General features: G+C 35.7%; 1 protein-coding gene across 1 annotated transcript; it reads left to right on the top strand.

Annotated features, from left to right (window-relative positions):
* Positions 1-2,627: 2,627 nt before the first annotated feature.
* Positions 2,628-45,363, top strand: LOC142534171 (bidirectional sugar transporter SWEET17-like). The gene is made up of 6 exons (XM_075641106.1): positions 2,628-2,782; positions 2,885-2,921; positions 3,009-3,219; positions 3,961-4,122; positions 13,658-13,777; positions 45,019-45,363. The coding sequence occupies exons 1-6, from the start codon at positions 2,749-2,751 to the stop codon at positions 45,166-45,168; spliced, it is 714 nt and encodes a 237-aa protein (XP_075497221.1). The 5' UTR covers positions 2,628-2,748; the 3' UTR covers positions 45,169-45,363.
* Positions 45,364-72,089: the final 26,726 nt, after the last annotated feature.

Here is a 72,089-nt window from a genome sequence, read left to right on the forward strand (position 1 = left end):
TTTGATCCAAACTGTACAGAAATCTCTCAACCAGCTGAAAACCAGTTGTTGAACCAGTTGAAGAACCAGTTGTTTAAACCAGCTGAAGAATCAGTGTTGCTCCAACTGGAGAAGTAGTTGTCGAACAAAATGAAGAACCTTCTCCTACTTCTGCTCTCCATCTGTTCATCATCTCCCCCCAGGACCATTTAACTGAAGATATTTCAGAGAGAGCTTTGCTTATAACAGAACCAACTGACGGTGCGATAGTTGTATTTAATCAAGAACGAAGGAAACAGATTCCAGAAACTTCTGGAGCCATGTCTCCTAGAATTTCAGAAACTGATGCCCTTTTTGAAGAACTCCAAACCGTTCAGTCGAACCTCTCAGTATGAAATGTTATCTCTGCAATACAATCTACTCAGCTTGCACATACCTTGAAGCTCAATTCAAATTATGAATTTACAACAGACTGACTGAATCAGCTTAACAAGAGTGTATCTGATCTTTTTTATTCAACTGAAGAAATCAAGAAAGATAGATTGTCAAATGAATCGCACTTCCAGACTCAAGCACTAGTCGGCAGGCGATTTGACTTTCTTGAATCAAAGGTGACTAAAAGAATGATCTGCTGCAGGGCATTATGAGAATGCAGTATCAAATATTGCAGCAGACGTCCGCATTCTAACAAGGAAAGTGGATGTGCTTGACAAAAAAGGAGAAATAGAAACAGAAGAAGACAAAGAAAAGAAAAAGAATGTATGAAGATCAACTGACTTCAGTTGAATGGTTGAAGACTTGAAGATTTTGTATTATTTATTCTTTGTACGAATCTGTACATAAAATTAGATATTTATTTCATTTTTTGTACGAATCTGTACATTGGAAAAGTTATTTTTTCTAAAATGAAATTGAAGACTATTTCAAGATAGTTTGATCAGTTCATACTTTACAAAGTTTTGTCAAACAACAAAAAGGGAGAAATTGTTAGAAACTTAATTTATCAGCCGAACTGAATCTACTTTGTCATTGTGATGATATCATTAAATAAAAAAAGTTATTCATTGGATACTGATCAGTTTGAAATGACTCAGTTGTGAGGTTACCCATCTACTTATCCAGCTGAGCATTCAGCTGAACACAGTCATCAGTTGAATAGGACAATCAACCGACAATAGTACAAAGCAGAAATTAACTTCGTAGTGGGACGTCGCATTTCAGAGAATACAGTCTACGAATGTCAGAAGAATGTTGACGTGGCAATCAACGGATACAAAGTTCAATTGTATTTATTATTAACGTTGGAAGAGAGCCTATAAATAGCAAGAAGAGCATATGAGATATAGTGCTGAAAAATACGATTCATCCATTCTCTTAAGCTTGCTGTTATTCTGCTAAACTTATTACTCTCATTTGAGATTCGAAAAGCTCACACTCATTAGAAATATTCGTAGGATTTGAGGCTACTTTTCGAGCTTATTAGCACAAACCTCTGTATTACTTATATCTGTCGTGCTAAATCCAGTCGAAGAACAGTGAAAATTGCTGTTAACTAAGAGTTTCAGTCTTGGCAGTGTTAAGTCCAAACTGAAGTGGGTCTGTACACATTTTGTATTGTTCAAAGTCTTTTAGTGCATATTCTATTCTTTTGATAGAAGGGGTGACATAGACGTTATTCAAATCTCCGAACATACATAAATCCTTGCATTATTATTTCAGTCATTTATTCTATCTTTCAGTCAGTTTATTTCCGCAACTATATTTAGTAAAACTGATTGTCATCGACTGACAAGATTCTTAAGTTTCAGTTTATCACAAAACCGATACTTCATTCGAAGAATGTTATAAAAAAACATGAGTGTTTGTTCAACCCCCCTTCTAAACACTTTTCTACCTATTAACCGATCCTATCAAGCGAGATTACTGATATGATCCTGAATCAAACCTTATAAATATTTCACTAAGGGTTACATGAAATAAGACAAGTTTTCACACCCAGATTTTGACATAGAAAATTTTTCATCCCTCTCCATCATAAGGAAAATTTCAGCCACCCTATAATTTCACAAGAAATTTTTGCCGATTCAATCTCGACCCAAAGTTTTTTTTTATTTCTAATGCGTTTTAAGGGAGGAAATCCAGTCTCCAATCATGGACTTGATTGGGCGATCAAAGGAGAGAGATCCGTTCGTAGAAATTTACAAGAAGAACTAACTCCACTAATCCCAGATTGGTTTGTATCCAGCGTTAAATAAGCAAAAGTAAACAAATATAAACATCTTGTTAATGTTTAAATCATATGATGCCCAATGAATGTTTCGAACATCAAAACTAATTTTTTTTATTTTTCTCTACACTTTAAGTGCGAGAAAACGGTACTACAACAACATTAACATTTGAAAGGAACAAATTGTTCAAGTGCAATCACTTGGTAACCAAATTTAGTATACGCACTTAAAATAACTGTATTAAAATTTAATGTGTAGATACGAATCACACGTGAAGCATATTATATATAAAATAAACAAGTAAATAAATAAATAAAATCACAAACTTTTCCTCCTTTAATTTATTCACGTTTCTACAACCACTTTTAATCACGACTTATGTTCTCAAAAACATAACAAACAACAGAAATCAACACTAGATTTTTTATTTTTGTCGGTCGGGATTCAATATAAATACATAGCCAAATTAAAACTTCGATTCTATAAAAAATATCAACATTCGATCGTTTTTCTTCTCTCCTTTCTTTTGCTTAGGCCAAAAATGGTGGAATTACTTTTGATTGTTGGTGTCATAGGTACATATAAATACACACATAATCTCCAACCCGCATATATATATATATATATATATATATGTTTGTGTGTTAATTTTAACATTTATTAATAATTTGCTACAGGGAATATAATCTCAGTTCTTATGTTTCTTTCTCCAGTGTAAGTGTTTTTATGATTATATATACAAATTTGATTTAAGTACTTGGTGTGTGTGAAATGGATGGATTAATTGATATGTTGTTTCAGGAAGACATTTTGGAGAATAGTGAAGAACAGATCAACAGAGGAATTTGAGAGCCTTGCATACATTTGCACGCTGTTGAATTCATCTCTTTGGACATACTATGGAATCATAAAGCCTGGAAGTTATCTTGTGGCCACCGTTAATGGCTTCGGGGTGGTGGTTGAGACCGCATATGTCTTTTTGTTTCTTTTATGTGCTCCTCCATTTCAAAAGGTGAGTGGTATTATATCTATAAATTAACAGTTATTAATGTTTCATCCATACTATCTACTTTATATTTTTTTAAAAAAATCACTATCTATTTTATAATAAAATAAGTTTATTGTGAAACAATTTTACGTGTCTATATTCATTAGACTAACCAACTCGATTTATACTTGCAGTGAAAAGTAATATTTTTGACATAAAAAATAATAATTTTTCATGGATCGGTTCAAATAAAATATATGTCTCATAAATTTGATCCATAAGAAATTCTCACAAGAGTTTTTTTGTTTATATATTGGGGTTATTTCAAGTAATTACAAATAAAACGTTCTTCTTTCCGTTTTCATAAAAAAAAATTATGATTTTGTGTAGGTACCATATTTTCTGTACTCGTATTTTCCATAATTTTCAAAAAGTACAGGATATAGTATTTTTAATTTAATTTTCTATACTCAGATGTTCATTAATTTTCAAAAAGTATTGGATATAACATTTTTAATATTAATCATGATAAATAATTAATTAAAAAATATATTTAATTCATTTGAAAAATATGTACAAGAAGCGATATGAAATTTACTAATTATACGCGTGAATAACTATATGATTGTTAATGACTTTATTATAGTTTCGTTAATTATGTAATAATTTTTTTATAAATAAAAATAAACACCACATTTCGATAATAATTATTTATTATAAAAAAAAATTAAAATTATTTTGATGGTTAATTTTATTTTTTAACAGGGTAAAACAGGAATTTTGTTTGGGATTCTCAATGTTGGATTTTTAGCAGCTGTATTATGCGTGACATATTTTCTGTTGAATGGGGATATGAGGATTAATGCGACTGGCTACATGGCTTCTGGACTAAATATTGTTATGTATGGTTCTCCTCTTGCAGGCATGGTAAGTATATATGTTTTTTTTTCTGTTTTCTTTTTTCCCATCCTTTTTTTTCCCTAAAAAATACTATCGAACAAGTAAACACACAATAATATAATTTTTTAGGGGTTTTTATGATTTATTTTAAAATTATCTTCTAATTGATATTATACCTTTTAAATTTTAACTCGAGAGTGTTTTAACTAAAATAATATGGAGGGAATTATGACAAATGGATTTACTGTGAGTTTTTTAAAAAAATTAATATTGTCATCTATATTGAAAGTAAACAAGAGATGATTAGTTGTTGGCTGCAATAATTTTTCTAGTGAGTAGAACGATCGAAACGTGTTGTTTTTTTTTATTTTGATGTTTATGTGACCCAAAGCACATCGGAAGTTATAAATTTTTAGTTTCGACACTCGAAACTTTCTTTGGACGTCGTAACAATTTAAACATCTGTAGGGTGTTTAGAATTGTTACATTTGCGTAAATTACGCTGGACACTGAACCAGTCCGAGAATTAGCAGAGTTGGCCAGACTTTTTGTATATCTCTTCGAACGCATCTCTTTCTTTGATCGTTAAATTTAGTCAATTATCGGAGACTTTGTTTCTTGTTCGGATCGTACTAAAAATCTTAAACAATTTCTGCGTTAAGACTACGACACAAGAATTTCAAAAATTTGGAATCGGTGCGGCGGCAACGAGGCGGCACAGTGGAAGAAACTCACGGCCGAAATATCTTATTTCAAAAGCTTGTGATGGCTGAAGGTATGTTCTTAGGACTATTAAATTTCATTAACAAAAATTCTCAAATTATTATTATATCATATATTAATCAAGTTTTGATAGTATATGATATATATATTGTACATACATATCTTTATATATTCATATAAATTGTATAAATATATATACATACACATTTAATATATGCATAGTTATATTAATTAAAATTAAATATCTATATTTAATTTCTATGATTAATTCTAGACCCCTATAGAATATTTTATTATAATTTTTATAAATTAGTATTCACCACTACTAATATTATTATTTAATTAGTAAATTCAAAATTCACTAAATAAATAATCGTAAACTCATTATAACTACGATCAACGATCTGACATCGCAAATATATCAAAGATACAAGTCTTGTTAATATAATGAAAATCAAAAATTTCGAATATAAAAATTTCCATTTTCCAATTTTGTGAACTCTTTCACCAAAACAGGCATTTTCACTCTCCTTTGTCAATTACCAGTTAAGCTAATTTTCATTTATTAGATCCTATGGAATTAACTTATAAAATCTTTTATAAGCAATATGTTTGATCTTAATCAAACAACAGTTGTCAAATTCAACTTCTTGAACTTTGACTTTCTCAATGGAAACACATAACCCGATACTTATATGATCCTCAATAGTTCAGGGATATATCTATCCGTGGGCTCACATCTACATGTGATTCATAATAACATTTATTCTTATTCAAGCTTATCCTAATTAGCCCTATTCTTTTCATCAATGTCCTGATCAAGAATGTTAGAACTCATTTGTATTGCACCCATCGGATCATGGTAAGAGCGTCTAGTAGAACTTCTCAATTATCCCCTAGGTATCACTGATAATGCCTGCAAGAACTTTAAGTTATGATTAGCTTATAGTATGGTTTCTTCTATTCATATATCCCGATCGAATATGTAACCATTGATATATCGAGATTCCACCCTTGGTTTGTTAAACTTAGGAAACACCTTTCTAAAATGCACATGTTTTACTATGTCCAAAGACCTCTCACCATTAACTCATCAAATCATAAGGATATCTTCACTTGTAGGCAAATGGTGAATCCCCGAATACAATGCATTTGCTCGTACTTATTTCAAAACTACACCCAAATTCGTCATCTGATGACTCTCAAGGTAGTTGGTATATGAATCAAAATGAATGCTAGTAGGTAAAGCCTCTACGTTGTCTCAGATCAAAGGACTAATTATATACAACCATAACCGCGAATTATTCCACTTAGCAAGTTATAACCACTTGGACAGTCTGTGATCACTCATATGTATGGATGGAAATCTCAATGTCCTTACCAATGAAACATGACGTTTACATCACAGATTCTAGTCTCAAAATTGAAATTTATCATTATTTTAGGCGGTGACTGATTCGACTAGGAATATGTTTAGAATATATGGTACACTTCCTAATGAGTTACATCATTTTATGTTGAGAGGCACACCTCATGCCGCTACCTTTTATATATTCAAAGATTGTATCTATACAGTTTGCATGGGTAAATAGATAAAGTAAATATTATAATTGGATAAAATCGTAAAATATTATTAAAATATAGATCGTTTTCACATTAGAGTCAATAAATATCAAGCCACAAGTTGGCTCACTGGGCAAATACTCTATCAATCTCTCACTTGCCCTATAGCCAACTACCCATAGATATTAGACACATTGCTTAATAATGTTTCTCAAACAATGATCTTAGCAGGGTCTTCGTCAGTGGATCAGAAATGTTACTTGCAGAGACGACTTTCTCTATTAATAGTCTCTTTTTTCCACATCTACCGGATTATATGGAACTTCCCCTGTGACGAACCGTGCCTTAAAATAATAATACTTTAATATTTGAGGAAAAATATTAAAATTTCTTATTAACTAATTTATTATAAATATAACTCGTAAAATAAATAATGGTCACCAATCGTACTAAAATAAAATTTATTATTAGAACTCCATTATCTAAATACCAAAACAATAAAATCCTTAATTTAAAAACATCCATCATTACTTGAAAAAGTCTAATAAAAATCTCAACTTACTTATCACTAAAACCAGTGCAATAAAATTAGAGTAAATATTTTAAAATTGTGCATAATAAAATCTCGTAAGCTACAAGGTTCTCAGGTTTGTACTGCCATTAGCCTGAGCCTGATCACTGGTCATCACCTCCAGCATCCTCAACTAAATCATCTGCATAGACCAAGTCTAATGAGTCTAATAATTCAGCATGCCTAAATAGTAAATAACAAATAATACGTAATAAAATCCATTAAATTTCAAAATAGCTCGTACATAGCATAATATAAGCATAAATATGTATAACACGACTTTCTTGTATAAAAACTTACATAAAATCATATTTTCGTGCTCGTCATCGTAATCTTAAATCATTTTGCGTAAACTTTTATTCAATGCAAGTGGCCCATAATATAATTCGTTTGATCAAACTAAACCACAGTACTGGGCCAACAGAGATCACCACATCTCTTGGACTGGATGGTTGTAGATGTCCCCGGACACGTTCTCTGGCTTCCAAACCCATAACATAATTTGGCCATAATACAAATCTCATATCTCAAAAATAATTATTTTTCACATCATAATTACATATGAACATCGTGAACCTCATGGGATTGTCCTTGGATATGCTGCCCCTATAGACTATAATTTATACCCAAAACAGCGCATAAGGTGCATTTTGAGACATACGACTCTCGAATTAAATAGAACCACTTAGGACATACCAATCGACTCGGGAATCAACCTTAACATACTGCCCAAGGCCCTAGAACATCCCCGAACTATTCCCGAACCTCGTACCATGCATAACAAACCATATCGACACAAGCTGTCCCAAAAGTGATGCTATGGCACCCGTGCATTCCGTACTACTTCCTATTGATTCCAACTCGAAACAAAACCCGAACCAAGCCCTAGACTCTACCCTTAGCAATCACTTAAGCCTCCGCTCTAGCCCATAACGCACCAGAACCCATTGAATCCACACAAAATCGTGCATCCTAGTCGCGTCTCTCCATATGCCCGCAAGCTGATGTTCTCGATTCCCTGGTCTAGCTTAACCACAAACCCGATGCCAAACCCGCGGTCGTCACCATATGTGTGCGGTTGTCACCCAATGTCAAGCCCTTACAATTTATATTAATAATTAAGCCTTCCAATTTTTAATTAAGAGGCATACAATTTTAAAATTCTATCCAATTCGAGCTTGTTCGATCTGTTCAATTACGACCTGATAATGCAATCGTGTTCTCTGGTCCAATTGCTGTTTTTGTTTCTGTATTTAATTAAATATCATGTAATTAGATTAATTAATTCATAAAATTAATTATTAAAATATTTTATTTTGAGTGGATGTGTTTAAATTCCTTATTTTCGAATTTTTGCTAAATAAAATGCTTAACATACTTTTATCTATTTCAATAAATTATATGTAGTCCTAAAAATGTTAAAATTTATAAATCCTTTAAAATACTATTTTCTTGACTTAAAATAAAAATATAACTTTAAAATTGTAAAATCTTAATCGTCTTCGTTCTCCTTTCCCGGTTCGGTATCGAACATTCGTCTGAAAAACTAAAACTCTTGAAAACATCTTAAATAAAATAAAATTGCATAACAAAATAAATATTTATTTTAAAAATAATTTAACACATAGCATTCATTGCATAAATTATTCACTAAATAAATTAATTAATTCAATCATGCATGAGGTTTACATGTACTAGTTTTGGGCACTACATCCTCAGTATATGTTTGGATCGCTGATGAGACATAAGTTCTATTGCTTGCGGAATGACACCGGTGTTGTCGCAGTAGACTGGGACTATCTCAACTATTTGAGGAATGATACTCAACACTTGAACGAAATTCCTCGTCCAAACCCCTTCCTTTGCTATAGACGATTCAGCTATGTATTTGGCCTCAATGGTTGAATCCGATGTGGTGTCTTTCTTGGAACTCTTCCAAGAGACAACATCACCGTTAAGCTTGAATACATATCCGGAGGTTGATTTAGAATCATCCACATCTGATTGGAAGCTAGAATCAGTATGTCTTCCACTTTTAATTCACCACTCATTTAAACCACGAACAAATTCTTAGTTTTTTTCAAGTACTTAAGAATGTCATTCACAGCTTTCCAATGCAATGGACCGGGATTCGATTGATATTTGATTGCAACACTCAGTGAAAATGCAATATCAGATCGAATAGATATTATATCGTACATTATACTACCTATTGTAGATGCATATGGAATGCGGCTCATGGTTTCTATCTTTTCATCAATCTTAGGGTACATCGACTTTGATAAAATCACATCATGATCCATTGGGAGATATCTTAGATTTGACTATTTAATAGAGAATCACCTCAGTATGATATCGATATATGTGGACTGGGTGAGACATAGTATCCCCTTTGATCTATCCCTATAGATTTACAATCCCAATACATAGGATGCTTCACCCATATCTTTCATGGAGAATTTACTAGCTAACCATACCTTGGTTGTTTGTAAAATCCGAACATCATTCCCAATAAGTAGCATGTCATCAACATAAAGTACTAGAAATGTCAATGAAATCACAATAACCTTTTTGTATGCACAAGGTTCCTCGTGGTTCTTGGCAAAATTAAACTCTTTGATAGTGCTATGAGGTTCTAGCTCCTAGATGCCTGCTTGAGTCCATAGATGGATATCTGAAGTTTGCATACTTTATGCTCACTTCCTACTATGTGAATATTTCGGGTTGACACATGTAAATCTATTCCTCAAGGTCACCATTAAGGAACACTTTCTTCACATCCATATGTCATATTTCATGGTCATACCATGCTGTTATAGCTAGCAGTAACCTAAAGGAATGAAAACCAAACTCTTGTACAGCACTGCTAAACTTATTTTTAAACATCAGGACTAGAGAAAAGGTTTCCTCATTGTCAACACCTACCTTTGAGTCTATCATTATGCTACCAATCTCGTTTTGAAGATCACTACCTTCCCATCCGCCTCAAGTTTCCTTCTACAAATCTATTTGCATCATATGGTAAGAATTCCGTAAGGTGAATCTACTAAGAACCATACTTGGTTCGAATACATGGAGTCAATTTCGGACTGCATGGATTTTAAGCCATTTAGAAGAACTGACATCAGACAATTCTTATTTGAAATTTCTTGGATCACATCCAAAAATGACGGGCTTAAGACCCTTTCAAATCTCTTATGAGCTTGTGTTTCTTCAACTAGCTGTTGGAGTATGGATTCTTGTATTTCATCAGTGGGTGGTTCCCGAATATATTCGAGTTCTATCATCCCGAGTTTTCTATCTAATAGAAACTCCTTCTCTAAAAAGGTGAGATTCATTGAAACAAACACATGTGTGTCATTGGGTTCATAGAAGTAATATCCAACAGAATTCTTTGTGTATCCTACAAAATAGCACATATTGACTCTACTATCCAATTTGTCTCTCACTGTCTGCTTCACGCTTGCATGACATCCCCATATTTTTAAGAAAGAATATTTGGGTGACTTTCCTAGTGATATATTATATATATTGTGTTTTATCCACTGCATTTGTATAGACTTGGTTCAACAAATTTCCGCTATTTCTGATAATACATGATATATATTTTTTACATACACATCTTTACATCTCCAAATAGTATATATATATATATATATATACTTACACATCCACATTTAATATATACATAGACATATTAATTAAAATTAAATAACAATTATTTAATTTCTTTGATTAATTCTAGTCCCTCTAGAATATTTTAAGAGAATTTTGTACATATTAGTAGTCACTATTAGAAATAATTTTATTTAATTAGTAAAGTACAATTTACTAAATGAATAATTATGAACTCATTATAATCCCGATAAACACACTACAACAAAACGGCTAACGACAACGTATGGTGTTTTTGAAAGTACATTAAACAACAACGGATTTTATCTAATGTCGTTGCTATTATTTGCGACGGATTTTACCGTCGCTAATTGATCACCGTTTGATCACCATCGCTAAACTTAGTGACGGACATCATAACAAACCATCGCTAATTAGCGACAGTTTAACATATCGTCGCTACAATTCGCGAAGGTTTTCCATAAAGTTCGTCGTTAATTTTAGCGACAGTTTTCCATGATGTCCGTCGCTAAATTTTCAGTAAAATAAAAAAAATTTACTTTTAATAAATCTAAAAAAAACTTACAATCTGACTATGCTAACAATATTCATAATCTCTAACACTTAAAAATTTGCCAGAAATTGAAACAAAAAAAATACCCTAAATCGAAACTAAATACGTCTAAGAGAGAAAAATTTTAAGTATTGTGAAGTGGTATGGAAGAAAATGGACCGAAAACGCGATATTTATAGACAATTTGTGACAGTAAAGCAATAGCGATGGTTGATTATTAAACCGTCGCTAATTTAAAAATTGCGACGGTTTTGCTTACAACCGTCACTATGTTTAGCGAGGGTTGTTCAAAACGTCACAAATTTTAGCGACGGTTTCAGTAAAACCTTCGTTAATTTAAAAATTGCGACGGTTTTGCCTAAAACCTTCACTATATTTAGCAACGGATTTAAAACCGTCGCTAAATGTAGCAACGGTTTTAAGCAAAACCGTCGCAATTTTTTAATTGGCGGCGGTTTTTCTGAAACCGTCGTTACATTTAGCGACGGTTTTTTAATTTAAAAGAACAATTGTTGTTTGTCCAAAAAACATGTTAATCGACAATATTTTTCTAAAAATCGTTGTCTTTTGCTTAAAAAAACGCACATACGACAACGATTTACACTAAAACCGTTGTTAAAAAGCATACGACAACGGTTTTAGTGTTAAAACCGTTGTCGTATGTGCGTTGTTGAATGACAATTTTCTTGTAGTGACGATCTGATATCGCTGATATATCAAGGATATAAGTCTTATTCAAATAATGAAAATTAAAAATTTCGAAAATCAAAATTTCTATTTTTGAAAGCTGTCGATTTTGTGAACTCCTTCACAAAAATAAGAAGTTACACACTTTTTTTTCCATTTCTTTCATCATATGGAATCAACTTATAAATTCTTTTATACACATTCTGATTGATTTTCATCAAACTACAGTTGTCAAATTTAATTCCTTGAACTTTGACTATCTCAACGGAAACACAAAATCTGATACTTGTGTGACCTCAGTGGTTCAAGAATACAACTATCCATGAATTCGCATATCCATGTGATTCAGAACAACATTAATTCTTATTCGACCTTATCCTAATTAGCCATATTTTTTTTTATCAACCCCTTCATAAATCCATTATGACAAATGGATTTACTGTCAGCTTTTAAAAAAAAATATTGTCACCTATATTGAAAATACATAAGATATGATTATTTGTTGGCTGCAATAACTTCTCTAGTGAGTAGAGTAATCAAAATATAGTGTTTGAGCTTTACCGTTTAAAATATTTGAATTGTACCGTTATTACCAGCTATAATTTTTATAAATCTGCAAGTGCTTGGTCCTATAATTGATAACAAGATTGATTTTGTATGATTGCAAGAAATGCAAATATTGGGGAGCGAGATTGTTTAGTACAATAATTGTTTCTGTTAGGTAGAGCAATCGAAATATGACGCACGCTTGAGATGTTATACTATTTAAAATATTTGAGTTGCACCGTTACCATTAACTATCACTTTTCATAAACCGAGAAACATTCGATCTTGTATTTTATATATATATATATCAGTTTTGATATGCTGCACACCTACCGTGCACACCTATGTGAGCACCGATGAGGTGTCACTCACCTATTGGATGCGCAATTTTTCTATATTTCATCACATCCAATGGGTGAGTGACACCTCATCGGTGCTCACATAGGTGTGCACGGTAGGTGTGCAGCATATCAAAACTTTATATATATATATATATATATATAAAAGATGAGCATATATACTTCCCCTAAAATATTATTTCTTGTGAACAAACACCATGTAGTTTAAGAATGTATGTGTGATATTCTTTTTAGAGGTCACGTATGCATGATATTTTTGATATCATATGAAGTATTTTAAAATTATTTTTTAGAAAATAAAAAGAAAGAGTTTCCAAAAACAATTAATCATTATATCGTAGCATATTTTAGAATCTCTGAGTTTATTTCAAGAAATAACATAAGATATATAAAACATGGTAATGTGTGATAATGAGAGCCAAATAACTACTCAATTTTATTGAATTACGATTATTCAAGTTTAGCGTGAAAAAGAAGAAATTTGATTTTCAAGGGACAAGTACTGTTTGTTATGAATTGTAATCATGTTTCAATTGTCTGTTCGATACAGTTAAAATTAAATTAGTCATATTCCTTAAAGATTAAACATTTAGACGAGGCTAAAATTTAGGTTCCACCCCGCATTTTCTGATTTTTTTGAATTGTAGTCAATTTTTATTGTGATTGTTGATGTGACAATATATATGTCAGTGTCACATCAGCTTTGCATTGGTGCTACATCAACGTTACGTTGAAAAAAATGACTAAAATTACAAAAAATAATATATGCGGATTAAAACTAAAATTTGACAATAAAAATGATCAAAACTGCACAAAGACAAAAGTAACAGACAAAAAATACAAATTTTCATTTATAAATATATGTATATAACACACTGATGATTAATTGAGGAAGAAATTAATATATTATATTACATTTTGCAGAAGAGGGTGGTGATGACGAAAAGTGTGGAATACATGCCCTTTTTTCTCTCGTTTTTCATTTTCTTGAATGGAGGGATTTGGACTTTTTATGCCGTTCTTGCGCAAGATTGGTTTCTCGGAGTAAGTTTTCTATTATGTTTTCTACATGCAGATGAATCATCTATGGTCAAAATGGCATAGAAATCTTTGGATATATATGTAGGGTTGAGTTGTCTCGTATGATCATATTGATAGCTAGGATTAAAACTTGATTCCGATTTCTCGAAAATGATAATAATTAGCTAGGCCAGCTTAAAACACATCATTAACATTTAAAATATGGCATAATCACAGAAATTGATCCCACATTTTTATTTGAACTAATTATTTTTATTTTACCTATACCATTTTTAGCCAATCAAACAAGAAAAATAATAAATTATCCCTTTTTTCTTCCGTAGGATCCTCTCGAATAGACATAGAGAACAAAATAACTATAAAGATTGTAAAAATGATCTTCTAGAAGGATGATTTAGAAATCGATTTGTTTTGTTTATATTTAAATAAAAAAGTTGACATATATGAGTAGAATTTTGTTCATTTTGAACACATCTTAGATCTACGAATTGATTCATCTTCCATAAAAGAACAGTTGAAGTTTCCAAGTATGTTTCCGAGTTTAGTTACATATCATCACTTGGTTTTAAGTTTAATTGATCGGCGGGCTCAACATATAAAAATGTTTTGAAAATTGATATTGCGGAGAGTTTTTTCATTTATAATATTTTTAAATGAAGGAAAGCTTTTTTCTTTTTTCAATGTATATATAACTTTATTTATTGATTTTTGTTTAAGCTACCCCGAGCGAGTTGAGCCCGATCGACACATTACGAGGGAGCTCCCAGCCCCTCTGATTTTAAATAAATCAAACTTTTTTTCTGGTTGGTTTTGGGTGTGAAAAGAGTGGTCTTCAATGGGCTAAGTAAAGTGTGGCATTATAAAAAAATGGAGGCCAAGACTCAAGATCGGTCCATTAACATACAGTTGAAATATGCAAGATTTATATATCATATACGAAATTATTTTTTGAAACGTCTTGAAAACCCAAAAAAAAAAATAGGAGATATTATTTTGTTTGTAGACAGCTGGGTAGGGTCGTAGAGGTCAGATGAGCAACCTTTAGTGCCAAAGGGGAGTTTCTTTAATTTGAGAGGAACCAAGACGGTATTTTATTTATGAGAGCTTCTGGTAAGCATTTCTTGCTTTCTGGTTGACTGGAAGTATTTTGCGGTATTCGTGAAAATCGACTTTTGTTAAAAGTTTTATAACTTTTATCCAATAAGCTAGAAAGAAAATTAAGATTTTTTTCTTTTTCTATTTTTTTGTTAATAATTTATTGTTACAATTTGACATTTAATCTTTAAAAAATTTATCATATTTTACAATTATTATCAATTTTTATAAATATTTTTAGATTTTTTTTAAAATATTAATTTTTTTATATATGAGTTTTTAAAAATTTCAAATGAAAATCATAAAATTCAAAATCACAATTTATTATAAGAATTTTATATTTTAAAAATATTTTTTATAATTTACATTTTCATTTTTTTTTACATATTTTGGACATCTATACAAATTTTTTCATTTGTTTTTTCATTAAATCTTAAAGCATTCATCTTTTAAAAAGTGTTAGGTTAAGCGTGCATGAATGAGAGAAGTCACGAGAGGAGTGCCCTCCAGGAAATTTCTCATGCATCAAGTTGTTGACGTTGCACCGCTTAATATAGTTGTTTAGGTGGGCCCGTAAAAGAGTGATGTAAGATTTTGACGGATAATATTGTCTTTGATGTGGACAAGGCCGATGGTAGAGAAAGAGTAATGCTAATCTCAAATAAACATGAGACAACACCAGCAGATAGATACGCACCTCACCGGACTCATGGGCCTAACAACCAGACCTATTAGCACACAAGTAGATGCACTCTGCACTGCCACAAATATAAGGAAATAAAGTAACACCTTGGCTAACAGCTGCGCATCTTCTGTTCTTGTGGTAAGCATTTGATCCTAACAATTGGTATCAGAGCGAGGTCATGGGTTCAATCAAGTCTCGAAAGAAGCATATTTATATACTTTTTTGGAGGAATCTTAGGTTAAGCATACATTAGTGAGAGTAGTACCGAGATGAGTGACCTCTTGAGAAGTTCTCACGCGTTAAGATACCGACGTTGCACCGCTTAATCTGGTTGGCTCGACTGGCCATAAAAGAGTGGCACTATAGCTTAATTGGTAATACTATCTCGGCTGAGATAGAGCCGACAGTAGAAAAATGATATAATTGATCTCTAAAGGATATGAGACAACACATCAGATAGACATCTACCTCCCTGGGTTCATGGGCTTAACAACCCAACCCATTAGCATCTAAGTAGATGCACTCTGCGCTGCCACAAGTATACAAAATTAAAGTTACTCATTGGTTAACAACTATATTTTTTGGTCTTGTGGTAAGTGCTTGATCCTAATAAAAAGATAAATTAATTTTGATAGAAATATTCAAAACTTAATAATAATTTTATAAATATATTGATGACATGGTGTGAATACCAAATTTAGATAATTATAAAAGAAAAATATTATGTAGTTGAAAAATATTGTTGTAATTTTACACAAAAAATTAAGCTTCAAATCAATTTTTCTTCAAGTATTCAAACTTTAGCTTGTATCTAATTTAGTATTTTTTTTTCCAAATATTCTCTACTTTTTATTCTCACCTACTTTCAATATATCACTTTTAAATAAACAAAATCTCTCTCAAACACACACTAAAACCCATAAAAATTAAAGCCAACAACCCCACAAATTTTTTTTTAACATATATGATGAACATGAGTGTTGCCGAGTATGTAAAGGTCAAGATTGTTAGTTGTTGATCTGATCGTATATCTAGATTAATAATTGATCTGACAGGCATTCTACTAGCCACGATTAAAACGTGAAGTCATTGTGCCTTGATTCAGGTCGTTTAGGGAGACATCTGATCGGATTGGAAACTCAAAATTATAATGAATAGTTTATATGAGTTTAAAGTTCAACTTATACGAGTGTTCAAGTGTTAGAGTATGTTTTTCTTTACTTAATGGACAACTGAAATTTAAAATTTTAGTTTTGATGTTCACAACGTTTATTTGGCGTCATATGATTTAATAAACATTAATAGAGTGTTTAGTTTAATTTACCGTTGCCTATATAACGTCAGCACCAACTATAACAGGTTTTAGTTTGAAATAGCCTTTCTTGTAAATCCCTACTGACGGATCTCCTCCTTTCTTCGATCAGCTGAACAAGTCCACGATCACATACTGGATCTCTCGTAAAGATCGCACTAGAGATCTTAACGAAATTTGTGTTGAGATTGTATCGTACAAATTTCAGAAATCTGGTGGCGGTGTGGTGACATTTGGACGGTGGCGGTGTGGAAGGAAGGGGCCGATAATTTTCTGTTCCAAAAATAGGTTTGGCCTAAATTTGCTTAGTGAGAAAGAGAGAGAAATTTTGTGGACAAAATTAGCTTGCAAAAAAGTTATGTTACCTCATATAACCCTTAATGAAATATTTATATGTTTTAACTCCTGATCTAATTAAGAATCCTACTTGAATCAAGATACCCTAATTTCATTATTTAAAATATCTCAAGTATGTATTTTCTACTTTTGAAAATACAATGCTTAATTAAATCATTATCAACTTGTGATAATATAATATATTATATTCATATATCCATATACATATATATTTATATATTTAAATTAAATAATTTTTATTAATTACTCACTTAATTAATTTATTCTAGATTCTTCTATAATGTTTCATGAGAATTTTACACTTAGTAGTCATTACTACTAAAATTATTATTTAATTAGTAGATTCTAAATTTACTAAATAAATAATTGTTAACTCGTTAAAACATCGATCGATTATCACAAAACGCCGATGTATCGAGGATAAAAATATTGATCTCTTAATGAAAAAGAAGAAATTTCATTGATCTATTTTTTCCAGTTGCAATTTTGTGAACTCTTCCTTAAAACAAGCAATTCCACTCTCCCACTAAATTAGCTATTAAGCTAACTTTCACATCTTCCATGATATGCAATCAACTTATAAAATATTTTATAAGCAATCTGTTTGATCTCCATAAAACTACAGTTGTCGAATTCAATTACTTGAACTTGACTATCTAAACAGGAAAACAGAATCCAATACTTGTGTAACCCCCAATGGTTCAGGGATACAGTTAGCCGTGTGTTCATAACTTCATGTTATTAAAAATAACATTTATTCTTATTCGGGCTTGCACTAATTAGCCTCATTATTTTCATCATCCCCTTGATCAAGAACATTAGAGCTGTAATCTGATTGCACCCATAAGATCATCATAAGAGCGTTTAGTAGCATTGGCATATGATCGCGTATATGTCATCGATAGTGCCTGCAAGAACATTAAGTTATGGTTAGCATACAGTACGGTCCCTTCAACTCATATATCCAGATCGAATCTATGACCAATGGTGTATCGAGTTGCATATATCCAGTTGCAAATTAATTCGATAACGATGTGATATATTATTGAGTAATAACAGTGACATGATATGTGCAACTGAAGAAACACCTTTCCAAAATATATATTTGTTACTCTTGCTAGAGATTATTGCACTATTAACTCATCAAATCACATAAGTTATATTTACCCGTTGGCGGACTGTGAATGCCTGACTACTCTATATTGGCTCTTACGTATTTCAAAACTACACCTAATCTCGTCATCTGATGACCTTCAATGGAGTCGGTAAAATAGTCAAAGTACATGCTAGTACGTAAAACCTCTAAGTTATCTCGGGTAAAAAGATTAATGATCTACAACCATAACCACAAACTATTTCACTCGATAAGAGATAACCAATTGGACACTCCGATGGAGGATTGTTTAGTGCATCATCAAATGATCAGGCATCTTAATAAATTAACTTCTCTATGTCCTTACAAATGCATGGCATTTACATCACTGATGTTACTCTCAAGCTCAAGGGAATTTTATCCTTATTTTAGGGGGCTGAATCAACTAGGAACCTATTTAAAATATATGGCACGCTTCTTAACGAGTTTCATGATCTTAATTTGAGAGGCAAACCTCACAATACCTATAGAATTGTGGGGACCCGGACGCTAATCATTCTCTTAATCATCATTTGGGACAATTTAATCAATTATAATAAACAGGGTCTCAATTTTTTTCTTTTTAAAATACAGTATTATATGCGGAACGTAATGGAATACATTCTAATATACATGTCAGTATTAAAGTACAAGTCTTGTACTATATACAATCATTCAAACTAAGGTTTAACAACTAAATATCAAGTGTCCAAACCCTATCTCTAATCAAGGTCCGAAGTCTCCACTCTAATCCCGATCTCTCTTTATCTCCTCGACCCCGATCATGTCCCACCTGTTGCCATGCACACATACAAACACGACAATAGCCGGATAACTCCGGTGAGAATAAAATCCCAGTATAAATCAATGAAACATGCAATCATATAACCAATGTAAAAGCATGTAACAACTATCAGTAATATGTATCAAATCTGAAAACATAATCAATATAAAACTGTCAATCAGACTCGTGACTCCACGTCTCATACTAGACTCAATCCTAGTCTAGGGATCCCAGTTTCCAGATGTTGGCATTCCTATATCGAATTCAGTAATAGAAGAAACTCCAATTCTATTCAATCGATATAACCAAACATCCGGTGTCTTGACCTATCCGTCACAGACTGTGGCACTATCGCCAATTTACTATCTTGTGACAAGGTGCAATGTGCCAGTGACGATTCCATCACCATCGGCACTTATGTCACAAGATTACTCGTCTGATACTCATCTAATACATGCTTCTATAAATCAATAGAACAAGCATATCAATTCAAATCATTGTAAATAATAACAATAAGTATGTGATTTAGGGAAACTCAAGTATATCCTACTCGAGCCGTTCTCCCAGTACCACATTGACTTATACCTTTCGTTTGTAGTCTCGGTCTGAAGAAATGGGAAGTTCTGAATTCAAGACTGTCTCTGTCAATCTGAAATGACATATCGAGAATAGCAATATCAACATTCCATTCCCAATTCAATACTAACTCCGATCAATCTGAATCTAATTCAAAATCAACGGCATAACGGCACAATCCCGATATTCCCGTCAATACAATATCAACAGATATCAATTACAAATCAAAACTAATATATGATACAATCCATAATCAATCAATAATCCAAATCTGTCCAATTTCTAATCAATATAATCAGAAAATTATAACAATTCCATAATCAATCTGTTATTTGATCTGACTTCGATTCTACGATGTCTAATATTTCCAGAACACATAATAATGATCAAATAATAATTCTTCCAACATCATAATTTCAAATGATAACAGAACCTAATAAAACTTACGTTCAGTTGTAGCTGTCGATGAGAGGAGCACAGAACTGTGTTCGGATTCAAATTCTGATAAACGGATCTTGCACAATAAATTTCTAGGCTTTGAGGAAATTTGAGAGAATAGCTATGGAATTCATTCGGTTCTTGCTGGAGTCTGAAGAAGGAAATGATATTTGACATATCAGTTGCATAAGAAAGCCAAGTGTCCCATTCAATCCAATTAGTTGCACTTTAGCCCCTGAAACTTCACTATTTGCAATTTGGTCCTCACAATTTTTTTTAATTCAATTTCAATCCTCAACATTCCAAAATCATAAATTAAATAATCTCGGATTAAAATGATAAAATCTCGGGTCTTACAAGAATATTCAAGAACTTTTATTTATGAAACTTGCATGAGTATACAGATAAATTAAATGTCATTGTTGGAACATTTAAATTTTAGTGTTAACAAATGATTTAAGGGAAAACTGATGTAAGTTAAACTGAATTAGACTATCTGAGTCATCTGAACCAAACGAAACTAACTATTTCCATGAGCTAAAACAAGTTTAACTAATCTAGACTGGTAAAAGCAAAACTGACTCGGACCAATACTGAATTATATCAAACCACGTTTTGAAAATTTACTAGTTTAGAGATCTTTATTATTTCTCAAGAACATTAGTTTACACTAGATTGTTTAACTGATTATCGAATATGTTTTTCCTTACTTTGCTGACGGAGTTTAATCAGACCACACTAAAATTTTGTACGGTTGTAAGAGAATGATGAAATGGACAAAACACATTAACAACTATCATTATTTGGAGTAGATCTTTTTTGAAGTTTGTGACCATTATAGCTTGAATTATATAAATAGAGTTGCAGATCAATTGAACAAAAAAGGGAAAAACCTACAGAACAAAAGATTACATAGACAAACATTTGATTCAAGCTTTCAAGCTTACGAATAAAACTAGTCATACACTCAAGCACACTTTACATAGTTGCATATGATCATTAAGGGTCATCAAGTGTTAGGAAGATTTTTTGTAATTAATTGCATTCGAGAACAGTTTGTATACCGTTTCTTCGTTCAGTTGAGTAGACGAGGGGTTTTAGATTGACAGGGTTATGTCCAAATTGAATTTGGTTTTGTAAATTGCCCGTAAAGATCAAAGCTTTCTAGTGTGAGCCTTCCAAAAAGGAAAAATGGGTGTGACATATGAGTTTAAGTTCTCCGAACATTCAGAAACAAAAGTTTCATACATTTTATTTTAGGTTTACCATTCGATTTATATAGTCAGGCCATTAATTGAACTGTTCTATTCTAATATGTCAGTATAGCTTCTTTCCGCATATATTTTTGTTAGCAAACTGACACTGATAATCGAGAATACCAAGTTAAGTTTCTAACTAGATATAATTATTATTGAAAAAAGAAATTTTAGGAAGTTTTTAGTCAACCCCCTTCTAAACATTTCAATCGACCCTATCAAGTGGTATCAGAGACGGCTTATTCTCGTTTCTGAACATTTTCTGAAATGGCTTCAATCAACAAGATCTCAATGTTCTCACAGAAGCATTTGATGATTGAAAGATAAGGATGCATGTTCATTTAGTTTCACAGGATGATGATGTGGTACATCATTACTGATGGATCACTGACAATTCTGAAAGCAAAAAAAAATATTATTGCTAGAACTAACTGGGAACTTCAGAAAATTGAAAATCCTAGGGATGAATCTAGGATGAATGGACAAACAATAATAAGAAGAAAGCTAACATCGATAATGTGGCTAAAAACATGATGTATAGAAATTTTGACAAGAATATTTTCCGCAAGATCAAGATGTGCAAGACAACAAAAGAAATTTGAGAAAAACTGATTTAGTTGTGCGGGGGTAATGAAAAAACAAAAGAAAACAAACTTTCTGTTGCTACACAAAAGTTTGATAGCATCAAGATAAAATAAGGAGAATCAATGTTTGAATTTGATGAACGAATAAACAATATTATCAATGAACTGAGTGCAATTGGAAAAGTGTACAATAACCGAGAAGTAATTTTGAAAGTAATGCGTGGATTGCCCAAAGAGTGAGATTTGAATACAATGGCTATATGAGAATCAAAAGATTTAAAGAAGCTGGAACTACATGATCTATTCACATATCTAAAAGCTTATGAATTTGAGTTGCAAACTAGAGAGGATGATCAATCTACCTCTCAATTGACAAAGGACTTAACTGTAGTGAATCTAGAACCATCAATTTTGAATGAGAAGGCAACCAAGAAGTTGAGTATTGATGTCATGTCACTGTTTGTGAAGAATTTTGGCAAGTTTCTAAGGAAGAATCATGGAAATTTTAAAGGCTCTCACCAAAAATCTTATCTGAAGAGGGAATCAACTTGTGATTCCAACGCTTGTTTCAAATGTGGCAAAATTGGATATTTTATAGCTGATTATACCAAACCAAAAAAGAATTACAAGAGATCGGTTGAGAAGGACAATAAGTCTTCAGACAGAAGTGGATCCAAAGATGAAAAAAAGTCTTTAACAAAAAGCATAGGTTGTTGGTGGCAAAGGAAAACAAATCAAAGTGGGATGACTCTGACAGTGAATCATCTGAGTCAGAAAGCTCAAGTAGTTCGAGTGATAATGAGAAAGTGAAGTGCTTGATGGAAATGATGCTAAGCTAGAATCTACTAGTGAACAAGTATTCGATTTTAGCTCAACTGATTTCGCAAAAGATGATCTTGTCACTGCATTTCATGAGATGGTAAATGAGTACCAAAAACTTTCTCTCTCATTTGAGGAAGTTAAAGCTAAGAAAAATGATCTCCTAGACAACGAAACTAAACCTGACTTGGAACAATCTAGTGAGATGTTGAGTCTAAAAGCATAGATTGTCAAGCTTAAAACTGAGAATGACAGGGCCCTAGATAAAAATAAGAAGTTAAAATCTGAGAATACGAAGCTAATTGAACAAGTTTCATCTTGGAACAAGTCTTCAGTTTCCTTAACTGAAATTCAAGAGTCGCAAAAATAATTTGGAGACAAAACTTGTATTAACAACAATGAAAGCATTTATAACTCTATTACTCAACCGAAGCTAAACATGTGAAAAGGGAAGTACATTCACTTTGTGAGATCTAGTTTGGTATATGAACATAATGAACCAATTCCTCAAGTTGCAAATCCTAAAGATGTTTTGTGTAAAGGTAGAAAAGTTGGTGTTGATTACGTTAATGAGAGTTCCAATGCTAAGCCAAACTGGAAGCCTAACCAACCCAGTCTAGCTAAGCATAACTCGATGAAAGGTGAGCCTGACTGATACCTTAATAGCAAATCTGTTTAGAAAAAATACAAGCAAATAAATGAAGTTGTAAGGGCCAAACGAAATTTTGTATCTAAGGTACATAAAACATATCACAAAAATGCATATGCACAACTTCTTTGGAACAAAAAAAATGGTCGATCTGTTAAACTGATCCAAGTTTGTGTTCCAAAAGAGCTAATCTCGTGTGGACCCAAGTAGGTATGAGTACCAATAGTTATTCCTCATTTGTGAACAGAACATAGAAACTGAACTAATTAAGAAATCAGTCTGGTACTTGGATAGTGGATGTTCAAGGCACATGACTGGTAAAGCTAAATTGTTATCTAAACTAACTCAGTTTACTGGACCTAAGATTACTTTTGGAGATGCTTCTAAAGATAAAACTGTGGGTAAGAGTAAGCTTATCCATTGTTACATTATTAATGAAGATGTACTAATTGTTGAAAATATTAAATACAGTTTGATTAGCATAAGTCAACCGTGTGATAATGGCTATTCAATTGAGTTCCACAAACATATTTATATTGTCAAAGATGTTTCTGGATGCGTTATTATGACAGGTAACAGATGTGGAAATGCATACAAAATCGGTTGGACTATACAACCTAGTGAACAAATGTGCTTTATTGCTTCTAACTTACCAAAAAACCATTTTTGGCACAAGAGGTTAAACCATTTAAATTTCAGAGCCATTGCAAATCCGAGTAAGAATGACTTGGTCATTGTTTTGACCAAAATAGAATTTTCCATGGATAAATTTTGTTCAACTTCTCAGTCTGAAAGCAAGTTAGGTCATCGTTTAAGAACAAATGGTGTAACTCTAGTTATTGTTGATGACTTTTCAAGGTTTACATTGGTATTCTTTTTAAAATCAAAAGATGAAACTACTGCTCAACTGATCAAGATTTTCAAAAACCTTTTAAATGAAAAATCAAAAGAGATTGACAAAATCAGATATGATATAAGAATTAAACTTTACAACCAAATTTTTCTACATTTTTCGAAAGTCATGGAATCAGGCATGAGTTCTCTGCAACTAGAACACCTCAACAAAATGGACTTGTTGAGAGCAGGAATAGAAATCTTAAATAGGCTACTAGAACAATGCTTGCTGATTCTGATATTTCTCAAAAGTTTTGGCGAGAGGCAGTGAAAACTTCATGTTATATTCAAAACATATCAATGATTAACAAGAAACATGACAAGACACCATATAAGATCTGACATGGCAAGCAACATGTGGCATCTTATTTAAAAATCTTTGGTTGCAAATGTTTCATCCACAAAAAATGTAAAAATCATCTGACTGATTTTGGCGCTAAGTTAAATGAGGGTATATTTCTTTCTTATTCTTCAATTACGAAGCTTATCGAGTATTTAACAAAAGAACTTTAAATGTTGAAGAATCAATGAAAATTGTTTTTGATGAACAGTGTATACTGGATAGTCAACTGATCCAGCTGATTTCAACAATCGATTTGAAGATATCAATCTCAAAGATGAGAGTGAAGATGAGGTCCATAATAACAAAAGGACACTTCAATCTCCATAGCCTGAGCTATTTGATAAATAGTTGAACAAGACGGTGTTCAAGTTTGCGGATACACAAAGAAAAATTGAAAATAAAATTGATGAGAACAAAAATGAAGTAAACCTAATTGATGCCAACAAAACCGAGTGCAAACAAACTGATTCAGTTCCGCATAACAACATTTATGAACCCAATTATAGATGGAACAAAGAATCACCTACCTGGCTTAGTAGTAGGTAACACATCTGCTCCAGTGAAAACTAGAGGACAAATGCTCAATTTATTTTTACACTATCTTTCATTTATAACATTGAACCTAAAAATATTGATGAAGCTTTAACTGAAAATAGTTGGATCGATGCTATTCAAGAAGAGATAACTCAGTTTACTAGAAATTCTATTTGGAACTTGGTTCCAAAATCTTCTCATCAATCAGTTATATGTACAAGATGAGTATATATGAACAAACTCAATGAAGATTGCACAGTGGTAAGGAAAAAATAAAGAATAATTTCTCAAGGATTTAGGCACGAAGAAGGAATTGAATGTGATGAAACCTTTGCTCCAATAGCTAGACTGGAAGCTATGAGGACATTCCCTGCATTTTTCTCTTACTATAATTTCAAAGTTTATCAAATGGATGGAAAGAGAGCATTCTTGAATGTACAACTATAAGTAGAAGTTTATGTTGAAAAACCATCAGGTGTATCAACAATTTATTTTCTGATCATGTTTATATAATGAACAAATCTTTATATTGTCTGAAACAAGCTCAAGAGCTTGGTATGATACAATATCTAGGTATTTTGTTGACATGATTTTATTATAGGCACTGCTGATAAGACTCTATTTAAGTTTACTAAAAGAGATCATACTTTATTAGTGAAAATTTACGTCGATGACATTATTTTTGATTCAAATAACCTCGAACTATGTGAAATGTTTTCTAAGCTGATGCAGGACAAATTGAAATGAGCATGATGGGTGAACTAACATTCTTTCTTTGTCTGCAAGTGAAACAATTGGATAATGATATTCACATCAGTCAAACTAAGTACACAAATGAACTAATCAAGAAATATGGAATAGAAATATGTGGGATATCAGTTGAAGTAGGCGTGTATCGAGGTTTAATGGGTTCTTTATTGTACCTAACTATCAATCAACCTGATATTATATTTGTCCTCTATATGTGTGCTCGGTTTCAGTCTGAACCTTATCAATCTCCTTATTTAGCTGTCAAAAGAATTCTTAAATATCTTAAGGGAGAAAAAAATGTTGGACTATGGTATCATAAAGACTATTATTTCCATTTAGTTGGTTATTAAGATGCAGATTATTCTGGGTGCAAGCTTGATAGAAAACGTACCAGTGGATCATATCAGTTCTAGGAGACAGACTGATTTTTCAGTTTAGAAAAAAGAAAACTTCTATAGAAACATCCACAACTGAAGCAGAGTACTTAGCTGATGGAAGCTACTGTGCCCCACTGCTCTGGATTCAACAACAGTTGAGAGATTATGAGATCATTGCACAAGAGTAATCAATATTTTGTGATGATACAAGTATCATAACGATCAACTACAATCCAATTCTACACTCTAGGACCAAACACATTATTGTCATACATCACTTCATTAGAGATCATACATTGAAGAAATATATAAGGCTAGAATATATCTCAACTGATCAACAAGCAGCGGCTATTTTCACCAAGCCACTACCGATGACCAAGTTTTATTACCTAAGAAATATTTTAGGGTTTATTGACTTATCTCAATGCTTAAGTTACAAGGAATATTGAGTTTTAAGAAGGTCAACTGATAAGACAGAAGTCAGTTTACTGTGAACTCAACTGGAAGTCAGTTTAGTTCACTAAACTGAACTTTTGTACTTTTGGACAAACTGATATTATCATTTAGTAGAATGATTGTTAACTTAGTTTAATTCCTTACGCTTGAATAATCAGTTTTCCTAAAATCATTATATAAATATTTCAAAAAAAAAAATTTTAGTTCCAATGGCACGTATATTGTTAAAGGAAGTTCAAAAAGTCATCGTACATAAGTTCCTCAGTTTAACTCCTATATTGTTCCCTGTTCAAAGTGTTATCTGCATTTCTTTGAGCTTTTCGCTTCTTGATTCTCATATAGAAATCTTTTAAAATATGTCAGGATTTTCTTTCGAATTGACATCTTCTTCACTAGCTTAATATTAAATTCCATTTCTTTAGATTTCGATTCAATTTATACTAAGGAAGAAGAAGAAATCTCACGAGTTTTTCGATTTTTAGAGTCATCCGAACTCAAAGAATTTCTTTCTAATGCTTCCTTGGATATCTTTGTGGTAAAGTTGCTCTATGAGAAAAGTTTTATGAATATCAATGATCACTCCCTACTAATTGACAAGGGATTTTTTGCAGCCTTGTTTCAGTTAAATTCAGAAGGCATCACTAACTTTTATGGTATCTGTACTGCTGATTTGGACGAAATGAAATTGAAGTTCACTGCGTCGAGGTTTTTGGAATTCTTTTAAATGCAATAAAAACTCTCCACAAGCTTAGGATGCTCAATACATAGAGCATTTCGGCTTTGAGGCCAAAGGGCCAAGGCCTGACTACTTCACTTGCTAGTCTGTTAAAGGTAAAGAAGAAGATTGGAGAATAAATGGCTCAAGCTAAGAAATCTAAGGCTGAGATGAGCAAATTCGATTTAGCCCCCAGGCCAAAAGCCAAGAGTAAGTTAATCACCTATGAAAGTGTTCATGATAAAGTAACTTTTCCACAAGTTAAGAAGGCCAGGACAACAAAGACTAAAGCAATTTCTACTCCAAGAAAACTAGCACCTTTGCCCTTTGATAAGGCAAGTGAGAAGAAGAAGAAATAAAATAAGGTTGAGGCGGAGAAAATTGATCCGAAATTTAACAAAACTGATATCAAGGCAGCTACTGCTAAGGAAACTGACTAGAAAGTTTCTACTAAATGTGTAGAAAATTTGACCTTGGTTGGGATAGCTTCTCCTCTGCGAACAATTGTTCCACCTAGCATTCTATAGGCAGCAAGGCCTAAAGGCGTGATTATCATGGATTGAATTGAGTACAAGTGATCTGGACAGGACTTAAGATTCTCTTCTAAAGGGACAAAAGGGAAATGAAAGGAAATATGGTTGACATTGATGATTCCAAACCACTATCTACAGTCCAAACTCAGATAGACCTGTTAATGGAAGAGGTGAATGAGTACAAAACTGAATACTATGATGAATGGTCTCATTTTATAACAATCGTTACTTCTCGAAAACTGAAGAGGAATGAGACTTTTAAGAAGTTCATTGCTCTTGAGAAAATGGTGATGAAGGCTTTGAAAGCAATATCGATGGTTCATGCGTTGGAGAGGAGGGAATATTTCTTTAATGTAATGAAAATTAAGAAATTGACCTTGATTTGTAAAGAATTGAAGAGAAATTATGATTCGACCTATTCAACTGCCCACGATGATCGAGATACATTCACTCAGTTGAATGTAGATTTGTGCTCACTGCAAATGAAAGTCATGTTCTGGGGGAAGAACCAACAAGTCATTCCAATTGACAACAAGAGAAATATATCTACAAGGACTCTATTCATCTCGACTCTAACAAAACTGAACTGAATCAATAGGAACAACAAAAAAGGAATAATCAGATCCAACTCCAAATAAAATGATTCATTAAGATCAATCAGAAACAAGCCAAGCTGGAACATCATCCAGTTCGGATGTGCAGACTACTATTGATGAAATTTTGAAGACAATAACTAAAAGAATTCTAGAAGGTCATCAAAAAGAAGTTTCAAAAAATAATTCATTTGTGATGAAAACCTAGGAACCAACGGAAGAATGTGTTCAAATTCAAGAAGAGACTATGGATAAGGAGATTTTTGGTCACATTGATTGATTTTTTGCTAAAACTTCTTCTAGTCCATCTATGGAAGTAATTGGCTTGTTGAGAACTGAAGAACAGTTGGAATTAGACACTGAAGAAGTGGAATTGAAAACAACCAATTCCCTGCCGAATTCGAAACTATGTCAGTCAGATGAATTCAGTCGTACACATTCTAAAACAATATGTGGCTACCCTTGGTGTTGAAAAAATGGGGAAGACAGAAATAAATACAAGTATATTAAGTTTAAGGATAAATTTGCTTCAAATGAGTCGAAGACAAAAGGGTGAGCTTTTCAAAAAAAAAGAAGAGGTGACGTAGGAGATTGAGTTTTCCAAACATCCAGAAACAAACTTGCGTACATTTTAATTTCGATTTACCTTTTAGTTTACACAGCTAGTCCATTATTTGAACTATTCTAATATGTCAGTTTGGCTTTTTCCCCATATATTTTGTTAGCCAATTTACACTGGCAATTGAGAATACCAAGTTCTGTTTCTAACAAGACTGATTTATTATTGAAGAAAGAAATTTTATGTAACATTTATTCAACTCCCTGCTAATAACTTCAACCAATACTATCAGCCATAATTTGATAAAGTCGTAAAATATTATTAAAATAAATATTTTATTTACATAAGAGTCGATAAAGCTCAAGTCACAAGTTTCCTCACTGGGTACCTACTCTAACAATCTCCAACTTGCCCTGTGACCAACTACCCATAGATTTCAAATTCATTGGTTCACGATGCTTTTCAAACAATGATCCTGGTAGGGGCTTCGTCAGTGGATTAGCAACGTTATCTGCATAGACTACTCTCTCTACTGATATGTCTCCTCTACCCACAGTCTCCCAGATTATGTGAAAATTCCTCCGTATATGTTTGTATCTCTGATGAGACCTCGGTTCATTTGCTTGCGCAAAGGTACCGGTGTTGTCGCAGTATAGCGGGACTAGATCATCTTCTTGAAAAATGCCACCCAACTATTGAAATAAATGCATCATCCAAAAAGTCTCTTTTGATTCAGTTGATACAGCTATGTATTCGGCCTCAATGGAGCCTTGTTTGGATTCTTCCAAAATACATCACCACCATTGATGTTGAATGCAAATCCAGATATTGATTTTGAATCATCCATATCTGATTATAAGCTAGAATCAGTATAGCCTTCCAATTTTAATTATCCACTCCCGTAAACTAAGAAAAAATTCTTAGTTCTTCTTAAGTATGTAAGAATGTCCTTCACAACTTTCCAAATCAATGGACCAGGATTTGTCTATTAATATCTATTTGCAACACTCAATGAAAATGAAATATAAGGTCGTGTAGATATCATACCATATATTATACTACATAGTGTAGACACATATGGGATGCGACTCAGGGTTTCAATCTCATCGTCAGTCTTAAGGCACATTGAGATAAAGTCACACCATGACACATTGGGAAATATCCTTTCTTAGACTCCTCCACAAACAATCTTCTCAGTATTATATCCATATATCCCTACATATTTGTATTTCTTGATATATAAAATGTTTCACCCATATCTTTTTTGGAGAATTTACTAGCTAATCATATTTTAGTTGACATCAACATCTCCACATCATGGTTCCTCAAGGTTTTTAACAAAATCAAACTCCCACTAACCTTTTGTGTACACATGGTTCCTCAGGGTTTTTAACAAAATCAAACTCTTTGGCAGTGTTTTCAAATATGAGGTTCCAGCCCTTGACGTCTATTTGAGTCCATCGATGGATATCTGAAATTTACATAATTTATGCTCACTTCATACTGATATGAATTATTCAAGTTGAGACATGTAAATTTCTTCCTTAATGTCATCATTAAAGAATGTTTTCTTCACATTCATCAACCATATTTAATATGCATACCTTGATTCTATGAGTAGCAATATCCTAATAGACTTGAACATTGTGAATGGAGAAAAGGTTTTCTCATAGTCAATACATTTCCTTTGAGTATATTTTTTTGCTACCAATCTCGCTCTAAAGGTCATTTCCTTGCCATCCGTCCCAAGTTTCCTTTTGGATCACCTAGGAGATTGTGTTTCTTCAATTGGCCATTGGGGTGTGGTTTCTATGATTTATAAGTTGGTCGTTCACGAATCTCTTCGTGTTATATCATTTCGTCTTTTTTTCCAATAGAAACTCCTTCTAAGAAGGTGAAATTCCTTAAAATAAACACTTTTGTTTCTTTGGAATCATAGAAATAATATCCAATAGAATTTTTTGGATATCCCACAAAGTATGACAAATTGGCTCTACAATCCAATTTATCTCGCATTGTCTATTTCACTTAAGTAGGATATCCCCATGTTCTTCTTAAGAAAGAATATTTGGGCGGCTTTTCCATCCATATAACATGTGAAGTTAATCTCATCATTGATGGAACCATGTCTATCAACGTCTGGTTTATACGTTCTGACACACCGTTCATCTGTGATGTGGAAAGTGCGCCTACTGTGTGAGAATCTGATTCTCACTAAGGTAGTCTTGATATTCAGTACTTAAGTATTGTCCATATCGATCAGATCGAAGTGTATTAACATTATTTCTTAACTGTTTAGCTACACTAATTCTGAATTCTTCAAACTTTTCAAAGACTTCAGACTTGTATTTCATTAGATACACATAAACATACTTCAAGAAGTCATCAATAAAGCTAATGAAGTATCACAAGCCATATCTCGTCTTAACACTTAGCGGGCCACATACATCTGTATGGATCAACTCCAATAGTTCATGTGCACGTTCCAATTTCCCTGGGAAAGGGGCTTTAGTCATCTTTCTTTTCAGACATGACTCACATGTTTCAAAAGAGTTTATCTATGAAATTTCAAACATGCCATCTCCCACTAGCTTCTGCATCATTCTTTGAGAAATATATAATAGCTTAGTATGTCACAAGTGTTCTTGATTTAGTGTATCTTGTTTTGTTTAGTTTGTTGTTGAAATTGTTTGGACATTCACTTATCATTGTCAAAACATTTATGACCCACATATTTTCTTATATCTAGAATTCTTGCAGTGAAACAAACATGTTCTGAGTATCGGGCTGGGTCCATTAAGTATCCTTTGGAATTGCATCTTATTGAGCTTGTTATTCTTGTAAGGGGAATGACGTTTTTTTACCTTGTAGGCCATTTTTTATCCTCATGAAAAGCCCACTTAGAAAACATCATTTTCCTTCTTTGTGGCGGCCTCATAAGTCGTAAGAATATTGAGTAGCCCTTCAAGGCTAGTCTCTATTTATTCATGGTGAAGTTCATCGTGAACCCATTCATATGAGTAAGAGATTGCCAACAAGATGATGTCATCATGTAACTCGTTGGAAATCATCAATTCCAGGCCCACCACCTTATCAATAAGTCCAATCATATGTACACCACGCTCATCGGTTGGAACTCCATCTTGCATGCGTGTATTCACGAGTTCTTTGAAAGTAGTGTGCATCACTGTACGAGTTTCAGCACCATCTAAACTTTATATATGCATTCAAATGTCAACAACATTCATTATTTCTTCAAACTATCCCCACAATTCATTTGTATAGAAGCGAGCATATTATACTTTACCTTACATACCATGTCCCACCATCTCGAATACTTCGCCAATTCAACAAGACTACCATTAATGTATATGTCATTTTCTTCGAATTCAAAACAATTTTTCTCAGTCGATCTTCAAAATTAGAGTTCAGTTAGCTTGTTTTAATAAAGAATAACATAATTGGATTACGTGATGAAATATTAAATATACTGAATATGAAACAGATAATCATTGCTGACTATTTTAAAATATTTTATAAGACATAAAATATGAACTTTTGAAATTGTCTCCCACTATTTTGAAATTTTCACCATCGTTTGATGAAAACTGGAAATTCAATTTCCTTATTAAATACATAAGGTTCAATTACTAAATTATGATATTGAATAATATCAGTTAATCATAATTTCTAAAAAAATAAAGCACAATTATAACCCCTTACAACCCTCACGTATTGTTGCCTTACGTTTGATGAGGGCCCAATAATAAGATCCTTTTTCTCTTCACGTGTCAAGACGGACTCATGAATGTTGAACTTTAGTGGACAGTAGTCATGAGATACCCCAATAATATGAGCCAAAATTATGAGAGTACCACGTAGTTCACATCATGTTTTTCAATAGAAGTCACAGCTTTTCGTTAATTTTCTTTTTAATGGGCCTGATTTAAATTTTAAATCTTATCCACAACGAGATATTTTAATTTTGAAAATTTGTCTTATCATTAGTTTTAAAATCTTGTGTCATGTTTGTATATATGTTTTTCGAATTTATATAACTCTTGTTATTATATAATAATAACACACATATATATTATGTATAATATATCACATGCATTATAAATAATAAAAGATGATCGATAAATGAGAGCCGATTGATCTATATGAGCCATATATGATTCCATATCCAAAAAAAACTTAGGTAAATGAAGATATGCAAATGCAATATTACATAACCTGCCAATTCTTTTTACATGTCTTCGGTATTCAAAAATATTTATGATCTGGGCCATCCATCATTAATCTTGATATCTCACTAAATCTAATATTTACATTAAATTTCCAAGATACATTAGAAAACAAATTTAAGGGGTGGGAATGATCATACTATGCTCACTTATAATAATTATCAAATATTTTGAATTTTTTTTTAAAATATCATAACATAAACCTAAAAATTGGTCATGGCTCTCGATCATCTTTTTACCATATAATATCAAATATTATATAAACCATAATATCAAATACTATCAATAAATCTTGTATCTTACAAATATGTCACTAATCATCATAATTAAGATTAAATTGAATATTAAATAAACAACTTTATTTAATCATCTAATTTATCGGTAATAAAATTTCTTGTAAAACAAATTTTAGCATAAATAATAAAAGTCATTTTTAGATTATTTATTTGATAAGAAAATTCCATGATTTTGTTAAAAATATTTACACTAACAAAATTATCTAATTTTCATAAAATTTCAACTTTGGCCCATAAATTTGAAAAATTATAAAATTGTATATAATACAAATTTGTCGAGCCCATGGGACAGGTTCCGCTCGAGATCATCTCAGACATCCTTGCTTTATGTCTACCCGCTGCCCGGCTCTTCCCGAAATCTTTTGGCAGCTTCCGGCAGGCAGAGTTGTTTTGCGAACAGGCAGCGCACTGCTCTGCGCGAAACAACTCCCGAAATAAATTTTTTTTTAATTTTAAAACAAATTTGGGCAGTGGCTACTATCCAAATCTGCAGCACGCACACATGTTCATCCCGTAACTGTTACGAGCCGAATGCGCATAAATTTGTTCAACAAGATTTAAACAAAAAGTCATGTGATTGAGAAACATTGGCTCTGATACCACTGTTGGAATACCTTTTTCTCATACCCAAGATGCAGCAGAAGTTTAAATTTTTGGTTTTGACGTTTAAAACGTTTCTTAGGCATTGTATGATTTAAATAAATATTAATATGGTGTTTAGTTTAACTTACCTTTGCATATACAATATTAGCTTCGAATATTCCGTGTTTTATGCATATATGGCTATTCTTACAAATACTTACGAACGGATAAACTCCTTTATTCGATCGTCTAATCAAGTCCACAATCAAAAATAGAATTCTTCGTCAAGATTGCACTAGAAATCTAAACAAATTTGTGTCGAGATTGGACCGAGCGGAATTTCAGAAATCCGATGGCGATATAGTGAAAAGATATGGGGACCCAGATGCTAACTCATCTTCTTAAATCATCTTTGGGATTAAAGAGATCAATTAAATAATCTATGTCGAATTTTTTTTAAATACACAAGTGTACAATTGTAACAACATGTGATAATCAATCTTATTTTATTCTATTTAAACATCAAGATCAAATGTGATATCTACCAAATGATTCAAGATAAAACATTTGTTCAAACTACAATCATACAAACTAGGTTTCAACCACTATATCAAGTGATGAAAATCAACTCTACTTCTGGATCCGGATCTCCACTCTAATCTCAATCTCTCATCCTCTTCTCGACCCTGATCCTGTCCCACCTGTTGTCATGCACACATACAAATACAACAACAGCCGAATAACTCCGGTGAGAAATATAATCCCAGTACAAACAATGTATACATGCCTTTCATATAAACATATTTAAAAGCATATAACAGTAATCAATATCATGTATCTTAATCTGAAAAACACCTCGACTCTTATCGAGGGATCCCGGTTCGAATAAGAATGCAACAGTCTCCCACCTACTCTTCCCAGCTAGATGGTTGTACGTATTTATTCCCAGAATTTGGCATTCTATATCGAATCTCTACAATAAGAGTCGATCAACTCCTAAGCACATCGATATAAACCAAATGTCCAGTGACTTGGCACCTCTGCCAAAGACATGGCACATCTGCGAAAGACTCTATGCATGCTTTGCTATAATTCAATAGACTAAGCATATCAATCTCAAGAATTGCAAATACATCAAAGCAATTACAAGAAAATATGTGATTTTGGGAAACTCAAGCTATCTTTTACTCGAGTTGTATCTTCCCGGTTTAACATTGATTTATACCTTTCTTTTCTCGGGGTTTGGCATTGTTTTGTCTTTGAAATCTTCAATACCAATCTGGAATGACATTCGAGAAGTACAACATCAATATACAACTCAATTCAAGACAGGATTTGATCAATCTCAATCTAATTCTGTTTCGACGGGATAACGACGCAATCTCGAAATACCGGTAATACAATATCAATAGATACCAATCTCAACAACTCATAATCATAACAAACATAAGCTGATATTCTCAAAATCTGTATAATCTCAATCAAATCAAATCTGGAAAATGATAACAATTTCATATAGTGTCCGTTCCTCGATCCGGTTTCGATTACACGATTATCACAATTTCAGGAACACATAATATAGATCAAATTATGATTCCCCCAACATGAAGTTTTCCAACCATAAAAGAAAGTAGTAAAACTTACGTCCTTTTAAAGTATTTGATGAGAGAAATAAAATAATAAACTCAGATTGAAAATCGGACGGTCGGATCTTGTATGCATGGCAAGGAAAAATGGCTTTTTTTTCATACTGCACGTCTCGCGCATATGCGCGTCCCTCAATGGCGCATATGCGCGAGACCTACTGTCTCGACGCATAACAATTCAACTGATCGCGCATATACGCGCCCTGTCCTCTCGCATATGCACGAGACCTACTGTCTCGGCACTTGAATATTTATCATGCCCGCGCATATGCGTGAGGTATTTTGCCTCGGCACTTGCTACTCGCGCATGTGCGCGAAGTCTGCTGGAATAATACTCACAATATACCATGCTTCCCAATTTCTTGTCTCGGAGTAGTCCTTCTATATTACATCAATTCATCAATTAATAATCTCGGATTAACAGGATAAAATCTCGGGCATTACAATTATCCCCCTCTGAGACACGATTTCGTCCCCGAAATCATAGGCAATCAAAGCATATAAGATACGCAGATATAACAGAAGCTAAATAAGAAACTCACCTCAATGAAATAACTCTGAAAATTTCTGTTTCATATCCGATTCAGTTTCCCAAGTAGCTTCTTCAATGCCATGACGACTCCACTGAACTTTTACAAGCGGAATAGTCTTCGTTCGGAGCTGCTTTTCTTTGTGATCTAGAATCTGGATTGGTTTTTCAAAATAACTCAGAGTTTCATCAAGTTCTGCCTCGTCTGGCTGAAGAACATGAGAAGCATCAGGAAGATATTTTCACAGCATAGACACATGAAAAACATCATGTATACTAGATAGAGAAGGAGGAATAGCGAGTCGATAGGCACGAGTACCTATCTTTTCCAGAATCTCATTTGGCCCAATATAGTGTGGAGATAATTTCCCTCGTTTGCCAAATCTGACAATTCCTCTGAAAGGAGAAATCTTTAGAAATACTCTATCTCCTTGCTCAAATTCTAACGGTTGACATCGAATATCTGCATATTTGGCCAGTCTATCCTGGGCTGTTTTATTCTCTGCTGAATCAGCTTCACTTTCTCAGTCATATCTCGAATCATATCAGGTCCAAGTTCAGGTACTTCAGATATCTCATCCCAATAGAGAGGGGATCTGCACTTGTTGCCATACAACGCTTCAAACGGAGCCATCTCTATACTCATCTGATAGCTGTTGTTTTACGAAAATTCAATGAGTGACAAAGAATCTTGCCAACTAGCGCCAACGTCTAGCACTACAGCTCCCAGCATATCTTCCAATGTTTGGATAGTCCGCTCTGACTGTCCGTCTATCTGAGGATGATATGCAGTACTCAAATGCAATTTCGTACCTAGAGCTTGTTGCAAACTGTGCCAAAAGTGTGAAGTAAATCGAGGATCACGATCTGATACTATATACTTCGGCACACCATGCAATCTGACCACTTCTTTGACATAAATCTCTGCCATCTGGTCATGTCTGTACGTCATTCTGTAAGGAATAAAACATGCTGATTTGGTCAACCTGTCAATAACGACCCAAATTGCATCGCAACCTCGGGAGGATCGTGGTAGCTTCGTAACAAAATCCATGGAAATGTGATCCCATTTCTATTCTGGAATAGATAAGCTATGCAACAAACCTCCTGGTTTCTTCCTTTCTGCTTTCACCTGTTGGAAATTCAAACATCTAGATACAAACTCTGCAATATCTGATTTCATCTATTTCCACCAAAACTGTTTCTTTAGATGATTGTGCATCCTTCTGCCACCAGGATGAATGCTAAAACGACTACAGTGCGCTTCTGTCAAAATCTGCTGTTTCAAACCTGAAACATCTTGCACAACAAGACGATTATTCGCATATAACAGATCATCACGAACCTGATATTCTAATCGATGCCCCGATCTGACCATCGCAATCGAGTTCTGAACATTCTGATCAACTTTCTGTGCTTCTTTAATTCGAAAAATCAACTCTGGTTCAACTTGAATAGCATAAAGTCTCAGAGGTTGACAATCTGTCTCAAATATTAATCCAGAAAGACAAGTGCATCAGCTGCTGCATTTGACTTCCCCGGATAATAATTGATTTCACAATCAAAATCTTTCCATAAATCAAGCCATCTACGTTGTCTCATATTCAATTCTGACTGTGAAAATAGATATTTCAAACTCTTGTGATCAGAATAAATCTCAAATTTCTCACCATATAAATAGTGTCTCTAGATCTTCAATGCAAATACGATGGCAGCCAATTCAAGATCATGAATCGGGTAGCGAGTCTCATGTGGTTTCAATTGTCTCGAGCCATAGGCAATAACATGTCCTCGCTGCATCAAAACACAACATATTCCTCTGTGAGAATCATCACAATAAACAACAAAATCACCAGTACCTGACGGGATAGTCAACAACGGAACATTGGTTAATCTCTTCTTCAATTCCAGAAAACTAGATTCATAAGCCTCTGACCAAACAAAAGGGGCATTCTTCTGAGTCAGCTGGGTAATCAGCTTAGCAATACTGGAAAAATCTTTAATAAATCGACGATAATAGCCAGCTAAACCCATAAAACTGCGTATCTCTGGCACTGATGTCGGTCTAGGCCAACTGATCACAGCCTCAACTTTGCTAAGATCAACAGAAATACCATTTTCAGATATAATGTGTCCCAAAAATACAACTTGTCTCAGCCAAAATTCACATTTAGACATCTTTGCATACAATTTCTCAGTTCTCAGAATTTTCAATACAGTTCTTAAATGCTCAGCATGATCAATCATATTCTTTGAATAAATAATAATATCATCAATAAAGATAATCACAAAATCATCAAGATATTTCTGAAATATACGGTTCATCAAACCCATAAATACAGCTGGAGCATTCATTAAACCAAACGGCATGACTATAAACTCATAATGACCATACCTGGTTCTGAAAGCTGTCTTCGAGATATCAGAATCTCTGACTTTCAACTGATGATATCCAGATCTCAGATCGATCTTCTTCCTGGAAAACAGTACTGGAGCATCCCAAGGAGAAACACTCGGTCTAATGTAACCCTTGGCTAGTAAATCTTCTAGCTGCTCTTTCAATCCTTTCAGTTCAATCGGTGCCATTCTGTATGGGATTTTAGAAATGGTTACTGTACCTGGTATCAATTCGATGCTGAAATCTATTTCTCGGATTGGAGGCAAACCCGGAATCTCATCTGGAAATACATCAGCAAACTCACATACCACTGGCAAATCTGCCAATGACGGACTCGATTTCAGTACATCTATTGAATACACAAGGAATCCCTCTGCTCCTTTCTGTAATAATCGAGTCATGGACAAAACAGATATCAAAGGAATTCGATCTCTGGAACCTTTATCGTAAAATTTCCTTTCATCAGCCATCTCAGGTCTGAATTTTACAATTTTCTGGAAACAATCTACGGTAGCTCTGTACTTGGTCAGCATAACAATATCGATAATGCAGTCAAAATCAGACAAATCGAGTACAATAGAATCTAACTCAATCTCATTCCCATCATACTGCAGTATACAATGTTAAACAGACTTCACTGATATAAGACCTCTCCCCAAAGGTGAAGAGACAAATACTACAGTAGATAATGACTCAACAGGCAAATCATGAATCAATGCAAATCGCTCAGATATAAAAGTATGAGATGCACCGGTATCAATCAATACATAAGCAGGATAACCACAAAGAGAACAGTTACCTGCAATAACATCATCAGGTGTTTCCTGTGCCTGTTCTTCAGTCAATGCAAACACTCTGGCCTGCTGTCTCAGAGGCTGGCTAACAGTCTGGCTTCCTCTTGGCCTCGGCTGTGACTGAGTAGTAGGTGGCTGAAAAGAGTGAACAGTAGATGATCGTCTATTAGTCTGAGCAACTGATCCAGATGATTCTGCTCCCTAGGATCGTTGAGAACCTCGCTGTGGACAGACTCCGGCAAAATGTCCTTGCTGTCGACAGATATTGCAACTACCAAACACTCCTTGGCATTGCTCTGTGAGATGTCTTCCTCCCCAAGTTCTGCAATAGACCCCTGTGTAACTCTGGTTCTGTCGTGAACCACTGGAACTAGGTGAACTACTACCAGACCTCTTAAACTGTTTCCCTCGAGCTTTCAGATTATCTTTCTTTCCATTGCTGCTACCACCACTATCAAATCTGGGAGGGGGTGGGTGGAACTGAGCTGAGGGTTGTTGCTGTTTCGGTGATGGAGCAACATACGAAGCTCCTTTCTGCCTGATCAGGCCCGCTTCCGCTCCTTTTGCTCTATTCAAAGCATCAGCAAATTTATTTGGTCGCCCTGCATTTATCAGCGTAAAGATCTCGGGTTCAGCTCATTAATGAACTGATCAGCCACTGCTTCATCATTCTCAGCAACATGAGGAGCAAATCGTAGCTAGGTAGAGAATTTGACCACATATTCTTCAATATTCAGATGACCCTGTCTCAGATTAGCAAACTATGCACCCTTGTCTTTTCTGTACGATACTGGGAAGAATCATTGATAGAACTCTGTTTTAAAGATATTCTAAGTAATAATTGTACCTCGATGCTCCAACGCTCTTTTAGTCGAGAGCCACCAGCTTTTTGCAACATCGTGTAGTTGATGCCCAATTAGTCTAACTCTTCGTTCATCTGTGTAATCAAGTGAGTCAAACAGCATTTCAATATCATCAAGCCAACTCTCACAGTCAATAGAATTCTCAGTGCCCTTCAAGGTTGGCGGTTTGAACGACTGAAATCTCTTCAGCAGTGTTTCCATGGGTGTCGCTGTAACATCCATTGGATTAGTAGAAGTACTACCCTGTTCTGGGATTCTTCGAGGAGGCTTATGTGATTATCAAAAGGGTTAGTAACCAAATTTAACAAATCTGTCTCAGTCCTCTACTAATCATCATACCTCTGATCAAGAATTGGTTCTGATTCATTTGTCAATAATACACGTTTCCAATTAGATCAGATAATCAGGTAAACATGTATTTTCAAAAGCAATAAAACATGCTGTGATGCTAGCATGAAATAAAACTCAATCTACCCCGCTCACTCGCTTCTATCCCAGTCTAAGGGACATATAGCTCTGATACCACCTGTTGTGGGGACCCGGATGCTAACTCATTTTCTTAAATCATCTTTGGGATTAAAGGGATCAAATAAATAATCTAGGTCGATTTTTTTAAAAATAGACAAGTGTACAATTGTAACAACATGTGATAATCAATCTTATTTTATTCTATTTAAACATCAAGATCAAATGTAATATCTACCAAATGATTCAAGATACAACATTTGTTCAAACTACAATCATACAAACTAGGTTTCAACCACCATATCAAGTGATGAAAATCAACTCTACTTCTGGATCCGGATCTCCACTCTAATCTCAATTTCTCATCCTCTTCTCGACCCTGATCATGTCCTACCTGTTATCATGCACAGATACAAACACAACAACAGCCGGATAAATCCGGTGAAAAATATATTCCCAGTACAAACAACGTACACATGGCTTTCATATAAACATATATAAAAGCATAGAACAGTAATCAATAGCATGTATCCTAATATGAAAAACACGAATCGATATAAAGTTGTAAATCAAACTCTTTGACTCTTAATTTCTGACTCGACTCTTATCTAGGGATCCCGGTCCGAATAAGAACGCAACAGTCTCCCACCTACTCTTCCCAGCTAGATGGTTGTACGTTCTTATTCCCAAACTTTGACCTTCTATATCGAATCTCTACAATAGGAGTCGATCTACTCCTAAGCACATCGATATAAACCAAATTTCCAGTGACTTGGCACCTCTGCCAAAGACATGGCACATCTGCCAAAGACTCTATGCATGCTTTGCTATAACTCAATAGACTAAGCATATCAATCTCAAGAATTGGAAATACATCAAAGCAATTACAAGAAAAATGTGATTTTGGGAAACTCAAGCTATCTCTTACTCGAGTTGTATCTTCCCGGTTTAACATTGATTTACACCTTTCTTTTCTCGTGGTTTGGCTTTGTTTTGTCTTGGAAATATTCAATATCAATCTGGAATGACACCCGAGAAGTACAACATCAATATATAACTCAATTCAAGACATGATTTGATCAATCTCAATCTAACTCTGTTTCGACGGCATAACGGCGCAATCTCGAAATACTGGCAATACAATATCAATAGATACCAATCTCAACAACTCATAATCATAACAAACATAAGCTGATATTCTCAAAATCTGTATAATCTCAATCAAATCAAATCTGGAAAATGATAACAATTTCATACGGTGTCCGTTCCTCGATTCGGTTTCGATTACACGATTATCACAATTTCAAGAACACATAATATAGATCAAATTATGATTCTCCCAACATCAAGTTTTCCAACCATAAAAGAAAATAGTAAAACTTACGTCTTTTTGAAGTCTTTGATGAAAGAAACACAATACTAAACTCAGATTGAAAATCGGGCGGTCGGATCTTGCGCAAATCAAATTCAAAAATGTAAAGAAGCTTGAGAATTCTGAAATGGAGTCTCGGTTCCTTTCTTTTTGAAAATTCTGAAGGAAGAATGATAATTGTTTATCTCTTATATGCATGGCAAGGACAAGTGGCTTGTTTTTCATACTGCACGTCTCGCGCATATGCGCGTCCCTCAATAGCACATATGCGCGAGACTGACTGTCTCGACGCATAACAATTCATATGCGCGCCCTGTCCTCGCGCATATGCGCGAGACTTACTGTCTCGGCACTTGAATATTTAACATGCTCGCGCATATGCGCGAGGTCTTCTGCCTCTGCACTTGCTACTCGCGTATATGCGCGCCTCTCCGCCGCGCATGTGCGCGAAGTTCGCTGGAATAATACTCACAGTATACCATGCTTCCCAATTTCTTGTCTCGGAGTGGTCCTTTTATAATTACATTAATTCATCAATTAATAATCTCGGATTAACAGGATAAAATCTCGGGCATTACAAAAAAAGCGGCCGAAAATTTTCTCCATCAAAAACAGGACTGGACGAAATTTTCTTAGGGACAGAGAGAGAGAGAAATTTTATGGAGAAATTTTGTTTGCAAAGAGTTGTGTTATTTAATAAAACTCTTAATAAAATATTTATAAATTTTAATTCCTGATCTAATCAAGAATCCTACTTGAATCAGGATATAGCAATTCCATTATTTAAAATCTCTTATAGATATATTTTCTACTTTTTAAAATACTATGCATAACTAATTCATTATTAACTACGATCAACGATCAAAATGCCGATGTATCGATGATATAAATTTCGTTCACTTAATGAAAAATAAAAATTTCAAAGGACAAAATTTTCCACTAATCGATTTTTGGCAGATGGAAATTTTGTGAACTCCTTCACTAAAACAGATATTCCACTCTCTTAACTTAATTAACTATTAAGTTAACTTCCGCATCTTTCATTATATGGAATCAACTTATAAACTCATAAAATCACATATAATATTTTCACCCGTAGACGAGCGGCGAATCCTTGACTATAATGCATTGACTCTTACGTATTTTGAAATAACACCCAACATCGCCACCTGATGACTCTTAATGGAGTCGGTAATGAATCAAAGTGCATGTCAGCACATAGATCCTCTACGTTGTCCCGGGTTAAAACATTAATAATTTACAACCATAACCACATACTATTTTACTAGATTAGTGTTATTCACTTGGATAGTGCGATCGATAGTTGTTGAATGCATCATCAAATGATCACCCACTTGTACGAATAGATATCTTCATGTCTTTACAAATGAAACATCTCGTTTATATCACAGATGCTAGTCTCAACCTAAATCGACATTTTTTATCCTTATTTTAGGTGGTTGAATCGATTAGGAACCTGCTTTTTTGAAATGAAATGGATTAGGAAGCTGTTTAGAATATACAATATGCTTCCTAATGAGCTTCATGATCTTATGTTGAGAGACAAACCTAATGATACATATAATATATTCAAGGTCTTTATCAATCTAGCTTTCATGGATATATAAGTAAAATAAATGTCATAATTGGATAAAATCGTAAACTATTAATAAAATAAAGATTGTTTGTACATTAGAGTCAATAAAACTCAAGTCAAAAATTGATTCGTTGAACACCTACTTTAACATCAATAATATTACCTACTCGAGTTAGATTCAATGATTATCATTGATTCACAAAAAAAAAAAAATTATGAGGAGTCAAAGGTGACCCCCATATATTTGGACAAAGATAATCATAAAATCTATTGAGAGGCTATTTTATCAATCGTACAATCTCATTGACCTATGGCAGGACGGACACATATGGCTTGATAAATATATCAGGTTTTTCTTCCTTACATATATAGTACGATGTGATTTTTTCAAGGTGTTGTGCTCCTCAATCTTTTTCCTTACTGACCTAATTAAATTTGATAGCTTTTAATAATTTGTCGTATAGGTAAGGCTCGTCGAGTTATCTCGTTCAACCAAATAGACCGATTGATTTGTCAATTTTCTAGCCCATCCAAATAATGGGTAGCCCACCTCGGCCTGCCAAATGGTTGGTTTTGACGAGTTGTTGGTTAACACGTCCAACCGTCAAATATAACTAAAAATTGACGGATTGACCAGTCCAACCCTGCCAAATAGGAGGTTGAGTTGGTAATATCCCAACAAGCCCAAATGAAGGGTCGACCTACCTCGCCATGCCAAATAGCAGGTTGGGACGGGTTGTGGGCTGGTCCGTCCTACTGATCAATTTTGACAATTCTGGTTTTTAATATATGTAATTATGTCTAAATAAAATCAAAATAAATATACTAAAGAAGTAATTATTTTTTCTTTCAATGTATATTTTCTTAAAAGTATTTCCTTTTCTTTCCTTTTATTTTATAGCATATGAAATTTTTTGATTAGGTGACATTAAAAATATCAATTTTTACTTTATATTTATAAAATATTACATATTTCTGATTATTAAATACATGGGATTGAATCAAATGAATTAGGTACCAAATGTGATTGGATTTTTACTTGGAGCCCTGCAGTTGTTTCTCTATGCAATTTACAAGAATCCAAGACCATCAAAAGATAAAGGATGGATTACACAGCGCCTGCTTCCATCTACTTCAGACCACAATGCCACTCTCGAGCCATAAAGAAACCCCCATATTCTTCAAATTTGATTTTCATATGAAGAAATAAATGGAAATTAAGAAAATAGGTAGGAAATATTTAATATATTTGATTTTTTATTTTCTTACATTATGTTGTATATATTTACGAAGATGAATTAGGTAATGGAGTTTTATAATTGTTAAAAACATGAATTTTGCGTTTAAAATTTGGATTTCTGAAAAATTCAAATAATTAATAGATCACGCTAGCTAGTGATACAATTAAAAGTTTAATAATGTATTATGGCAAATGTGACAATCAAAAAAGGAATGGATTCGATCGTTTATTAATTAATTATTTTAAAGAATCGGTTTGGCAATTTTTACATTCGTTTATTTGAATATTCACATTAATAAACTTCCTACTTCAAAGATTAAGATATATTTTAGACTATATAATCTTAACAAGTTTGTATGAGTTAGTAGCAAGATTTGGTGGCGTATTTGTGTAATATGTAGGGAAATCGATTTTCTCGTGTCCAAAACGCAGCGAAAGTTTTAAAATGTTTATTTTGACGTTCAAATAATATATTTGGACACTCATCTTGTGACGAACCGTATCATAAAATACTAATATTTTAACATTTGTGGAAATATTTAAAATTTTCTTATTAAATAATTTATTAAAATTATAGCTCTTAAAATAAATTAACGGTCACCACTCATACTATAATAATATTAATATTAAAACTCTATCATTTAAAATAAATCACCTATATCCAATTAATCCAAAATCCCAAAAAAACACTAATAGTCTAACAAAATTATAAATTTAATTTTTTTTCTTATAACCAATCCTAATAAATCAAAAGTTAGAGTAAATAGTTAAAAAACGTGCATAAAAATCTAACTTAAACTACAAGGTTCTCGGGTTTGCCCTGCCACTGGCCCGAGCGTGCTCATTGGTCACCTGCTTAAACTACATCATCTGCATGGATCAAGTCTAGTGAGTCTAATGACTCCGTAACATAATTGGCCACAAGACAAATCTCATAGCTCAAAAATAATTATTTTACACGTGATACCTATTTTCGAACATCGTGGATTTTGTTGGAACACCCTGGACTTGCTGCCATAACCTTAAAATATAATTAACTAAACTTAGCACAAAAGCCCAAACGTGCACATGCGACTCCTGAATTAATTAAAATAGCATACGACTTACCGAATGACTCGGAACTCGAACCATGCTTATACGACATCCTAAACCACTGTCCAAGATCCTAACCAGCCCCAACCCATAATCGAACCAGCTTAACACAACCTACGATCCATAGAAAACAAAGCTGTTCCAAGGCAACGCTCTACGACCTATATGCGCTTCTAACGACTCCACACTTAAACCGACGTCAACCGAACCACACCCAGGCCCTAGACTCGACCCTTAGACATAACTTAAGACCATGGTTAAGCCCTTTTTAACTCAGGCCCAGCGCCCAAGCCTCAAAACATCAAAACCATGACAACAGCTACATGAGACTCAAACTGTGCAGCTTTCATGTTTCTGGTCCTACAACTTTCTCTAGCAAACCAAGTGTTGGAAACTAAATTCCGGCGTTTGATAAAATATGAACCAACTGATACGCGCAATTATATTCAGCAACTGGACTTAACAACTGAAATCAGCTGATCTAATAAAGAAAATTGATCAGTTGGAAACCGATCAGTTGATACATTCAGCCGTATGCTTTTAAGTTAAGCATCCTTCAACTGAACATGTCTCGGGAAAGAACATTCAACTGAAAAAGAGACATAGAAGACTGCAACTGAATATGAAACGCCGCACTTCAATCAATACAGCTTAGAACAACGCATTTCGGCTAAAGCAGTTAAGACGCCGCATTACAATAAATGAAGCAAACAATGCCCAAGAAATAATGAAGTGGCAATCAACGGATACAAAGATTCAAATATATCTCAAGTTACCGATGGAAGGGAAGCTTATAAATATGACAGAAGAACAGCTAAAGAAAAAAGAAGATCACTCTATTCAAAGCTTGCTTTTACTCTGCCAAAATCTTAGCTCACTCTTACTTGGTTTATTCGTAGCAGTCAAGGCTACAATTTGAGCTCACTAGCACTTTGTAATAATCGTTAAATTCGATAATGCTAAGATCAGTTACGCACTGAGAACATTTTGTAATACTAAGAGTTTCAGCTTTTGGCAGTGATAAGTCCAAACTGAAGTGGGTCAGTACAAATCTTGTTTTCGATCAAAGTCTTTTAGTGAAAATCCTATCCTTGAGATAGAAGGGGTAGCGTAGGAGTAATTGAAATCTCCGAACATCCAGAAACAATCGTTGTGTATTTTATTTCAGTTTTGTATTCTATCTTTCAGTCAGTTAGTTTCCGCAACTACTTTAGTTTAACTGATTGTTATTGACAAGCAAGATTTCGAGAATCAGTTTGTCACCAAACTGAACTCAAAATTCGAAAAGATCAGTTTTAATTGTGAGTGTTTATTCAACCCCCCTTCTAAACACTCTTGATTCGTTAATCGATCCTATCAAGTGGTATCAGAGCGGTTGAATCTTGTTCTTGAATACTTTTGATCTATAAACTTGCTAGCATGACTTCATTCAACAAAATTCATATGTTCTCCAGAGAAGAATTTGATGATTGGAAAATCAGAATGCTGAAAGGGGATCGATTTTAGGTGTTCGAAATCGCAACGGAAGCTCAAAATGTTTTTCATCTCATGAAAACCAAAAAATATTAGAAGAAAAATCTTGAAAAATTCGAACACCATGTACTAGTGTGTAGCAAATACAAAACACAAAATGTCATACATAGGGTGTTGAGAAATTATACTTATCAATCACAAGGATTGATGTAATGGCTCCAACCAAGTTGTAAACAACTTGGCTCTTCAAGGCAAGACAAATCTACAAGCTCTCCTTGTCCTTCCTTCGATATCAAGCCCACCACCAACTAGGTAGATCCCCTCATATTTTGCACTAGAAAAATAGGAGGATTTTTCTTTGAGAAGTATATGAATTTCTCAACAATTGAAAAAAAAAATGGAGAGAAAAATGAGGAGAAATCCTCTTGAGATTTTCGGCCAACTAGTGTGTGTGGGAGGGAAGGGAAGACTTTTCTTGGGTGTTGAAAAAGTAGAGACAACATTTTGCATGCCATGCAATTTTTTAATAAAAAGTAATCCCCAACTCTTCACCTCCCTAGCATGCTTTTTAAGTGGGCTTGTAACATTTACAAAGCCCATGGACTTTTATTTAAATGTCCCAAACATATTTGAGACCATTTAAAGTTTACTTGATTTTACTCAAGTCCACTAGTTTAATAATTATTTCTAATTGGATTCTACAAGGCCCAATGTTATTTAATTAATTCAACACTTGAATTAATTTAATTATTTGGACTCTACTAGGCCCAATAGTGTTTAATTAATTCAACACTTGAATTAATTTAATTTAGTCCATAATAATGTTTATGAAAATCACAATTTTCAAATACATTATTTATTTGGCCAACTTTTAATTTAGGAACACATTCATAAATTAAAAGTTACATTTCTCTCATAGAAGTCATACTTCTATTTTTCCTCAAGTTTATAAACTCCTTTATAAGCCGTTCAACACATTGAACTATTTTTACTTCTCAACGGGATCTAGAAATCTAGTACTTGTGTGGCCCTCAATGGTTCATTGATACAACTAGCCGTGGGTTCACATCTCCATGTAATTCGGACTAAACATGCCCTTATATGAGCATACCTCAATTTCTCCATTCTTACTTATCAACTCCTTGTTAACAAAAATGTCAGAACTCAAGTCTGATAGTACCCAACCAATCATGTTAAACGCCTAGCAGCATCGCTTACATGATTCCCTAGGTATCAAATGATAGTGCCAGCAAGAACCATTCAATTATGGTTAGCGTACAGTACTGTCCATTCAACTCATATATCCCGACCGATTCGACAACCATTGGTATATCGAGAGTTGTCAATGAATCGATACTATGTGTCATGTCGTAGTTGCATCGATGGTGTAATCTAAGAAACCCCTTTCTTAATTACCACCATACTCTGATCAGAGATTTCATACTACATACACATAGGATATCCATACCCGAAGGTAAGCGGTGAATCCCCGACTACAATGCATCGACTCCTATATGTTTCGACAAAGCACCCAACTTTGCCACATGATGACCCCATATGAGTCGGTAAACAAGTCAAAGTACAATGCTAGTATATAGAGTCTCAATGTTGTCCCGGGTCATAAGGACTAATGGTGTACAACCATAAACTAGGACTTTTCCACTCGATAAGTGAGAACCACTTGGAAAGTCCTTTATGGAGGGTTGTTCAGTTCACTCTACCAGGAGCACCTGTCTGCATGCTCGGACATCACAATGTCCCCTACCAATGAAACATGGTACTCACATCGCAGATACTAGTCTCGAACTCGAGCAGCCTATATCCTTCTTAGCGGCGGCTGAATCGACTAAGAACTGTTTAGAATATACAGTATTCCAAATATGAGTTTCATGATACTCATCATATGAGCATCTCATATTCTTTCTATTATTTGTATATTCAAGGGCTTTATCTATGCAACTAGCATGTGTATTCAGATAAAGATGTGCCAATAATAATTTCAAATATTATTAAATTAAAGATTGTTTATACATAGAGTTTCATTGTGAACACTCGGCCAACACTTGGCTCGACGGGCACCTACTCTAACAATCTCCCACTTGCACTAGAGCCAACTACCCATATGATTCAAACCCATCAATTCGCGATGCTACTCGAATAATGGTCCAGGTAAGGCTTAGTTAGTGGATCAGCAACATTATCTGCGGAGCCGACTTTGTCAATCGAGACATCTCCTCTTTCCACAATCTCTCGGAGAATGTGGTACTTTCTCAATACATGTTTGGACTTCTGATGAGACCTTGGCTCCTTTGCTTGAGCTATAGCTCCCATGTTGTCATACAACACCGGGACAAGAGCAACTCCATAGGAACTGTTACGCCCCAGATTTAACGACTGTCCTCACTGTACCAAGACGAGTCTTTCCAGCGTGCTTATGTCTTCAATCACACGAACCCTGGGAAACTTCCCAGGAGGTCACCCATCCCAAATTTGCCCCAAGTCAAGCACGCTTAACTTTGAAGTTCTTATGTGATGAGCTACCGAAAAGAAGATGCACCTTCGTGATAGAAGTAGTACAAATCAAATCTTTTAAGCCCTCTTCAACTGTACAGTTCATTACATTGAACAGTCTCGGAATCCCTCTCATTTCCGTGTGGGTCGGTTCATTCATGTTCCCTCCACCTAGAAGCCTGCCAGGAGCCGCTCATTGTCCGTGCAACTGATGGCACCGGTGATCACCCCCCGCCCTCTTCGGCCCCAGGCCTCACATGCCCACCAGCTTCCGCTTGGTTCGTCCCCGAACCACACCGTACTAAGAGAGGTCGGCTCTGATACCAATTGTAACGCCCCAGATTTGACGACCATCCTCACTGTACCAAGACGAGTCTTTCCAGCGTGCTTATGTCCTCACTCACACGCACCCTGGAAAACTTCCCAGGAGGTCACCCATCCCAAAATTGCCCCAAGTCAAGCACGCTTAACTTTGGAGTTCTTATGTGATGAGCTACCGAAAAGAAGATGCACTTTCGTGATATGAGTAGTACAAATCAAATCTTTTAAGCCCTCTTCAAGTGTACAGTCCATTACATTGAACAGTCTCGGAATCCCTCTCATTCCCGTGTGGGTCGATTCATTCATGTTCCCTCCACCTAGAAGCCTGCCAGGAGCCGCTCATTGTCCGTGCAACTGATGGCACCGGCGATCACCCCCCGCCCTCTTCGGCCCCGGGCCTCACAGGAACGACGTCCAACTCTTGGACGAAATTCCTTATCCAAAAAGTCTCCTTTGCTGCATCTGATGCAGCAATGTATTCGGCCTCAGTTGTGGAATCCGCTGTACTGTCTTGCTTGGAACTCTTTCAAGAGACAGCAGCACCATTGAGCATGAATATGAATCCAGAGGTTGACTTCGAGTCGTCGATATCGCTTTGGAATATAGAGTCGGTATAGCCTTTCAATTTCAGTTCTCCACCCCATAGACCAAGAACAACTTATTGGTCCTTCTCAAATACTTGAGGATGTCTTTCACAGCTTTCCAATGTGAAAGACCAGGGTTCGATTGATATCTACTCACTATACTTAGTGCGAAAGCCACGTCAGGACGTATAGATATCATCCCATACATGATTCTACCAATCGCAGATGCATAAGGAATGCTTGTCATCGCCGCTATCTCTACATCAGTCTTGGGAGACATAGACTTGGATAGGGACACGCCATGACACATTGGTAGATGTCCTCTCTTGGACTCATCCATCGAGAACCGCTTCACGATGGTATCAATGTATGTGGACTGGGTGAGACCAAGCAATCTTTTTGATCTATCTCTATAGATCTGTATTCCCAATACAAAAGATGCTTCACCCAAGTCCTGCATCGAGAACTTACTCGCTAACCATATCTTAGTTGATTGCAACATTCCTACATCATTGCCAATGAGTAGAATGTCATCAACATACAGCACCAGGAATGTCACAGCTCTCCCACTGACCTTCTTATACACACAGGGTTCCTCAGGATTCTTAGTAAAACCAAACTCTTTGATTGTACTATCGAATCTAAGGTTCCAACTTCTAGATGCCTGCTTTAGACCATAAATAGATCTATGAAATTTGCATACCATATGCTCACTTCCGACAGATGTAAACCCTTCAGGTTGAGATATGTAAATCTCTTCCTTAATATCCCCATTAAGAAAGACTGTCTTGATATCCATCTGCCATATCTCATAGTCATACCATGCAACTATGACTAGCAATATCCTTATGGACTTGAACATTGCAATTGCAGAAAAGGTTTCCTCAAAGTCAACTCCTTGTCTTTGAGTATATCCTTTTGCCACGAATTGCGCCTTGAAGGTCAATACCTTCCCATCCGCCCCAAGTTTCCTCTTGTAAATCCATTTACACCCTATAGGAACAATTCCCTCAAGTGGATCCACGAGATTCCACACTTGGTTCGAATGCAAGGAATTCATCTCAGATTCCATCGCTTCAAGCCACTTGGATGAATCGGCATCAGATAACGCTTCCTTGAAGGTCCTTGGATCACATCCATGGTTAGGCTCATCATGGCCCTCTTCAAGAAGCAGACCATACCTCATAGGTGGTCTTGAGACTCTCTCGGATCTTCTAGGAGCTTGTATCTCCCCCTTTGGCTCTTCGGGTGTGGGTTATATAATTGTGGGTGTCTCTCGAACCTCTTCGAGTTCTATCATCTCGCCTTTTCTATCTAATAGAAATTCCTTTTCTAAAAAGGTTGCATTCCTAGAAACAAACACATTTGTTTCTTGGGGATGATAGAAGTAGTATCCAACCGAATTCTTTGGATATCCCACAAAGTAACATAAAATGGATCGACTATCCAATTATCTCCCACTACCTGCTTCACATAAGCAGGGCACCCCCATATTCTAAGATAAGAATATTTGGGAGGCTTACCCATTCATATCTCATATGGTGTCTGCCTTTGAATGGACATTTAGTGGAATATCCTTCAATTTTAAGTTATAGAGATCGTTTTCAAGTTCACCAGTACCAATCAAACATTCATTCTTGTAAATATTGCAAACACCTTTGCTAAATAAACAAGAATATCCATCTTTATCAACATAGAAATGGAAACAATGTTTTTTCATCAAATCAGGTACAAACAAAACATCTCTTAAAAATTAACTTAAAATCATTGTTCAACAATAAGTAAACATCTTCAACAGCCTTGGCAGCAACTCTTGCTCCATTGCCCATCCTCAAGAAGGTCACACCTTCCCTAAGCTTCCTACTTCTTCCCATCACCTGTAAATCATTACAGAGATGTGAGCCACAACCGGTATCTAATATCCAAGAAGTAGAGTTAATTGAAATGTTTACTTCAATTTAGAACATACCGTTTCCAGAATTCTTCTGGGCAAGATATTCCCAACAGTTACGCCTCCAATGTCCAGGCTTCTTGCAGTGATGACATACATCAGCAGTCTTGTCAGCCTTAACTGGTGTGGCTGCCTCAACGGGATTTGGAGATTGCCTCATCAAGGGCACGTTCTTCTTGGGACGTTGGAAAGAACGCTTCTTTCCCTTCCCATGTGGATCAATCTTCATACCAGATGAAGAACCCACATAAAGAACCAACTTCTCTTTCTTGATGGTGGATTCAAACGTAACAAGCATGTTAACCAACTCCTCAAGGGTCGGCTCTAGCTTGTTCATGTTGAGAGGATCAAATGAGCTAGGCAGCGATAAGAGAAACACGTCGGTGGTCAACTCCGAAGGCAACATGAAATCCATGCCAACGAGCTTGTCCACGAGCCCAATCAACTTCAGGCCATGCTCATGGACCGAGGCCCCATCTCGCATGCGCAAAGTGATCAGCTCCTTGATGGTAGCATGCCTAAGAGGCCGTGTTTGCTCACCAAAGAGCTCCTTGAGATGCAAATGAATGTTAGCAGCACTCTTTGCATCCTCAAAACGCCTCTGCAGCTCATCATTCATAGAAGCCTGCATATAACACCTGGCTTTCAAGTCATGGTCACATCATTCCTTGTAAGTCTGCAATTCCTCAGGAGTGCAGTAAGTCGGAGCCTCAACAGGGGGCGACTCAGTCAGTGTATATGCTATCCTTTCCGAATTCAAGACAATTTTTCGGTTTCTTAGCCAATTGAGGTAGTTAGGTCCGGTTAATACGTGTTTGTCGAGTATTGCAGATACCGGATTGCGAATCGAAGACATTGTCAAAAATTGTACTGAAAAGTATAACAGATAAATGTTAATGACTATTTTAAAATATTTAGTAAGATAAAAAGTATGAACTTTTACTTTATAAATGTTTACTCCCACTGTTTTGACATCTTTCACTACCCTCTAGTGAAAACGGGAAACTCCTTTACTCAGTAGGTACGCAAGGTCCAATTTGGCCCATTTAAATTTCACAAATATGTTAGCCATCCAATGACCCAACAACTCAAGGCCCATGACACTTTGATATTTCAAAACACCTTTGGAAAATCCTAGTCGTCATCGCCGTCGCCGGAGCTCCGTCGCCGGATTCCGGCCAACATGCCAATTTTTTTTTTATTTTAAAAGATGGGGCTGTTCGGGCAGCCCCTCGGGCTGCCCTTGCTACCCGTTTCCCGAAATGGGCAGCAACTTGCTGCCCGAAATATGCCACAAAGTTGCCTTGATTTTGTTACAAAAATTTCATCTCATGCGGTTAGAAATCGACCTCAATATAATATTATGTATATGCTACAAAAACTAGTAACCTTAGCTCATGATTACACTTGAAAGGAGATCGATTTTAGGTGTTCGAAATCGCAACGGAAGCTCAAAATGTTTTTCATCTCATGAAAACCGAAAAATATTAGAAGAAAAATCTTGAAAAATTCGAACACCATGTACTAGTGTGTAGCAAATACAAAACACAAAATGTCATACATAGGGTGTTGAGAAATTATACCTATCAATCACAAGGATTGATGTAATGGCTCCAACCAAGTTGTAAACAACTTGGCTCTTCAAGGCAAGACAAATCTACAAGCTCTCCTTGTCCTTCCTTCGATATCAAGACCACCACCAACTAGGTAGATCCCCTCATATTTTGCACTAGAAAAATAGGAGGATTTTTCTTTGAGAAGTATATGAATTCCTCAACAATTGAAGAACAAAAATGGAGAGAAAAATGAGAAGAAATCCTCTTGAGATTTTCGGCCAACTAGTGTGTGTGGGAGGGAAGGGAAGACTTTTTTTCTTGGGTGTTGAAAAAGTAGAGACAACATTTTACATGCCATGCAATTTTTTAATAAAAAGTAATCCCCAACTCTTCACCTCCCTAGCATGCTTTTTAAGTGGGCTTGTAACATTTACAAAGCCCATGGACTTTTATTTAAATGTCCCAAACATATTTGAGTTCATTTAAAATTTACTTGATTTTACTCAAGTCCACTAGTTTAATAATTATTTCTAATTGGATTCTACAAGGCTCAATGTTATTTAATTAATTCAACAGTTGAATTAAATTAATTATTTGGACTCTACTAGGCCCACTAGTGTTTAATTAATTCAACACTTGAATTAATTTAATTTAGTCCATAATAATGTATATGAAAATCACAATTTTCAAATACATTATTTATTTGGCCAACTTTTAATTTAGGAACACATTAATAAATTAAAAGTTACATTTCTCTCATAGAAGTCATACTTCTATTTTTCCTCAAGCTTATAAACTCCTTTATAAGCCGTTCAACACATTGAACTATTTTTACTTCTCAACAGGATCTAGAAAGCTAGTACTTGTGTGGCCCTCAATGGTTCATTGATACAACTAGCCGTGGGTTCACATCTCCATGTGATTCGGACTAAACATGTCCTTATATGAGCATACCCCAATTTCTCCATTTTTACTTATCAACTCCTTGATAACAAGAATGTCAGAACTCAAGTCTGATAGTACCCAACCAATCATGTTAAACGCCTAGCAGCATCGCTTACATGATTCCCTAGGTATCAAATGATAGTGCCAGCAAGAACCATTCAATTATGGTTAGCGTACAGTACGGTCCCTTCAACTCATATATCCCGACCGATTTGACAACCATTGGTATATCGAGAGTTGTCAATGAATTGATACTATGTGTCATGTCGTAGTTGCATCGATTGTGTAATCTATGAAACCCCTTTCTTAATTACCACCATACTCTGATCAGAGATTTCATACTACATAGACATAGGATATCCATACCCGAAGCTAAGCGGTGAATCCCCGAGTACAATGCATCGACTCCTATATGTTTCGACAAAGCACCCAACCTTGCCACCTGATGACCCCATATGAGTCGGTAAACAAGTCAAAGTACAATGCTAGCATATAGAGTCTCAATGTTGTCCCGGGTCATAAGGACTAATGGTGTACAACCATAAACTAGGACTTTTCCACTCGATAAGTGAGAACCACTTGGAAAGTCCTTTATGGAGGGTTGTTCAGTGCACTCTACCAGGTGCACCTATCTGCATGCTCGGAAATCACAATGTCCCCTACCAATGTGTGGGGACCCGGACGCTAATTAATTCCTTAATCGTCTTTAGGAATGATTCAAACAATTATAATAAACAGGGTCTAAATTTTTTTTTAAAATACAAAGCGAAAACGTAATGTAATTCAATTCAAATTACATATTAAACATAAATATACAAATCTTGTATTATCTACAAGAATTCAACTAGGTTCAACTATATCTCAGTGCTGAATCCTAAGTTGCTTCGAGCCCGGATCTCCACGCTATCTAGTCCAGCCTCTTTCTCTTCTTGACCCTGATCCTATCCCACCTGTTGCCATGCACACATACAAACAAGACAACAGCCGGATAACTCCGGTGAGAATTACATTCTCAATATAAATCATGTATACATGCAATCATAAAGACAATATAAAAGCATATAACTCAGTTCAAAACATGTTCTGATCAATACTCAAATCAAAACATAATCGGATCAATGCCAATCGACATACGATACCACAATACAATTTCAACCAATACTGAATCTGATCAATATCAATTTACGGATGTTTCGACGGCATAACAATACAGTCTCGATAACCCTGTCAATTCCAACACCACAGATATAATACAAGAACTCATAATCAATATCGGTGCAACTCATAATTTCAATAACAATACAAATCTGATATCGAATCTCAATTAATCAATTCCAAAAATCATAACAATTACATAATCAGTCCGTTTCTTAATCTGACTTCGATTCTATGATTTCTAACATGTCAAGAACATAATATATGACGTGTATTCAATTCCAACAACATCATAATTTCAGAACATGTCAAAACGTAACAAAACTTACGTCCAGTTGTAGCCTGCGTTAATAGTATTGTTATTGCTTCGATGTGTTTGCAATTCTTGAGATTGATATGCTTAGTCTATTGAGTTATGGCAAAACATGTGTTATGAGTCTTTGGCAGAGGTGCCAGGTCACTGGACATTTGGTTTATATCAATGTGCTTAGGAGAAGATCGACTCCTATTGTAGAGATTCGATATAGAGGGTCAATGTCTGGGAATAAGAACGTACCACCATCTAGCTGGGAATAGTAGGTGGGAGACTTGTTACGTTCTTATTCAAACCGGGATCCCTAGATAAGAGTAGAGTCAAGATTAAGAGTTTAAGAGTTTGATTTAAAGCTTGATATTGCTTTATGTTTTAGTAGATTATGATACATATTGTTTTACAAATGTTATATGCTTCTGTATATGTTTGTCTAAAATTCATGTATACGTTGTTTATACTGGAAATATGTTTCTCACCGGAGTTATCCGACTGTTGTTGTGTTTGTACACTTGTTTATGAAGCGTTCAACTTAAAAAAAATAATAATTTCGACCCAATATAGTTAATTAATCCACTTAATCCTAAAGAAGATTGAAGAAATGAATTAACGTCCGGGTCTCTACATCCCAAATCTCATAACTCCTTTGAGAGGAGCTATCTTAACAAACACGTGATCACCTTCCTCGAATGCAAAAGGCCTTCTTCGAACATCTGCATAGCTTTTCTATCGAAACTGAGCAGTTTTTATTCTTTCTCAAATCAATGCTACAACATCAACCATTTGTTGAACCAACTCTGGTCTTAACATCTTTCTTTCACCTAATTCATCCCAAAACAAAGGTGATCGACGCTTTCTCCCATACAAAGCTTCATAGGGTGCCATGCCAATAGAGGACTGATAACTGTTATTATATGTGAATTCCACAAGAGGCAGCTTCAAATACCAAGTTCCAGGAAAATAATAAATGCAGGCCCTTAACATGTCCTCAAGAATCTGATTAACTCGTTCTGATTGTCCGTCACTCTGAGGATGATAAGCTGTGCTGAAGGCCAATTTTGTACCTAAAGCTCTATCCAAACTCTTCCAAAATTCAGATGTAAATCTTGGATCATGATAAAAAATAATTGACACTGGTATACCATGAAGTCTAACAATCTCTTGAACATAAGGCTCAGCATATTGATTCATCGGATAAGTTGTCTTGACAGGAAGGAAATATGATGACTGGGATAAACAATCAACAATGACCTAAATTGAATTATAACCTTTCTGCGTCCTTGGAAGTCCGACAACAAAGTCCATTGTGATGTGTTCCCATTCCACTGAGGTATCGGCAATGACTGCAACAATCCTGCAGGTCTTTGGTGCTCACTCTTAACATGCTGACATGTTAGGCATTAAGAAATATACAACGCAATATCCTTCTTCATACCTGGCCACCAAAAGAGTCGACGAAGATCTTGATACATCTTGTTATTACCTAAATGTATCGAATATGGTGCGGTATGCGCCTCCATAAAAACATCTCGTCGAATATTATTGCTGGTAGGAACAAAAATTCGACCTCTGAAGGTCATCAACCCATCACTTTTTAATCCAAACTCAGAATTTCCTTTCAGCTCAACCTTAGATTTAATTTCCAGCAATCGCTTATCATTCTGTTGTCCATATTTAATCATGTCATTCAAAGTAGATCGAATCACCAAAGCTGAAAGTCGAGCTATCATACCTTTCTCAACCAAAGCGATCTCATTCCTTTGTAATTCAAACAATAAAGGTTTTTGAATCATAGAATTCAATACAACTCCTGACTTTCGACTCAATGTGTCTACCGCTACATTCGCCTTCCCAAGGTGATAACTAATAGTGCGATCATAATCCTTACCAAGTTCCAACCATCTCCTCTGATGCATGTTCAATTCCTTCTGAGTAAACAAATATTTAAGGCTTTTATGATATGAAAAAATCTCACACTTCACTCCATGCAAATAATGTCGCCAGATCTTCAAAGCGAAAACCACAGCTGCCAACTCAAGATCGTGAGTCGGATAATTCTTTTAATAATCCTTCAGCTGACGGGAAACATAAGCAATCACTTTACCACGCTGCATCAATGTAATGCCCGAGATTTTGATTATTTTAATCTAAAATGATTTGTTGATGAATTGATATGATTATAGACGGAATGGATCGGACCGGGGAAGACCGGAGAAAGAATGTTATGTGCGAGGACTGAGCACCTCGAGTATATGCGCGACCCAGCCGGGCGCATATGAGCGAGGTAGACAGAGAACCTCGCGCATATGCGCGACATGGACCCGCGCATATGCGCGAGTATGGCAGAGAGTTGCAAAGAACCTGTAATGCCCGAGATTTTATATCGTGTTAAATTACGATTATTGATTTTAATCAAAACGATTATGAAAGGGCTAATCGAGACACGAATTGAAAGTTTGCATGTAAGATTGTTGATACGAGAGCCGAAGGTCTCGCGCATATGCGCGAAGAGTAAGCGCGCATATGCGCGAGTAGTGCGGAAGCCCATGATGCGGGACAGAACACTAGGCGCACATGCGCGACTTGTATACGGCACATGCGCGAGAGGTCCAGAGAGTTGGGCGCATATGCGCGACTTGTATACGCGCACATGCGCGAGAGGTCCAGAGAGTTGGGCGCATATGCGCGGAAATGTGTCGCGCATATGCACAAGCAGTTGGGAAGACACGGGCCGAGACTTAAGGTCTCGCGCATATGCACCGGTTGATGTCGCGCATATGCGTGAGACGTGTTGCGTGAAGGATGTGCCATTTGCCTTGCTGCATGCACGAGAGAGATATATATATATATATAACATTCCTCTTCCAAAAATGAGGAAAAAGCAGAAAGATTCAGAGAAGCTCCGAAAAATCTCTACGCCGTTTGTGAGAAATCCGCCGTCCGATTTTGAATCCGACTTCGGTATTGAGTTCCTATCGACGTAGGCTACAACCAGACGTAAGTTTTGCTACGTTTTGATATGATTTGAAATTATGGTATTGTCAAAATCTGATATGATTCATATATGATGTTCTTGTCATGTTAGACATCGTATAATCGAAACCGGACTGGAGAACAGATACCATATGAAATTGTTATGATTTTCGGAGTAGTTTTGGAGTCGATTTGATATCAGAACTGAATTGTTATCGATTATGAGGTGTGGAATTGATATCTGACTGATATGGTAGTGCTGGATATATTGAAATTATGACATTATATTGTTGAAACAGAATTTGATTTAATTCTGATTATATCCAGTATTGATTGAGTGGTGTACTGATGCCGTACCCTCAATATTGTTATTGTCAGATTGAGTATTGACAGGCTTTGAGTTCGAGACTTCGACAGAGTCAGAGTATCAGAAAGAAAGGTATAAATTAATGTTGAGTTGGGATTGCACAACTCGAGTGAGGTTTGACTCGAGTTTCCCTAAATCACATACCTAGTTTATTGCATTGATATTTGTAATTGATGAGATTGATGTTTGTAGTCTATTGATTTATAGCCACTGCATGTATTGACTACGGATTGTTTAGTCATTGGCTGATTCGCCTAGTCACCGGCTGATTCGTCTGGTTATTGACTGATTCGTCTAGTTATCAACTGATTCGTCTAAACTTTGGCTGATTCGCTTAATTACTGGCTGATTCGTCTAGTTATTGGCTGATTCGCTTAATTCTTGACTGATTCGTCAATTCTGCGGCTGTTTCGCCCAGACACTGGATATATGAATTATATCGATGCCGTTTAGGGTTGATTCATTCCTATCGACTGAGATTCGATATAAGTATCAATATCCAGACATTGGGATCCTTAGGTTAGAGTTGAGTCGAGTCTGAGACGACGCGTTGTTTGAGTCGAGTCTGTGATGACTAGTTGATTTACAGTTTTATATCATTCATGTTTGTTGATTTGCTACATGTTAATGATAACTGTTATATGCGTTTATATACGTTTTTATATAATTGCATGTTTACATTGTTTATACTGGGATTTATTCTCACCAGAGTTATCCGGCTGTTGTCTTGTTTTGTATGTGTGCATGACAACAGGTGGGACAGGTTCAGGGTTGAGGAGATGAAGAGAGATCGTGATTAGAGTGGAGATCCGGACTTAGGAGTATATCTGTTATATCACCTAAGATGTAGTGAAGAGACAGTAGTTATTATGATTTATGATTCTACAGGACTTGTACTTAGATCTGAATAGTGATCTTGTAAATGAGATAGGACTTACTTCATATGCTGCGTACTCTCGTATTTAAAAAAAAAAATTTAGACCATGTTTATTTTAATTGATTAATTATTCCCAGAAAGTGATTAAAAACTGAATTAAGTTCGGGTCCCCACAACAGGTGGTATCAGAGCGATAGATCATTTAGACTGAGATAGAAGCTAGTGAGGAGGGTAGATTGAGTTTTCTTTCTTTGCTTGTGATTGCTAATATGCTTTACTGCTTTATATAATACATGTGTTACTTGACTCATCTGAATTTATTTTGTAATATGTATTGTTGGAAACGAATTTGAACCGATTCTCGATCAGCAGTAAGATGATCGAAGGAGGAACTGAATTGAAACAGGTTTGTTGGATTGGGTTACTAATCCTTTTAATATTCAGATATGCCTCCTCGAAGAATACCAGAACAGGGTAGCACATCGAATCCTCCAATGGATGTTACAGCCACTCCAATGGAGACATTATTGAAAAGGTTTCAGTCGTTCAAACCACCGACACTGAAGGGTACTGAGACATCAGTTGACTGTGAATGTTGGTTAGATAAAATTGAGATGGTGTTTGATTCACTGGATTATAGTGATGAGCGCCGAATTAAATTGATTGGGCATCATTTGCTTGATGTTGCAAAGAACAGGTGGATTACGATGAAGAGGGCCTTGGAGCATCGAGGTACGTCTATTACTTGGGATGTATTTAAAACTGAGTTTTATCAAAGATTTTTCCCAGTGTCGTACAGGAAAGACAAGGGGGCGGAGTTTGCCAATTTGAAACAGGGTCAGCTGAACATTGAAGAATATGTGACCAAGTTCTCTACCCTGTAGAAGTTTGCTCCACATGTGGCTGGAAATGACGAAGCCGTTGCTAATCAGTTCATCAATGGCTTGAATCCCGATATATTTACATTGGTGAACACAGGGCGACCGAATAACTTTGCTGATGCCATGAATAGAGCAAAAGGCGCTGAAGCGGGCCTGATAAGGCAGAGAGGAGCTACATTTGTTCCTCCAGTATCGAGACCACAGCAACCACCTCCCCGATTTGAGAGTGATAGTAGCAGAGGTGGAAAGAAAGATTTTCTGAAGGCTAGAGGAAAGCAGTTTAAGAAGTCTGGCGGCAGTTCTTCTAGCTCCAGTGGTTCCAAACAGAGTTATACCGGAGCTTACTGCGGAAATTGTTGGAGGGAGACATTCCACTGAGCAATCCCAAGGAGTACTTGGTAGCTGCCACTTCTGCAAACAACCGGGACATTTTGCCAGAGTGTGTCCACAGAAGGGTTCTCAAGGATCCCAGAGAGCTGAATCATCTGGATCAGCGGCACAGTGGAGTAGACGATCAGTTGCTGTTCATTCATTTCAGCCAGCACCATCTCAGTCACAGCAGAGGCCAGGAGGAAGCCAGACAGTTGGCCAGCCTCCTAGACAGCAGGCCAGAGTATTTGCTTTGACTGAGGAGCAGGCTCAGGAAGCACCAGATGATGATGTTGCAGGTAACTGTTCTTTTTGTAGTTATCCTGCTTTTGTATTGATGAATACGGATGCTTCCCATACGTTTATTTTTGAACGATTTGCATTGAGTCATGCATTACCCGTTGAGGTTTTATCTACTGTAGTATATCTCTTTACCGGTTGGGGAGAGTTTTTATAGCAGTGAATTCTGTAGAATATCATATACTACAATAGAATGAGAATGAGATTGAGTTAGATTATCTAGTAGCTGGTATTGTACTAGTGTTGTCTGATTTTGGGACTGCATTACTGATATTGATATGCCGACCCAGTACAGAGCTACCCTAGATTAGTTCCAGAAGATGGTGAGAATCGGACCTGAGATGGCCAAAGAATGAATATTGTACGATAAGGATTCTAAATTGAGAATTCCTTTGATAATCCGTACTATCTATAACTCGATTGTTACAGAAAGGAGCAGAGAGACTCCTTATGTATTCAGTTGATTTACTGAAGTTGAGTCTATCATTGACTGATTTACCAATGATATGAAAGTTATAGATGTTTTTCTTCCCCGATGAGACTTCAGATCTGATTTCAGTCAGAGAGATTGATTTTAACCTTGACTTGATATCAGAAATTGTGAAATGGTGAATCCTGATTGAGACAGATTGCATTCAGGGTGTGTTATATCTGAAGATGATGTATCTGTTTAATTTAGCAGAATTAAACCGGAATTATTTGGCCGAGGTGGATATCAGTGTCAAACATTTGCTGTTTATGAGTTTAGCAGATCAATACCGATGAGTGATGTTTTGAATCTGATTGAAGCTTGCTGTTGTTTTGAATCCGTGTTTGCATCAGGTAAGTAATACTGTATTGTATATGAATAACCAATCTGTTGTTCCAGATGTTCTGAATTTAAAATGATAAATATTGCCAGACAGTGTGCAATAATCTATGCGGTATGCATTTTGATAGCTGAAAAGATGTTGATAGAATGCTTGAATCTGCATATATTAGGTGTACAGGATGATGTACAGATAAGATCAGACGATCAAGAGTTATGTCAGAAGAGTGATTAGATTGCATTGAATGCCAAAATTGACTATATCATACCATGATTTTTGGTTGATTTTGTATTTTTGGCAGAATATATTATAAACTCCTTTACCTACTGTCTATAGATTGACGGATAGTCGGAGCAAACTATCCGGATACTGGAGAATATCCAAGAACTGTAGTGCTGGATTTTAGCACTAGTTGACATGATTTATTGTCATTTATGAATTATCGTACAACCACAGCTATCAGACGAGTATTGAAATGATTTCTTTTGAAGCGTTGTACGGAAAGAGGTGTCGATCCCCTCTTTAATAGGATGATATCTCTGAGGTTCCTGAGACTGGACCTGATATGACTAGAGATATGATTGAAAAAGTGAAGCTAATTCAAAAGAGAATGAAGGCAGCCCAAGACAAACAAGCGAATTATGCCAATGTCCGACAACGACCGTTGGTATTTGAGGCTGGTGACCGAGTATTTTTGAAATATCACCTTTCCGAGGAGTTGTTCACCTTTCAGAGGGTTGTCAGATTTGGCAAGAAAGGGAAACTATCTCCATGATATATTGGGCCGTACAAGATTTTGAGAAGATAGGAGATCATGCCTATCGACTCGCTGTAATCGCCTTCATTATATGGGATACAGGACGTTTTTCATGTCTGTTCTTGCGAAAATACCTGTCTAATGTTTCACATGTCATCCAACCAAATGAGGCCGAGTTGTATGAGGCATTGAGTTATTGCGAAAAGCCGATTCAGATTTTTGATCGGAAGGAAAAGCAGCTCAGAACGAAGATTATTCCACTTGTGAAAGTTTGGTGGAGTTAACATGGCATTGAAAAAGCTACTTGGGAAACTGAGTCTGATATGAGACAGAGGTTCCCAGTTTTATGTCACTAAGGTGAGTGGTTGACTTAACTTCTTCTATATACCTTCTTATTGATACGATTGATTGTATGTGATTTCGGGGACGATATCGTATCTTGGGGGGGAGAAATGAAATGCCCGAGATTTTATATCGTGTTAAATTACGATTATTGATTTTAATCGAAACGATTATGAAAGGGCTAATCGAGACACGAATTGAAAGTTTGCATGTAAGATTGTTGATGCGAGAGCCGAAGGTCTCGCGCATATGCGCGAAGCGTAAGCGCGCATATGCGCGAGTAGTGCGGAAGCCCATGATGCGGGACAGAACACTCGGCGCACATGCGCGACTTGTATACGCGCACATGCGCGAGAGGTCCAGAGAGTTGGGCACATATGCGCGGAAATGTTTGAGACCAATTAAATCTTACTTGATTTTACTCAAACTCACTAGTTGAATAATTATTTCTAATTGGGCTCTACAAGGCCCAATGTTGTTTAATTAATTCAACACTTGAATTAGTTTAATTACTTGGACTCTACTAGTTCCAATAGTGTTTAATTAATTCAACACTTGAATTAATTTAATTTTGTCCATAATAATGTATATGAAAATCACAATTTTCAAATACATTATTTGTTTGGCCAACTTTTAATTTAGGAACACTTCCACAAATTAAAAGTTACATTTCCCTCATAGAAGTCATACTTCTATTTTTCCTTACGCTTATAAACTCCTTTATAAGCCGTTCAACACATTGAACTATTTTACTTCTCAACGGGATCCAAAAAGTTAGCACTTGTGTGACCCTCCATGGTTCAATGATACAACTAGCCGTGGGTTCACATCTCCATGTGATTCGGACTAAACATATCCTTATACGAGCATACCCCAATTGCTCCATTCTTACTTATCAACTCCTTGATAATAAGAACGTCAGAACTCAAGTCTGATAGTACCCAACCAATCATCTTAAACGCCTAGCAGCATCGCTTAAATGATTCCCTAGGTATCAAATGATAGTGCCTGCAAGAACCATTCTATTATGGTTAGCGTACAGTACGGTCCCTTCAACTCTTATATCCCGATTGATTCGACAACCATTGGTATATAGAGAGATGTCAATGAATCGATACCATGTGTCATGTCGTAGTTGCATCGATGGTGTAACCTATGAAACCCCTTTCATAATTACCACCATACTCTGATCTTATATTTCAAACTACATACACATGATCACATAGGATATCCATACCCGAAGATAAGCGGTGAATCCCCGACTACAATGCATCGACTCCTATATGTTTCGACAAAACACCCAACCTTGCCACCTGATGACCCCATGAGAGTCAGTAAACAAGTCAAAGTGTAATGCTAGCACATAATGTAGAACCCGTAAATCAGTAGACGTATAAGCCATGCATAATTCTAGATTTTTAAATTTAATTGACTTCATTGCATGATTATTTTAAATGCATTTATTTGAAGTTAATTATTTATTATTTCAGTTCAGTAGTTTGATTTTTAGCATTTCAGTATTTTCAGTGAGGCCGGACCGGAGTTGGAGTTTTGAGATAGAATTTAAGATTCGAGAAATATTTCCAGAAGTTAATTTAGCTAGCAACCAAGTTCATTTAAGTTAGAAAGGGAGGTTTGAGGATTTAATTTAATTATTTGAAGTGATTAAGAAATGAATTCATTTAAGTTATTAAATTAAGGGGTTAGCTCACTAAATTATTTAAAGGATTAGTAAGGCTTTCAAGGATTATTAGTTGACTAGATAATCAACATTTCCCTTTATTTTATCATGCATTTTTCGGCCACCCTTAGTGCTAGAAGATTCATTTTCCAACTCATCAACTTTGACCAATTCTTTGCATGTAATTAGTAGGATAATTCTAGGATTTTTGGGAGCACAATTTAATTAAATAAATGGACATATCCTAGCCTAGAATCAAGATAAATTTCGGCCACCACCTCCTAGAAGCATCCACCAACTCATTTGATATCAAACCATAATTCAAAATTCAAATTCAAAAGGGAGTGGACTTGGTCTTGATCCTTCCTTATATTTTGCACCCATCTTATCTCACTCCCCAACCATTTTCTCCCTCCCTCACCACCGAATTCAGCACCATTCAGATCCATTTTCAGTGTAGAAAAATCGTGAGTCTTAGCTAGAGGGAAGGCAAGAAAATCGAGTTCAAGAAAGGTAGACAAGAAGCGCTCCACCTCCTCCGTGCCGCGTCGTCGTTGTTTCGTTCGTTTTCTTTCAAAACGAAACCAGGCATGTCTAGATTTCTTTCAAACCTCAATCAAGTCATATTATCATTTATTTTTCAGTACATGATCATGTTTTAGCAAGCAAAAACCGAGATACATGTCAAAATATTTTGGAACACACATGCAGAATTTCGGCTCTTCATGGCAAGCTTCACGATTTCTTTTGGTTTGTGAGTTTCAGGTATTGGATCGACTCCAAGCTCCCAAGGCAGCTTGTATACATGTAGTAGGATGCATTAGGACCATTTTGGTCCATCCAAACCAGCCCCATGCTTGCTGAAAAACCGAAATGACAGCAAGTTCCCCATAGGTGCAGAAATGTGATTCGAAAATTCAGTTTGGATGTCAAGGAGGAAGGATCTGATCTTGGCTGCCCCAAGGGCCTATAGCCATGGTTGGATCACTTCCCTAGCATGTCTAAGTTGTGACTAAGTTGCCCTTTTGGTGGCTTGGTCCATGGCCCCTCGGTTTTTAATCAAAACGTGAAAACAGCCCCTTTCCCCATTCGGCTTCTTCATTTGTTCAGCTTTTGATTTCGTTCTTTTGTTGCTTGGTATGGATCTTGGTTGGCCTATGGCCCTTAGCCACGGTTCATATCATGCTCCTAGATGTCTAGATCGTGCCATGGTCAATCAAATGGCCACTGGAACGACGCAAGACATCGATCATAGCATAAACACTACACACGCATGCACGTTGCTCTCGGTTGGACCCTTCGGTTAAGATTTGGTGTGATGCGGATTGTGGCTGGCCTAGGGCCCTTAGACATGGTTCAAATCATTCTTTGGGATGTTGGTAAGAGTCCCTGGTCGGTGGTTCACGCCCCTAATGGCCGATAGTCTCGAAACCAATGCAAGTCTTGTAGTGCGCAGCTGCTGTATTTTTTTGACAGCAAGTATGCTGCTGTTCAGAAGCGTCGTTTGAGTTCTTGGTTGGATTTTAGCCCATGGCCTTGAACTGGACAGTGCCTCATTGAGTTAGGAAGGTCATGTTTTTGACCGTTTGTCATTTGGATCATTTTTGAGGTCGTACGAGAATTTACGGTGCAATGTGCCAAATTGACTCTCGAAAGAGCGTTTCGTGTTTTGGCCTCCATTTCACCTAGATTTCGACCCTATCATTTTAGGAACGTTATTTTATGATTTTTCAGCGTATTTTAATCATGACTATACGTCGGTTCAGTGTCGGTTCAAGTTGGCTCGGAGTCATGATTAAATACGAAGTCATTAGGCGTCATAGTCGCATCTTTTGAACGTAAATTGCATAGTTGGTCAAGTTTAAGCTATTGCATATTTTTCATGGCACAGTTAGGTTGCAGCGAGCCTGGGAACGATCCAATCCAATCCAGTTGGTAAAATTACGGGACATTTTCATTACGCCAGTTAATTATTTTACGTGCATTAAATAGAAAATGATTATTTTTGAGATTTATGCGATATGGCTTGTGGTTCATTCACCATGTGGGAGTGTTATTTTATACGGTCGCCAGTGACCGATCAGTTCAGTATGGTACCACCCGGTCGCCAGTGACCGGCCAGCTCAGTTCAGTTTCAGCCTCCCCGGTAGCCAGTTACCGATCAGTTCAGCTTAGTGCAGTGGCCACAGGCGTAAAACATAATCTCAACAGAAAATTTTACCAGTTATTTCAGTACAGGCTCCAAGGAGCAAATATTTTTACAGTGATTTTTCAGTTCAATTATGCACGTATTATAATTGCTCAGTACAGATTATTTTCAGTATGCCTCAGGACAGGATATGTTAACTCATGCATATTTTAAATTCAGATTTTTACTCGTTACCTGTGATATATGCATGCTGAGTCTTTAGGCTCACTAGACTTGATTGTTGTAGGTACTGATGAGGCCAGGGCCGAGGGCGGGGACCAGTGAGCCAGCTTGGGTCGGCAGTAGTGGCACCCGAGGACCTCAGAGCAGCAGTTGTTATTTTCTTCGCAAACAATTTTATCAGTCGTTGGATATTTATTTTAAATCGTTGTTGTTGGCAAAACTTTAATTTTCTTCCGCTGCAATATTTTGAAATATTGAACTTGATTCACCAGTGATTTTATGAATGAGGCCATTTAAGTTCTTTTAAAAAGAAAATTTTTAATTTTCCGCAAATTTTCAAGAAAGGAGTTTTAGGCCCTCCACACATAAGGTCTCAATGTTGTCCCGGGTCATAAGGAATAATGGTGTACAACCATAAACTAGGACGTTTCCACTCGATAAGTGAGAACCACTTGGAAAGTCCTATATGGAGGGTTGTTCAGTGCACTCTACCAGGAGCACCTATCTGCATGGTCGGACATCACAATGTCCCCTACCAATGAAACATGGTACTCACATCGCAGATACTAGTCTCGAACTCAAGCGGTCTATATCCTTCTTAGCGGCGTCTGAATCGACTAGGAACTGTTTAGAATATACAGTATTCCAAATATGAGTTTCATGATACTCATTATATGAGCATCTGATATTCTTTCTACTATTTGTATATTCAAGGACTTTATCTATGCAACTAGCATGGGTATACAGATAAAGAAGTGTCAAAACAATAATTTCAAATATTATTAAAATAAAGATCGTTTATACATAGAGTTTCATTGTGAACACTCGGCCAACACTTGGCTCGACGGGCACCTACTCTAACAATCTCCCACTTGCACTAGAACAGACTACCCATATGCTTCAAACCCATCGATTCGCGATGCTTCTCGAATAATGGTCCAGGTAAAGGCTTAGTTAGTGGATCAGCAACATTATCTGCGGAGCTGACTTTGTCAATCGAGACATCTCCACTTTCCACAATCTCTCGGAGGATGTGGTACTTTCTCAATACATGTTTGGACTTCTGATAAGACCTCGGCTCCTTTTGCTTGAGCAATAGCTCCCGTGTTGTCACAAAACACCGGGACAGTAGCAACTCCATTAGGAATGACGCCCAACTCTTGGACAAAATTGCTTATCCAAACAGCCTCCCTTTGCTGCATCCGATGCAGCAATGTATTCGGCCTCAGTGGTGGAATCCGCAGTACTGTCTTGCTTGGAACTCTTCCAAGAGACAGCAGCACCATTAAGCATTAATACGAACCCAGAGGTTGACTTCGAGTCATCGATATCGCTTTGGAAGCTAGAGTAGGTATAGCCTTCCAATTTCAGTTCTCCACCCCCATAGACCAAGAACAATTTATTGGTCCTTCTCAAATACTTGAGGATGTCTTTCACAGCTTTCCAATGTGAAAGACCAGGGTTCGATTAATATCTACTCACTACACTTAGTGCAAAAGCCACGTCAGGACGTGTAGATATCATCACATATATGATGCTACCAATCGCAGATGCATATGGAATGCGTGTCATCGCCTCTATCTCTGCACCAGTCTTGGGAGACATAGACTTGGATAGGGACACGCCATGACACATTGGTAGATGTCCTCTATTGGACTCATCCATCGAGAACCTCTTCACGATGGTATCAATGTATGTGGAATGGGTGAGACCAAGCAATCTTCTTGATCTATCTCTATAGATCTGTGTTCCCAATACAAAAGATGCTTCACCCAAGTCCTGCATCGAGAACTTACTCCCTAACCATATCTTAGTTGATTGCAACATTCCTACATCATTCCCAATGAGTAGAATGTCATCAACATAAAGCATCAGGAATGTTACAGCACTCCCACTGACCTTCTTATACACACAGGGTTCCTCAAGATTCTTAGTAAAACCAAACTCTTTGATTGTACTATCGAATCTAAGGTTCCAACTCCTAGATGCCTGCTTTAGACCATAAATAGATCTCTGAAGTTTGCATACCATATGCTCACTTCCGACAGATGTAAACCCTTCAGGTTGAGACATGTAAATCTCTTCCTTAATATCCCTATTAAGAAAGGCTGTCTTGACATCCATCTGCCATATCTCCTAGTCATACCATGCAACTATGGCTAGCAATATCCTTATGGACTTGAACATTGCAACTGGAGAAAAGGTTTCCTCAAAGTCAACTCCTTGTCTTTGAGTATATCCTTTTGCTACCAATCGCGCCTTGAAGTTCAATATCTTCCCATCCGCCCCAAGTTTCCTCTTGTAAATCCATTTACACCCTATGGGAACAATTTCCTCAGGTGGATCCACGAGATTCCACACTTGGTTCGAATGCATGGAATTCATCTCAGATTCCATTGCTTCAAGCCACTTGGATGAATCGGCATCAGATAACGCTTCCTTGAAGGTCCTTGGATCACATCCATGGTTAGGCTCATCATGGCCCTCATCAAGAAGCAGACCAAACCTCATAAATGGTCTCGAGACTCTCTCGGATCTTCTAGGAGCTTGTATCTCCTCTCTTGGCTCTTCGGGTGTGGGTTCTATAATTGTGGGTGTCTCTCGAACCTCTTCGAGTTCTATCATCTCCCCTTTTCTATCCAATAGAAATTCATTTTCCAAAAAGGTTGCATTCCTAGAAACAAACACCTTTGTTTCTTGGGGATGATAGAAATAATATTGATACGATCCCGCCCATGAGATCTTTGATTTGTCCCGATCTTTGAAACAAGTAATTGATAGGTGTGATAATCGCCTCTAGATCACGCGGTCTAGCAACAATTAATCAACGATAGAAACAATCTCGTTCAAGAGAACCTCCAAAGAACTCGTCCTTGGCAACCCTCGTGATATTCGATTGACAAATGCCACAAAAGATAAATCTTTTGATAAGTTTGATTTGATACGACGCAAAAGTTATAACGAAACTTAAGCTTGTTTTTGAGAGAATTCTCAAAGAAAGTTTTATATAAAACTCAATTAATAATGAACAAAAGTTTTTTTACAATGATATATTTTCGAGTATATATTGTTCACAAATCTCAAAGATATCAAATCTAGTTACCAAAATAACTAAAACTCTAATTTAGGAAAAAATATTCTCGCCTAAAACTAAAGGGCACGGACCTCGTGTAGGCCTCCGGATGAGGGTCCGTGTACACTCGGCCAAAAATATTCTCCA

This window comes from Primulina tabacum, unplaced genomic scaffold (genome assembly GCF_025594145.1).
Source record: "Primulina tabacum isolate GXHZ01 unplaced genomic scaffold, ASM2559414v2 Contig400, whole genome shotgun sequence".
Taxonomy (NCBI): Eukaryota; Viridiplantae; Streptophyta; class Magnoliopsida; order Lamiales; family Gesneriaceae; genus Primulina; species Primulina tabacum.

What these genes read in the sequence shown, in the direction of transcription:
- LOC142534171 (XM_075641106.1), top strand. Translation starts at nt 2,749, where the DNA reads ATGGTGGAATTACTTTTGATTGTTGGTGTCATAG. An exon ending in TTTGATTGTTGGTGTCATAG is followed by an intron (nt 2,783 to 2,884) that starts GTACATATAAAT and finishes AATTTGCTACAG; the next exon opens with GGAATATAATCTCAGTTCTT. An exon ending in GTGCTCCTCCATTTCAAAAG is followed by an intron (nt 3,220 to 3,960) that starts GTGAGTGGTATT and finishes ATTTTTTAACAG; the next exon opens with GGTAAAACAGGAATTTTGTT.